Source organism: Hordeum vulgare, chromosome 1H, assembly GCF_904849725.1.
Source record: "Hordeum vulgare subsp. vulgare chromosome 1H, MorexV3_pseudomolecules_assembly, whole genome shotgun sequence".
NCBI lineage: Eukaryota > Viridiplantae > Streptophyta > Magnoliopsida > Poales > Poaceae > Hordeum > Hordeum vulgare.
The window spans coordinates 501,569,590-501,641,678 of NC_058518.1; the positions used below are offsets into that span (position 1 = coordinate 501,569,590).

The following is a 72,089-nucleotide window of genomic DNA, read 5'->3' on the forward strand; positions in this document are numbered from 1 at the left end:
AAGTCTATCATTGGAATATACAAGTCAAGTTATATAATGAAAATTTCCCACTAGCTATATGGTGGTGACAAAACGAGAGACTCTCAATCATGAAGATCATGGTGCTTAATATGCACAAGTGTGGAAAAGTGGTAGCATTGTCCCTTCTCTCTTTTTCTCTCATTTTTTTTTATTTGGTGGGCTCTTTGGCCTCCCTTTTTTTCTTTTTTTTTGGTGGGCTTCTTTGGCCTCTTTTATTTCCTCACATGGGACAATGCTCCATTAATGATGATCATCACACTTTTAACTCAAAACTTAGAGTAACAAAGACTCTATATGGAATGCCTTCGGTAGTGTACCGTGGCAATGATCTAGCATGGCATAGACATCAATGGAAACATCATGCTAACTATCTTACGATCATGCAATGTCAATGTAGACGTGGTGGCACATGTCATGGTGGTAGTTGCATGGCAATATATCTCGGAATGACTTTGAAAAAGCCATAGTAGGTAGGTATGGTGGCTGTTTTGAGGGAGGCTAATGGTGGGTTTTGTGCATCGGCGAAAGTTGCACGGCACTAAGAAGATAGTGATGGTGGAAGGTGAAAGTGCATCTAAACCATGGACTCAACATTAGTCATGAAGAACTCATATACTTGTTGTAAAAGTTTTATTAGTAATCGAAACAAAGCATTCAACGCATACTCCTAGGAGAAGGGTTGGTAGGTATAAACCATCGCGCGATCCCGACCGCCACGCAAAAGATGACAATCAATATACTAATTATGCTCAGATTTCATCACATAGAGGTTCACCATACGTGCATGCTACGGGAATCACCAACTTCAACACAAGTATTTCTAGATCCACAACACCTTACTAGCATGACTTCAATATTACCATAACCACAACTCAAAACTAATTGAGATGAATCAAACTTCTCTAACTATTCAATGCACATGAAGGTGGAAGTTTTCGTATCCCTTTGGATAACTACCCCTTTTGAGACTACTTTCAAAGCATAGATCAACTACCAAGCCACGCACCGCTGCGTTCTAAAAGATATAAGTGAAGCAAATAGAGCAAAAGTATCTAGCTCAAAAGATATAAGTGAAGCACATGTGAGCTGAATTGTCTACCAGAAGATATAAGTGAAGCTCGACAAAATCACGGTGAGTGCATGTCTCTCTCTCTAGGTGTGCAGCAAGGATGATTGTGACACAACAACAAAAAAAGACTCCTACGATACAAGACGCTCCAAGCAAAAACACATAACATGTGGTGAATAAAAATATAGCCCCAAGTAACGTTACCGATGGATTGAAGACGAGAGAGGGGATGCCTTCACGGGGCATCCCCAAGCTTAGGCTTTCACGGCATCCTTGAATCTCTTGGGGTGCCTTGGGAATCCCCAATCTTGAGCTCTTGCCACTCTTTTATCTCTTTGTCCATAAGAACCTCACCCAAAACTTGAAAACTTCACAACACGAAACTTAAACAGAAACTCGTGATAACATTAGTACAAGAAAGCAAACCACCACTTACTTAGGTACTGTAGCAAACTTAAATTCTACTTGTTCTGATGTTGGGTTACTATACTTTCAATCTTCCATGGCTAATACCCTCCGATACTATCCATAGTTTCATCAAAATAAGCAACCAACACAACAAAAACAGAATCTGTTAACAACAGACCAGTCTGTAGCAATATGTATGTTTCGTATACCTGTGATACTTCAAAAATTCTGAAGAATTACGACAGTCTGAAGAATTTGCGTAGCAATCAGCAGCAAAAAGAATCAACTCAAAAGCTCTTATAAAAAATGAAAATTCTTTTCGTGAGCAGAAAGTTTCTGTCTTTTCCAGCATGACCAAACGATCATCCCCAAGACTAATCATAACAGTTTTGCTTGGCACAAACGCAAAAAGAAACACAAAAAACACAATCATAACAGAATTATGAAAGTGTGGAAAACACAGAACATAAAGAAAAAGGATAGATTCGTTGGGTTGCCTCCCAACAAGCGCTTTTGTTTAACGCCCTTAGCTAGGCGAAAGTGATGGAATCACGTATAGTCATCTTTGGTGCTCAAACCATAGGTAGCCCTCATCATAGATTCATAAGGCAATCTTATTTTCTTTCTAGGAAAGTGCTCCATGCCCTTCTTTAAAGGAAATTGAAATCTAATATTCCCTTCCTTCATATCGATGATAGCACCAATAGTCCTTAGGAAAGGTCTACCAAGAATAATGGGACATGAAGGATTGCAATCTATGTCAAGTACAATGAAATCCACGGGTTCATAGTTCTTATTTGCAACAATAAGAACACCATCGATCCTTCACATGGGTTTCTTGACAGTAGAATCTGCAAGATGCAAATTAAGAGAACACTCTTCAATCTCATGAAAACCAAGAATATCACATAAAGACTTTGGAATCGCGGAAACACTAGCACCCAAATCACACAAAGCATTGCACTCATAGTTTTTTATCTTGATTTTGATAGTAGGTTCCCACTCATCATGAAGTTTTCTAGGTATAGAGACTTCTAGTTCGAGCTTCTCCTCAAGAGATTTCATCATAGCATCTACGATATGCGCGGTAAAGGCTTTGCTTTGGCTATAAGCATGTGAAGAGTTTGCAATGGATTGCATCAAAGAAATGCATTCAAACAAGGAGAAATTATCATAATTGAATTCCTTGAAATCCAAAGTGGGAGTTTCATTACTACCCAAAATTTTGACTTCTTCAACTCCACTCTCCACACCTTTATCATCAAGATAGGTGGACTCCGAATCATTGGGGCATTTTTCAACCAAAGTGGATTCATATCCAGCCCCTCCATAAATAGGTTTGACACGCGAAAACAAAGATTCAAGAGGAGACACACCAAGCACTTTAAGATCTTCGTGATTTGCATCACTAGAACGCACCCTTTTAAACCATTCATGTCTAGCGCGAATTTGGGCGGTTCTTTCTTTGCTCTCATTCATGGAGATACGCATAGCTTCCAAAGTTTCATCCAAGTTGATATTGGGAGGAACGCATCTAACTTTCAAAGCATCGATATCACAAGACATCCTATCGACGCTCTTAGCCAAATCGTCTATTTTGAGTAGTTTTTCCTCTATGGACGCATTGAAAATCTTTTGAGAGTTGATGAACTCTTTGATATTACTCTCTAGATAAGAGGGTAATTTGTTGTGATTTCCATAAGTGTTGCCGTAGGAATTGCCATAATTGTTAGAGGAGTTACTAGGAAAAGGCCTACGAACATAGTTTCCTCTAAAAGCATTGGTGTTGCCAAAATTGTTCCTACCAACAAAATTCACGTCCAAACTAGCGTTGCTACTCTCAATCAAAGAAGATAGTGGCATGTCATTAGGATCTACGGTAGTGTTTCTACTAGCAACCAAATTCATCAACTCGTCCATCTTAGCACTAAGCGAGTTAATCTCTTCTATAGCGTGCACCGTTTTGCAAGCACACGACCTTTCAGTGTGCCACTGAAAGTAGTTGGTCATGATATTGTTGTTGGGGAACGTCGCATGGGAAACAAAAAAATTCCAACGCGCACGAAGACCTATCATGGTGATGTCCATCTACGAGAGGGGATTTCCGATCTACGTACCCTTGTAGATCGCATAGCAGAAGCGTTAGTGAACGTGGTTGATGTAGTGGAACGTCCTCACGTCCCTCGATCCGCCCCGCGAACCGTCCCACGAACCGTCCCGCGATCCGTCCCACGATCTGCTCCGATCTAGTGCCGAACGGACGGCACCTCCGCGTTCAGCACACGTACAGCTCGACGATGATCTCGGCCTTCTTGATCCAGCAAGAGAGACGGAGAGGTAGATGAGTTCTCCGGCAGCGTGACGGCGCTCCGTAGGTTGTTGGTGATCTAATCTCAGCGGGGCTCCGCCCGAGCTCCGCAGAAACGCGATCTAGAGGTAAAACCGTGGAGGTATGTGGTCGGGCTGCCATGGCAAAAGTTGTCTCAAATCAGCCCTAATAGCTCCATATATATAGGAGGAGGGGAGGGGAGGCTTGCCTTGAGGCTCAAGGAGCCCCAAGGGCTGCGCCACAAAGGGGAGGAGGAGTCCTCCTCCAATCCTAGTCCAACTAGGATTGGAAGGTGGAGTCCTTCTCTTCTTTCCCACCTTTCCTTTTTTTTTCTCTTCTTTTGGTTTTTCTTTCTTCTCTTGCGCAAGACAGCCTTGAGCTGACCCCACCTACTTGGTGCGCCACCCCCAAGGTCCTTGGGCCCTCCCGGGTGGGTGGTCCCCCCTCCCAGTGAAGATCCGGAACCCATTCGTCATTCCCGGTACATACCGGTAATGCCCGAAAACCTTCCGGTAACCAAATGAAGTCATCCTATATATCAATCTTCGTTTCCGGACCATTCCGGAAACCCTCGTGACGTCCGTGATCTCATCCGGGACTCTGAACAACATTCGGTAACCAACCATATAACTCAAATACGCATAAAACAATGTCGAACCTTAAGTGTGCAGACCCTGCGGGTTCGAGAACTATGTAGACATGACCCGAGTGACTCCTCGGTCAATATCCAATAGCGGAACCTGGATGCCCATATTGGATCCCACATATTCTACGAAGATCTTATCGTTTGAACCTCAGTACCAAGGATTCATATAATCCCGTATGTCATTCCCTTTGTCCTTCGGTATGTTACTTGCCCGAGATTCGATCGTCAGTATCCGCATACCTATTTCAATCTCGTTTACCGGCAAGTCTCTTTACTCGTTCCGTAATACAAGATCCCGCAACTTACACTAAGTCACATTGCTTGCAAGGCTTGTGTGTGATGTTGTATTACCGAGTGGGCCCCGAGATACCTCTCCGTCACACGGAGTGACAAATCCCAGTCTCGATCCATACTAACTCAACGAACACCTTCGGAGATACCTGTAGAGAATCTTTATAGTCACCCAGTTACGTTGCGACGTTTGATACACATAAAGCATTCCTTCGGTGTCAGTGAGTTATATGATCTCATGGTCATAGGAACAAACACTTGACACGCAGAAAACAGTAGCAACAAAATGACACGATCAACATGCTACGTCTATTAGTTTGGGTCTAGTCCATCACGTGATTCTTCTAATGACGTGATCCAGTTATCAAGCAACAACACCTTGTATATAATCAGAAGACCCTGACTATCTTTGATCAACTGGCTAGCCAACTAGAGGCTTGCTAGGGACAGTGTTTTGTCTATGTATCCACACATGTATATAAGTCTTCATTCAATACAATTATAGCATGGATAATAATAGATTATCATGAACAAAGAAATATAATAATAACTAATTTATTATTGCCTCTAGGGCATATTTCCAGCAATTGTCTAGGAGTTGTGTAGCATCTCCTAACGTGATTTCCATGAACGTTCCACCTGAGGTGGAGTCCAAGATATTGCGAGAAGCGAAATTCAAGCCAGCGTAAAAGATTTGTATAATCATCCACAAACTCAAGCCATGAGCGGGACAATTTCTAATCATAAGCTTCATCCTCTCCCAAGATTGTGCAACGTGTTCATGATCAAGTTGCTTGAAATTCATGATATCGTTACGTAAGGAGATGATCTTAGCCGGCGAAAAATACTTGGATATGTAAGCATCTTTGCACCTATCCCAAGAATCGATACTATTTTTAGGCAAAGAAGAAAACCAAGTTTTTGCGCGATCTCGCAACGAGAAAGGAAAAAGTTTCAACTTAATCACGTCATTATCCACATCTCTTTTCTTTTGCATATCGCAAAGCTCAATGAAGGTATTGAGATGGGATGCGGCATCTTCACTAGGAAGGCCAGAGAATTGCTCTTTCATAACAAGATTCAGCAAAGCTGCGTTGATTTCATACGATTCCGCACTAGTGGCGGGAGCAATCGGAGTACTAATAAAATCATTATTATTAGTGCTCGAGAAGTCGCAAAGTTTGGTGTTTTCAGACATGATGTCTTCAACAAACAACCAAGCACACAAGCACGCAAGAAACCGGCAAAGTAAAACAACAAGGACAAGAGAAAACGGCGAAGGAGAAAGGCGAATGAAAACGGCAAATGTGAAGTGGGGGAGAGGAAAATGAGAGACAACTGGCAACAAAATTAAATGCAATAGAAGAGTTTGTGAGACCTACTTGGATAGATCTTGATTTCTCCTCCCCGGCAACGGCGCCAGAAATACTTCTGATGTTTGCTGTGTATCCCTTGCAACGGTGCGAGGAAATAGTTGTGTCGACGGCACCAGGAATCCTTCAGCTACGGCTACGCCTTAAGGGACTTCCTAGGCAAGAATGCAAAGGATTTCCCCCGTGGCCTTGGAGCCTTGCGTTGGTGTTCCCTCGAAGCGGAAAGGGTGATGTAGCACAGCGACGGTAAGTATTTCCCTCAGTTTGAGAACCAAGGTATCAATCTGGCGGAAGAGTATCTCAAGATTCTGCACAAACACAAAAGCTTGCACCCAACGCTATGAAGGGGTTGTCAATCCCTTATAGATTGTTTGCCAAGTGATAACTGAAAGCAACAAAGTTACAAAGCAAAGTAAAAGCGGAGGTGTAAACGATGGATGTGAATAGACCCGGGGGCCGTAGTATTTACTAGTGGCTTCTCTCATAAAAGCAAGTAGACGGTGGGTGAACAAATTACTATCGAGCAATTGATAGAACCGCACAAAGTCGTGACGATATCTATGCAATGATTATTTCTATAGGCATCACATTTGAAACAAGTAGACTGATACTTTCTGCATCTACTACTATTACTCCACACATCGACCGCTATCCATCATGCATCTAGTGTATTAAGTCCATAAGAACAGAGTAACGCCTTAAGCAAGATGACATGATGTAGAGGGATAATCTCAAACCAATGATAAAAACCCCATCTTTTTACCCTTGATGGCAACTACTTGATGTGTGCCTTGCTGCCCTACTGTCACTGGGAAAGGTCACGACATGGTAGAACCCAAAACCAAGCACTTCTCCCATTGCAAGAATCATAGATCTAGTTGGCCAAACAAAACCCAAGACTCGGAGAGACTTACAAGGATATCAAATCATGCATATTATAAATTAGCAAAGACTCAAATATATATCATAGATAATATGATCACAAATCCATAATTCATCGGATCTCGACAAACACACCGCCAAAGAAAATTACATCGGATAGATCTCCATGAAGATCATGGAGAACTTTGTATTGAAGATCCAAGAGAGAGAAGAGAAGCCATCTAGCTACTAACTACGGACCCGTAGGTCTGAAGTGAACTACTCACGAGTCATTGGAGGGGCGATGATGATGAAGAAGAAGCCCTTCAGCTCCAAAGTCCCCTCCGGCAGGGCGCCGGGAAGGGTCTCCAGATGAGATCTCGCGGAAACGGAAGCTTGCGGCGGCGGAAAAGTATTTTCGAGGCTCCCCTGATTTTTTGCGGAATATTTGAGAATTTATAGGCCAAAGATCTAGGTCAGTGGGCGGCCAGGGAGGCCACAAGCCTGCCCACCGCCGCCTCCCCCCTGGTGGCGGAGTGGGGGCTTGTGGGCTCCCTGGAGCCCACCTGGCTTGGCCCAAAAGCCTCCTGGTCTTCTTTCGTTCGGGAAAAAATCATTTCGGGTTTTTTCTTCCATTTGGACTCCGTTCCAAAATCATATCTGAAAAGAGTCAAAAACACGGAAAGAACAGGAAGTGGCACTTGGCACTGAATTAATAAGTTAGTCCCAAAAAGATATAAAAAGATACATAAAACAACCAAAGAAGACAAGATAACAGCGTGAAACCATCAAAAATTATAGATACGTTTGAGACGTATCATGGGGCGATTCCGTTCCTGCTCTCTCAGCCCCGGCCCCTACATCGACCCCGCCCCTCCGCCAGCAACTCCCTACAACGCCGCCGCTAGAGGGCCGGTCATGGGTTCGTGCCGGGCGCGAGGATGACTGTGGTGGAGAGGATCCTCGCGCTGGAGTCCCTCCTTTGCCATGGCCCCAGATCGGATCTGGTGCGCCGCGGCCATTCCCCCATCACACATATGCTATCGTGCAAGGCGGCCCTCATCTTCGGTGGTGCCCATCTCCCTCGATCTGTGGTGGTGGCTTCGACGTGGGGGTCGTCCAGGCAATGGTGGTCTTGACACAACTCCGGTAATGTTGTCTGGACTGTTAGGGTTGCAGCGATGATCTCGATGGTGGAAGCGATTTAGATCCGATTGGCCGGATGATGGCGTTTATAGATTGTTGTGCAGCGTCTGCCTACGGATCCACGACGGTGTGGGTAATGAAAATACTTTAGGAGGCTCTATATCTTGATCCGGTGGATGACTTTAGTTGTGAGTTACAAATTATGGACGATGACCTGACGCTGAGGGATGTTTGTGGAGTAGCGGTGGTCCAATTGTAGCTGCTGGGATAGCGGAAAAGCAATGGAAACAACACATGTGAAATTTGGATGGTGGTGCTGCATGCATCGAGTCTCGAGCTTTGGGGCGAAAGCCTAGGACAGACCCAACTGGTTATTCCTGGCAATGGATATGTTTTTTACGTTGTTACCTTGTTGGAGGCATTGCTCGAATATGTTCGGATTAATTCCTCAGGGTGAAAACTTTGATTTCTGGCCTTTATGGTTGGATCCGGTGATGGCGTTATTTGAGTGTCGCTTCCTTTCTGAGGGTGTTGTTGTTGAAGATCCTCGTCATTCATGTGGTGTCAATGGTTGTTGCGGATATGGTCTCGGTTGTAGTTTGTCGATCGTTCATGTGATCGCTTTGGGGCTTATTTCTTGTTTCTTTTTCTTTTTTTCCGCACTTGGATATAGGTTTTAGTCTTATCACTTTTCTAGTTGCCAGTGTGTACTGTGTGCATTTTAGTTATGCAGAGATCGAGTGTGCGTTAACTGTGATGTATCCATTTGAGCCAATAAAATCTATCATTTGTTGATTTTTTTTATGAAATCTTTAAAAAGATTTATATTCAGAAACGGAGTGAGTGTTTTTTAACGCGAGAGAGCAGGCAATGCGTTTCTTTTTCTATGCAATCTGGTGGGCCTGGATGACGCAGCACTGATGATGATGATGCCCACGTTTTATTGGCTAAACACCTCGATAAAATATCTGATCAACTTGCCCAGCTGGTTTATTTCTCCTTCTCTCAAGTGATAATTGATTGATAGAGACCAGGCTTCAATTCCATGCTAAAGTATTGTGATTGGTTTTTTTCGCAGGAAACAAGTCCTCTTTGTTGATAGAGATTAGGGATAACTCTAACCAAGTAAGATAGTACATTGGACAACAAAGAGTTCCTTACTAAATCAAGAGAAGACATCCAATCCAATGCAAATCACTAGCACAATGTCTGGCATGAGCCTCGGAGCTGGCAGCCCAAAATCTTTTAGAACTATTGTCAAATGTGTTGTTGCATCTTTCAAGAAGCAAGATCAAATTGCTACAAAGATTAATACTATCTTGTTACGAAATCAATTAAGCTAGAAATGAATAACCCCTAGATTATGTACGTTGAAGAACAATGAAGGCAACACCCCAAATCTGTAACAAAAATCTCTTGCAAGAACGCAAGTATGATCTCGCAGCGAGTAGATCAGTTACCATCCTCACCCGGTGGCGTCCGGCTGCGCCCGGTGCGATGACCGCGGGAACGGCCGCCGGAGTTGGGGCGACGGCGAGAACTCCACGGGCGCCGGCGGCAGCTCCATCTCGCCGGCGAGGATCTTGACAATGTCCGTGCTGTCCGGGCGGTGCTCCGGCTGCCGCTGCAGGCACATGAGCGCGAGCTGCACGCAGAGCGTGGCCTGGTCCTTGTCGTAGGCGCCCTCCAGCCGCTCGTCGATGAGGTCGAGCACGTTGCCGGCGCGCGCGAGCTGCCGGCACCAGCTCACCAGGTTGGCCTTCTCCAGCTTCATCGGCGACGAGAGGATGTGGAGCGGCCGCCGGCCGGAGAGGATGACGAGCACCAGCACGCCGAAGCTGTACACGTCGGCTTTCTCGAGCAGGTCGCCGCCGCCGCCCTCCGGCGCCACGTAGCACACCGTGCCGCGCATGCTCGTCGTCGTGCTCAGGTCCCGGCTGAACAGGTCGCCGCTGTGGTGCATGTCGCCGCTGCCCGCGGACTGGCCCCGCCGCCGGCTCCTCTTCCGGCTCCTACGGAAGCTCATGTCGTCCAGAGCGTTCCGTTCGGCCTTGCCGTCCCCGTTGACATTGCTGGTGTTCACGCTGCTCGACCGCAGCCACGGCTTGCGAACCCTGCCCCGGCGCTGCTTGTCGACGGTGCCGCCGCCGGCTTTCTTGCTCATCTCCTCGAAGAATTCTTCCTTCCACCACTCGCGCATCTGGGTCGCCTCCTTCTTGTCGCCGGCGGCTCCTTTGCTGGCGCTGCTGTCGGCATTACCCGCGTTCTTATTGTCGTCGTCGGCGACGGAGGGTGAGTTCTTGTGGTCGCTGTCGTCGGCCCAATCCGGATTCCTCTCCGGGCAGATTTGGCTGCCGATCCACTCGGCCACGTAGTCCCGTGGGTCGAGCTCGCCGCTGTCGTCCTGCTTCACCTTCATCCACCACTCATTTCCCGACGCTCTAGCCGGAGCGGGCACCGGGTCGTCTTTGGCGGAGGCGGTGGTGGAGAGGTCGAGGTCGCATGCCTCGCCGAGTTCTTGGCTCATGAAGTCGTCCCCGCCGGCGACGGGTCCAGTGTCGACGACGGCATCGGGGGTCTTGAAGCGCGCGAGGCCGAAGTCGGCGACCTTGGCACGGAAGTCGGCATCGAGGAGCACATTGCTGGGCTTGAGATCCCCGTGCACGACCGGCGGCTGGCACTCGGCGTGGAGGAACGCGAGCGCGCGCGCCACGTCGCGGACGACGCCTCGCCGCTGCGCCCAGTCGAGGCATCGCCCGTCCCCGAAGAGCGCGGCCTGGAGGGACCCCTGCGGCAGGTACTCGAAGACGAGGAGCAGGGACTCCCCGTCGGCGCCGGAGCCGGCGTAGCCGAGGAGGGAGACGAGGCGGTCGGAGGCGGGCGGGAGCGAGGCGAGCACGTGGAGCTCGTGCGGCGAGGAGCAGGTCTTGACGGCGGCGAGGGAGGCGTCGGGGAAGGTGGCGAGGTAGACGGGCGAGGCGGCGCCGCGGCCGAGGAGGCGGGAGGGGTGGAACCCTCCCGTGGCGCGGCGCAGCGCGCGGCGGGAGTAGCGGCGCAGCGGGCGCGCGGGCGGGGAGAAGGGTAGCGTGGGGCGCCGGCGCTGGCGGCGGAGGTGGAGCGCGAGGAGGAGGGCGAGTAGGAGGAGGAGCAGCAGCACTGCCGTGGCGGCGGCGGCGGTGGCCGCGAGGAGGAGGTGGCGGTGGCTGCTGGCGGCGTGGAGGGGTGGGGGAGGGGGAGGGGTGGTGGATGGTGGCTGGACCTGGAGGTGGCGGGAGGGCATGGCTGCGCTGCGCTGTGCCGGCGCGAGCGACGACTTGTGTCGGGGCGGGGCGGGGCGGGGAGGGTGTTGCCGTCCGTCGTGCTCGTGGTCTAGTTAGTAGGCAGACAGCCAGGCAGCGAGGGCCCGTGGTTGCTGGCCTGATTTGTCCGCCATTTTTCTATTTGCTCTGCTCCTTCCTCTCTCCTTCTTCATCCTCTTCTTGGATGGAGGGAGAACTTTCCACCATGCGCGGTGGGCGGGGCGCCGGCCAGGCCACCAGGCAGAAGCACACAATCCAACATTCCCCATTGCTTTTGCTTTTGCTTTTGCTCTGCTTTTGAGACCGGTGCTGTATTCCAGTCAACCCAGTTTTGATACGTTCCATCGTACCTGCGATGTAGGGAGTATTTTGCCGATGCTGGTGCACGCTCTCCTCCTATCGAAGGTGCTCAATGCATCATCAGCATTACAATTGTACCAAGGACACGTTAGTTTTGGCATTTTACTCGACTTGGGGCTGACTAAGCATATGCAGCAAAAAATAATAATATCTGCATATTGATAGGTTGCATGCATCCCCTCTCGCTTGCATGCGTCAAAGCACAAGGCATGTTGATTGGTTGTGGCCTGGTTTGAGATCAAACACATGTCCGATTATTTGGTTACATCCAGGACAACAGTGTGATAACCTCCTCCTGAATGTGATGAGGTTACTGAAAGCACAAAAAATAACGCAAGCAAAACAAACTTAAGCAAATATCAAAGTTTAATCACACAAAAAAGTTTAACATAGTACGATAAATTTTGAACGATACCACAGCGCATAGTCTTAAACGAACAACCAACACGGAACTAGGAACGAGAGATCATTTACGCGGTCACGGCGAAGGCCTCGCCATGCTTCTTGCACTTGGTGACCACCTCCACACCGTCGTCCTTGAAGATGATCACCTTCATGGTGTACGGGGGTGAGCAATTTGAAAGTCAGCATGTACCTGATCCTGACGTGGTGAATGACGGCGAAGGTGGCCCAACCTTGATCAAGGGTGACCCTGCCGTCGACCACCATCATCGTGACCCTCCATGAGCGGCACGTGTCTTCAGACTAAACTCTATAGACACATCGGGGAAGTGTTTTGTGAAGTCCAGAGGCAAAGGCACAGCCTCCAGCTTCAAAGCAAAGATCACCTTTGTAAAGGTGGGTTGGTCCTGCCTCCTCATGGTAGTGCTCGTAGTTCCTTCACCTGGCATTAGGGTGATCCTGCATCAACATGTCCATCAATGGTGGTCCGACCTCCTTACCCTTCTTCAATGGTGCACCAACTCCTTTCCCCTTGTCCATCTGCATTATCAACAACAAGCAGTTCAAAAGGTCAACATTCATTTCTACCAGCCTAACGCTCCTACATTTAACCACACTTCTTACCCAGCACCGCACTCGAACCCTCTCTCAATTTCACCCCCTCTCTCATTTTCACCCCCTCTCATCTTCAACCTCTTTGTTTCACCACCTCTCCCTCACCATGAACTCCAACTCCAACTCTTTCCCCTAGGACATGGGATGGTGGGCATTCTTCCTCGAGTGCTCGTTTGATGACCACGCGAATTTCGAGGACACAATGGAAGTGTGCTCGAACTTCACGAGCATGGCTGAAGTGCACAAGGAGGACGGCGTTGTGGTGAAGAAGGCGACGATGAAGGAGTTGAAGACGCTAATTCCTCACCCATCGAAGGGCGCTATCTCAGTCGACATCCTTCGCTGGGCCGTGAAACAGGCCAACTCCGACGACGCTCTACAGAGGGCCAAGTGGGCCAAGCATAGGGAGTACAAGCGTCCGAATGACCACCATGTCGCAATATACTAGACGACAAAGACTGTGGTGGATCCGGCGGAGGAAGACGACAAGGTGCAGATGGTGACCAGGGCACCGGTGAAGGGAGACGACGGGGTGCAGATGGTGGCCAGGGCGCCGATGGCACGCGATCATGCAAGACCCATCGTTCTTCACTATGACGATGAGGAATAAGGCAACGACGAGGAAGAAAAGAAGAAGCCTACGCCCCACCGTCGCTCGATGGGACTCCATGGTCGTCGCGGCTAGACAAGTAGGTAGTATCCAATCCCCACCCCGATGTAATCGACAAATTAGCCAAGAACTGAAGATGAGGACGGTGTTGAATCTAATCCCCCATTCTCGATGTGTTCAACCCCCTCCCTAACTCTCCAATCCCATGCTCCAAAAGAATCTAGCCCGAGTCATGACCGATGTGGAGAGTGAAAAGGACGTACCACCATGGACGATGCGCTGCCGTCGTAGGTCTTGTTGTTGTCCCTCCGGTGATCGTCGCCGCCAATGTGAGCGGGGAAGAGGGAAGAGAACGATGAGGAAGAAAGATAAGGATAATTTATGACGTTGCTTTGGCAAACAACGCCACGCCTTAAGACTGCATCATGCGTGCAGCCGCCTATGCCCGCGTGCCTAGGATTGCACCGCGCAAACCTGGCTTCATAAAAACAGCCGGTTTGAACGTGCGTGTAAATGCAAATCCGAAGATGCTTTAATGTTCGTGTTATGCACGTGAACCAATCAATGCTGATTATTTCCAGACCTGACTAGAGTAACCAAACGCGTCCCAAATTTCCCAATAGCAGCATACATACATTGAGTCTCGTCTGCACTTCCAAATCCTCGAGTGGTCACTGCCATAGCATATCTCGAGTGGTCTGGTTCCGTCTTGTAGTAGGTCCCATCTGCAAAAGCTGGGAGCCTGCCTGTCTCGATGCATATTCTCATGGCCCCCAGCTCGGCTCTGCGAGATCCACATCCTGCATGCAAAATTGGGCACCGAAAGCACCCAAATAGTCAGTACTCCCAGCTTTACAGGCCACTACACGTTAAGCTTCTGCTTACCACGCCACCTGCCTTTCACATGGATCTAGAGTGGTAAACCACTAAATCTGCTAAGCGCGTCTTCTCAACGTGGATCATTAGGAGTAACTCTAAGGGGTGGACGACACTGTTGTATGTTTTTTTGTTTGTTTGGGTCTTTCGTCCATCCCCGCGTCCAATGCGTTGATACATTTTTAATTCGCTTGATCAGTCAACATTAATTTTGAATCGGATTTAAAAATTATTTTTATATCAAATACATCATACATTTTTATCAACTCTTCGCTACAAATATAATATCAAAAAAATAAGAGCCTCAATTAGACATTTTAAAATATGTCTAAATTTCTTAACTGCTTCTATTAGTTAGACTAAGACTGAGATCTTCTCTATGTCTTTATTATTGATCTGTGGATTCTTGAGCACAATATCGTTCTTCTTTGATGCTAAAGAATTAGACGTTGCTTACCCTTGGTCTCTTTTTTAGTCTCATCTATACCTTCAATTCTAGATAAAAATACACGGACATCTAGCAAATTTCGTAAGATCAATGGATCGATGTATTCTTTTTCTCAATAACAAAAATTGCATCCGCCCTACACACAATATTGAGCAAATATAAGCTACCGAAATTGCATCAAGCAAACAACAAATGGCTAAACGGAAATCGTATCCTTTGTTTTTGCACTTCACAAACACCCAACCGGGATACTTCGGCGTTCAAGAAACGCGTCGGACAAACTGCAACGAGCAGTCGTCACACTGTATGAATGATAAAGATGAGCCGACAAGCTTTTGGCCCAACGATGAGCCAGGGCTACGGTCGGCCTCGCCTTGGCGGCAAACCTGCGACGGGTCAGATCCGAGCGGGTAGTGGTGGACTGAGCGCCTGCATGTGGCACCGAAGGATTCCCCGGACCTGATGGACCGACACCCGGCCAGTCCATGGCAAGCGCAGTCCGCCAGCGGCCTTATTCGGCAAATCCCGTCGGCACGATCTGCAAAAATTTGCCAAACCCCACCGCCGTCGCGGATCCACCAATACGCCTCCCGCAACGGGACAAAGAAAGCACCCCTGCCGATGCATTTGTTGCTGGAGAGCTAGGGTGGTCGAGGAAAATGGGGTGGCCGACCTAGGGTTTGTGTGCTTGCGGGCGACGGGTGGGAGGAAGGAGGGGATAAGAAGGAGATACTGTGACATAGACTAGCAGGCCAGGGCAGGAGAATGCGGACGAGGTGCGTGTACGCTCCGTGTCCACGACGACGCAAATGACGTCCAAATTTGCGTCGACAATGGTTCACGAACGGAGGAAAAACGGACACGCGATTCGTTTGGGTCGACGCGTTAGACTGGATTTTCTGTCCGCAACGATTTAAACGGACGCGCTCGAACGAAATGGATCGACCATTGAAATTAGTCTAAAACACCAGTAAATGTTCATTGAACCGTCCGAACAATATTAGCCACCGAATGTCAATCATCGAATCAGGTTAAATCGGTCTCAACGTTTGGAATCCCACGGACCGATTCCCACTCAATGGAACTCCGCCATTGCCGGACTGTGACACTCTAGACCCATCCCCGAAACCCTCTTAAGCCGATTCTCTTTCTTTTTGAAAAACTTTCAATCTGTTCATCTTCAATCATGGTAGTATAGCGAAAACTTAAAATAAAAACTACATCCAGATTCGAAAACCACCTAGCGACGACTACAAGCATTGAAGCGAGTCGAAGGCGCGCCGCTGTCACCGCCCTTCCCTCGTTGGAGCCAGACAAACGTTGTTGTAGTAGACAGTCGGGAAGTCGTCGTGCTAAGACCCTATAGACCTAGTTTAAAAAACCGGACCGCACCGACGACCGGACCGGAAAAAACGGGAACCGGCAGCCTCATCGGGGTTTTAAACTAATAAGACGGTTCTACAATCGGGTCGGAGAAAATCGGTCGAACCAGCCGGTTTTCTGGAAAACCGGTGAAAAATCGGGTGATTAAACCCGGAAAAAAACAGGAAAATATTGTAATAAAAATTAGGAGAAGTGGAATTCGACCCTTTTCATCTGAGCAATACGTGAGACCTGCCTACGACCCTATAACTATCTTGACTATGCTACTTTGTTGCCCATGGCATGTATATAATGTTATTTGATCATTGTTTCACACTATACTAACACTTATATTACTCAACATTTATTTTTTTTCTTAAAAACCGACAACCGAACCGGTAAACCGACGGCCCGATCGGTAAAAGCTGAACCGACAATCTTTTCGGTTCGGTTTCCTGGAGGGGGGGAATGGATGAGCTGAAGTTGATCGTGGTGACAGAATTAATTCAGGTGCTTTCGCAGAACGGCATCCTTCGGGCTGATTCCGTTGAACGGCAGCTAAAATACCACCATTAACCGGCTTGGGCCAGCTAGCTCCACTTGGCAGCTCGTGATTGACTCAGGACCAAATATGCACATCTCTTGTAAGTTGTAGGATCGAATAGTTGCCTTTTGCAAGTTTTAGGATTAATTCATCATATCCTGAACAAGTTGTAGGACCTACAGTATTATTACCTCTAGTTTGATGTTCTGCATTGGATGGCGCCTGCCCGGCCGGATGTCCACGAATATGTTCCGGCGTGTCCACAGGCATTTGATGTGGTTAGTCTGATGATTCGCGTTGGAGATACCTGAAAAACAAACATTCATACGGGTAGTTTAGCGCATACTTTTCGTCAATCCAAATACTCCCTTCGTCTTAAAATAAATGTCTCAAATTTAATATAATTTTATATTATAGCTAGTATAGAATTAAGACATTTATTTTAAGACGAAAGGAGTAATAAGTATCACTTTAGCTATATGCAAGTCGTCTGGAAACAAATTTTAGGTTAGTAAATTTTTGAGCCGCTGATTTCAGCTTTAAGAGACGTGTATCCTTTTTTCCTTCTCGATTTGTCTGTCTGTTCCAGTCAATTCTTTAACGATCCGGAGCCCTTCCCAGTGGGACATATCCATCTTCTTTCTTCTTTTTCTGTTTTCTATTTCTATGTGTTTTCCTTCCCTTTAATAGTTATTTTTGTGTGTTTTTGTGGGTATTTTTGGGATGTTGGGTGAGTGTAATTGTATACAAACAAATAATATATAATATGTGCAAAAATTTTGTGATTATATGATTATTATTTTCATACTACCATAAATTGCAATTTTGATGCAAAGTTGTGTGCAAGATTTTAGGAAATTCCAACGCCACTAATTATCCTCTTTTAGAAAATATCAATAATTTGATATTTATTTCATTTTCATTCTACTTTGAGTGTAATACCAATGCCACTAATTCATTCACTCTCAGATTATTTTTTGCGGAATTTTACTTACACATACTCCCTCCGTCTCAAAATTCTTGTTTTAGGTATGTCTAAAAATGGATGTATCTAAATACTAAAACGTGACTAGCTACATTCATATCTAGACAACTCTAAGACAAGAATTTTGGGACGGATGAAGTATTTATTGTTGCATATTTTTAAAAAGCACAATTTTTATGTTTATTTTGTGCAAATTTTGTCACTGTTTATTTCAGTTTTTTTATTTTATTTCTCCTTAAATTATAATACCAATGCTACTAATTCATTCATCCTTAAAAAAATGAAGTATTTGATTTTTTTTCTTAAAGGGTACTACCAATGTTAGTATGTTACAAATTCATTACTTCTTAGTAAACAACTTTTCTGTGAAATTCCACTATTATATGCTTATTGTTGGATATTATAAAAAATATAACTTGTGTGAAACTTGTGTGAGAATTTTATCATTTTTTTTAACGTTCTTTCCTCTTAAAGAGTAATGAGGTAATATCAGTGGTGGTCTTTAAACTTGTCATCAATGTTTAAAATACGCCAAACTAGTTTATAATGGAAAACGTTTGTTTTCAACCGGCTGAAAACAATGCATCTTAAGCCTCGTGCGTTGCTCGACACGTGGCCCTCTGAAACCGTCCACCGCTTGTTCTCTCCGTCTTATCCCTTTGCACGGCCATCTCTCCTCCACATGACCCCTCTTTTTTGTTTTCCACTTCCCCCATCTCTGGAATGCTAGACGTACGGGGCTCTCTACGAAAGATTTACAGGCTCGTTAGTTGTGATTGATTAGAACTTGATTAAGAAGGGCGGTCCCACCAGTGAAAATCATGGAGGGACAATTAGATTAGGCCGCGTTAGCATCCCGTAAAAGTCTGTTAGAACTTGTCCGTATCTTTAGCATTTTTGCTCTCATTCCCATGGCGATTGTCGATTGTCGAGCAACCATCCACCCAACTACGACCCAGTAAAGAGCGACGGCGCCACTACTGTTGCATCCCGCCGTGCCCAAACCTACCGTCATTCTGAAGTGGGAGAACAACGGTGCGCATGTCTGTTGTATCTCCGCCGCACACCGCTGCTCTATAACATGCAGGCCAAAAGCAGAGTTTCTCGCGCACTGCCGCGATGCAGTTGCCGGGAGGGGGCTGCCTGCTTCACCGTCGGTGCTACAACGTAGCGGGAAGAGGAAGGTCCTAGGCAGGCGCAACCCCCGCGCGGTGCTGCAACGCGGCCTGTCAGTGCTGCCACGACGACGTCGTCGTCGGAGAGCGGTCGTCGGCGCTATGATGGGAGCTGCGCGGGGCGCCGGCGTTGCGATGCTAGCTATGCGGGCGCGTCGACGCTGCGGCAGTGACGTCGTCGCTACAACGAAGCAGGGTCGCGTATGGATGCAAGCGCTGCGATGGCAGCAACAATGACGATGTTGGCGCTACAATGAAGCACCGTCGTATCAGGACGCCAGCGTTGGGACGGAAGCATCAGAGTGATGCGATGGAGCTTATCGGGGTGCTACCGGTGCTGCGATGAAGCTCCGTCGAGGTCTTTCAGTGCTGCAATGGATCTTCGTCGGAGGGACCGGTTGGCTTCGTCGAGGGCGATTGGGTTGCAATGAAGCTTTCTTCGAGCGGCCGGTGGTTCAATGGAGCATCCCCGGCTGCGTCGATCCTGCAATGGAGCACCGCCGTGCCGCTGTTCATTGCTGCAGTGAAGCGTCGCCGGCGGCTTCGGGTGTTGCGAGATAGAAGAAGAGAAAGGCGATGTTGCGCGATGCGAGGAAGAGATCATGTATGTGTTGGCCGTTCAACGTAGCTAACGGAAACAATCTGACGATGTGGTTCGGGATGATCAAACCGCGTGTGAGACGGCTTAAAAATCTCTCACATCAGCCGATTAAGGCCCTGTTTGGTAACAAAGTAGTAAAAAAACTAAAGTATTGAAAACTACAGTAATTTTAATTTTACCCGTAGGCAGAAAATACCATGGTTTTAATATAACAACATTTTTTACAGTATTCACAATACAGAGAACCTGTTTGCTTACGTCACATATTGTTATAAAATTTACCAACTAGCCTTTGATGGTGCATGCATTTGTAGCTAGCTAGCTAGCCGTTGCTAATGGGTCAATGCGTATATCGAGCTACGTAGCTGGCTAGATCTTGCCCGTAGCATGCATAGAACAGAACCATCCACAAGCAGACTCCACTTTGCATGTTAAGTAGAAGGGCACCCACAACATGGCGTCGGCGAGCTAGCATAGACGGAGTGATTTCGCCTTCTTCCGCATCACCGTCGGGACACCTCGAAGCTGCACGTGGAGGTGCCGAAATACCTCTCTGTCATCGAGCGAGTAGACATGAAGAAGACAACGACGTCCCACCCCTTCTATTCGCCTTCTCTGTTTTTTAAAAAGAGGTACGGGTTTTTTTATGCAGAGAAAAAACCACAGTTTTTTCAATACTGCAGTTTTAAAATCACAATTCTTATAGGCAACCAAACACATCATTGTAAATAAAACTATGATAATCTCAAAAACTGCAGTATTCTAAAAATACTTCAAAAATTCTTTGTTATCAAACAGGGCCTAATTTGTAACACGGGCCGTTTATAATGCGTCAATGTTTGTTAGATATGTGTCTATAACTAGTGGGCCTCGCATGTCACGAAAATAACCGTAAAAAATTGCAAGCGCCACTCCGCTATACAATTTTTCATGTTCAATTACACAAATAGGTTTCGAGTTTTTATGTGTTATAAATATTATACGTCCAAATAAAATAACTTGCTTAAAAAAGTTCATGTAGTTTTTTTGAACAATCACTTATTTACATGCAGATTATATTCAAAACATTTAATAAATAAAAATACTATATTAATTATCGAACAAATGTACAAAAATTATACCTCGTGAGTTATATTTAAATTGTACAGTATAAAATTATGGATACCAACTTCAACTTGTTTATTGATATACCTCGCGGATAAGGGGCAAGAGAGCAGCGTGCTCAGAAGCGCTGAGGCCCGAGGGTGTTGAGCTGGGGGACGAGGATCCTATCGATGCTCATGCCACCACCCCGCACCTCCCACACCGTGGCCTCCCCTCCACGTCGGTTGCATTGCATGTGTGAGAAGCGCGAGGAATGCCGTGGCGATGGCGCCACACGGGAGCGAGCTGTCGAACCAAAAGGAAGTCCGCCACCCATGCCGCACCTCCACCCTGGTCCTGGTGAGCCCACGATAGAGGGGGAGGGGAGCAGCTCGCGCATCGCCCCCCCTGTGCTCCCCATAGACTGTCGAATGGAGGAGCGATCGGCCGTCAAGCTCCGCCCACACCCAAGTAGCTGGCCCGTCGGGAGGACGTGTGCAGCCGATGGAGCATCTTCAGAATTAAGCACCTGTTGTGCGTCGAGAGGTCACGGTCCCCCAAACCCCCTCCTCCTTGGACCGACAGACTCGCAACAAGGCACTGGGCGCCGATGGGTGCGCTCGGCCGCGTTCCAGATGAAGGCCCTCGTCTTGCCATATCATCTAGGGGGGGAAGGCGTGCACCTCCAGGCTCCAGCACTCTCTGTGTAGCCCCGCCCAGTCCACCGAGTCGAAAGCTTTGACAAAGTCGAGCTTATAGACCAGGGTGGGGGGCTTTGCGCTTGTGACATCACTGTATCATCTCTTGAGAGATGAAAGTCTCATAGTCCTATTGACAAATGTGCAACCCAAGAAGGAACTTGACTTCATCTTGTGACATCACTGTATCATCTCTTGAGAGATGAAAGTCTCATAGTCCTATTGACAAATGTGCAACCCAAGAAAGAACTTGACTTCATCCATCGTAGACATCTTATATTCATCAGTACATAATCGTTACTCACTCCTGCGAAAATTAAAAACATTTGGTTATTGGGCCTACCATATGGAAGATGATAGCTCAGGATAGCTCGAAATATCTACAACCTGTTGTGCATCTTTTTTTGTTTTTAGATTACATTGCAGTTTTTATGGACCGCATGCATCTTTTTGATGCAGAGACCGGAGGCATTCCTCCCTTTCTAAAAAAATCATCTGAATTTCACACTGTTGGTGCAACCAAAAAGAATATCGTCCAATACGAAAAAATTACCATTATAAAAGCATGTGAATATAATGGAATCAATGGAACCAGGCTTGAAGCTCTTATCAAGCAGGAACTTCTTAAGCCATTCCTCTCCCACTCCCTGTTTCTCGCTCGGTCTCTTTCCAGAGACCCCCAGAAATTGCTAATGGAGCTCGGAATCCATTAAGCCTAAAATTTAAAAAGAATGTATAAGTTTCAACTACTTGTTTGTAAAGTTTCGTGTTAAAATACATTTTTATGCGAGCTACACAAAAATAACAAAACCATGTATTTCTAACACATGTATTACTCACTATAAAAGTACATGATTTTTTTCCCTGTACAGCTCACATCAAAGTGCATTTCATAATGAAATTGTACACACATCAAGTATACCTCTATAAGTACTGGAGTTTATTTTTACATTTTCCTTTTGAAACTTAAGAAGTCAAAAAAAAATTGAAGAATTCGGGTTCGATGGAGCCCGGGAATCAAAAAGCCTCACTCGCCCAATCCTTTTTATTTACACCTTTCTGAAATAAAATGATTGAAATCTTTAGGAGCAAACTTCAATCTCTGTAACTGTGACGAGACCCCTGATATCAATTTGCCTTTCTGAAATGTGAAAAAATGATAGACATTAAGCAAATGCCTCTGGCCAGAATGAGTTGCAGTAATAAACTGAGTCTTGACACTTTAACCTTGAGCATGCTTTGGGAAGAGAGAAGGAGAAACTAGGCTTGAGCACTGTTCTGTCCTGGGAAGGTCTACCAGAAAATTACTCTCATCTACTTTGTACAACGAGGGTGGGGTTCTGAAACCGAAAGCACAAGGTTGATGCAGGACGAGCACACACGATTGGCATGACGGGTTGGCTGGCCCAACAGAAAGCCAGGACTCCATTTACCAGTTGAGCAGCTATAAAATCCTGACCCGAACCAAATCAATAGTTGAGCAGCTATGCTAGTATTGTTTTCAGGTGTTGTTGTCCAGGGCACTGAAAGTGAGTGTTGGAGAAATGCAAACTGGAAATCCGTCTCAAAGTGTTGACGTTTTCAGCTTGTTTTTCTCCAATATCTCACTTTCGGTCGATTTGCCTGATGATATGGGGGCACCTATATGATAGATGTGTTGTACATGTTCCACTTGAAGTGAGAGTTAGATGGAACTGAACCACCTCCGGTCAACCGCCTGTTGATTTGGGTGTTGTTCAGTTTCCTCTAATATCTCACTTTGATAGGTCCATCTGCCAAATGGTTGCAAGGATTGGTTGGAGGGAGCCAGGATCAACTACCAGGTTGAGTTACTTGATGCCTGCTGCCGATTACACAGCTTATGCCTCAGCACAATTCAGAATTCCAGGCCTCCTGTCCTGTATGAGGTAGGTAACTGATCCCTATATTTTTACTGTGTTCAGGACTCAGGAGGATATTGATACGCGAAAGAATCATCTCATGGGTGTGGTTGTCGCAAGTCTCCAAAACGTTTTGCACCACACAGTTTGCAAACCGGTCACTGCCTGCAAAGCAGAAGCTACATGTCAGAAGAATGAAATGCCCAGATTCAAGCTTCATAGCAACATAGACATAGTATCCACACTTTGCACCTTGAAGCAACTTACGAGGAAATGAAGAACATTTCCACACATATAGTATGCTAAAACAGCTTCAGTTCATCATCAGGACAAACAAAACAAGAAATAGATTGTGCAAATAATGATTCCAAAATTCAGTAGCCATAACACGCACGAGTTAATTACATAGCTCATGTAGTCAATAAGTATCTACTCCCTCCGTAAAGCAATCTAAACGCTCTTATATTGCTTTACGGAGGGAGTAGTATTTTATTTCTACATACACAGAGGATGTTCTGCAACAAAGAACCAGTACACTTTAGACAGCTGGTTAGAAATACACCTGTAATGGCCCATTCTCATCAGCGGTACCAGACATATCAAAGAATCTGGCACTCCTCAGGAGAATCAAAAGACAGGCAGTTCTCAAATACATTGAAAGTGAACTTCTGGTGGCTCATCTTCACAATCCGTCCCACAAGTTGCTTAATTATAGAAGTACGTCTTTCTGGTTTCCTGAGTTGCAAGACATGCTACAAAATAAGAAACAGAAAACCATTTGCATAAGTGGGTACAATCCACTTTGAACTAGGTAATGGCTAGTCTGTACAGCAATATGAGAAAATGGTAAACAGAAATAGAAGTTGTCCATAACTAGTATACATCTATGGGCATGATAGATTCCCAACAAATCAAAACACTTGGTAAGTACTGGGCGGAAAGTATGAACAAAACAGTAAAAGCACATGCAATAATTAGCAACTACTTCCAATCCAACAAAATATAAAAACAAGGGAGAAAGTTTACATGATATGTACTCCCTCTGTACCTAAATAATTCTAGTTGGGGAGAACTAGTCTAGACTAGTTCTCCCCAACAACAATTATTTAGGTACAGAGGGAGTAACTGCCAATTTGGTAGAAAATAAATCCAACATAACCCATCCGTCCCATCAATTTAATAGGCCTAAGCGAAATTTTTAAACCGCAAATATTTAATAATCAGCTGCCTGGATAACATAATCGCCATATTGGTTTTGGGTGACTAAGGCTTGGCATGTAGATTCAAGTGATGGCAATGCCAATGAATGGTAGTACAAACAGTGGCAGTCTGAAAAAAAATCACAAGTTGGCCCAATACTTGGAGCAGATGATGCCATGGTGGAGGGCAGGCTTCATCATAAGTTCATAACCTGGATCGATGATATCTTCACGATATCCGCCACACAGATGCCTTGTGCATGACTGACTGACGCTGCCGGCCATATTGGTTTTGGGTGACTAAGGCTTGGCATGTAGATTCTGTTAGAGTTATAATATAAGTCATGTACCCTTTTGTATTTATCCCAATATATAAGGGTTTCCTGCATATAGTCCACCACCTATACATGTATATATACTGGCCTATGGCCTCATGGGAATACAAGTTGCTTATTCCTAACATGGTATTAGAGCTTAGGTTATTTTTTCGGGCGCCGCAACTCGCCCTCCCGATCCAATCTCCCACGCCGCCGCTCTGATCGAGTTCATCTCTCCCGAAGCCAGCCACGAGCCGGCCGTGTTCGCAGCAGGAAGCCCCCGCTCGAAGCTGCCTCAGCCTCCAGCCGACTCGTTTTGCGCTGCTCTCGATCTGCCAGGCGATCTTCCGCGGTGGCCCTACTCAGCTGCCCGATTCCGCCGCCAGCAGGTCTCCTGTGGACGCCCCTGCTCTGCTCCCGTGCCTGCTCCCCGCGGCGGCCCCTGCTCTGCTCGATCCGCCGGCTGGTCCCGTGCCGGCTCCAACAGCCACCTCGATCTCCTGCAGTTGCTGCTGTTTCCACTTGGGGCGGGTATCCAGCTGATTCCCAATCCTCCGTTGCTGGTGGCTGCCTCCCCTGCAGCCGATTCCCAATCCTCCGTTGCTGGTGGCTGCCTCCCCTGCAGCCGATTCCCAATCCTCCGTTGCTGGTGGCTGCCTCCCCTGCAGCCCACGCGGATTGCTGGTGGCCGCCTACTATCTGCCGCCAGATCGGGATAAGCTGTGGACGCGGTTTCAGATCACGGCTGACTCGGCTTTCCTTCGTTGACTTCTTCAAAAAAAAAAATCAAAAAAAAAAGTCTGCTTCATCCGGCTACGTTGCTGTTCCTCGTTGTCCGGTGATCTTTGATGGCACTAATTACACCGAGTTCATTGGCTTCATGCGCATTCACATGCGTGGCATCCGCCTATGGGGTTTCCTTTCTGGTGAGGTCTGTTGTCCGCCATGTCCGGTTCCTCCCGTGGCTCCCACTCCGCCGACCCCACCGGCTTTTCCTGCGGATGCTACTCAAGCTGCCAAGGATGCGGCTAAGCTTGCTGATGAGGACGCTATCCGTGCTTATGATGAGAAGGCCTTGGCTTATGAGGAGGCTCTTCAGACATATCATGGTGCTCTGTCTGCTTACACCCAGTGGCTTGATGATAATGCTCGTGCTGCAGCTGTTCTCACTGCTAGCGTTCTGCCCCAGTTTGCCTCTGAGTTTCTGGGCCTTCCTACTGTGTTTGAGATGTGGACTCGCCTTCGTCAGCGCTATGAGCCCTCGGGTGATGCCTTATACCTCTCTGTGGTCCGTCAGGGGCATGCTCTTTAGCAGGGTGACTCTACTGTTGATGACTTCTATGCACAGAGTTCTGCTATCTGGCGCCAGCTTGATTCTCTCCGCAGTGCTGGTTGTCGTACTTGCTCCTGTTGCCAGGCTGTCCAGGCCGACTTGGAGTTTCATCGCGTCTACGAGTTCCTGTCTCGGCTCCGTAAGGAGTTTGAGCCCCGGCGTGCTCAGTTGTTTGCTCGTGGCCGTATTTCTCTCATGGAGGCGCTTTCTGAGATTCGTGCTGAGGAGACTCGCTTACGTGGTGCTGGTTTGCTGGAGGTTCCCTCGGTGCTCGCTGCTCGGACTTTTTCTACGCCACCTGCTGCACCGACCCCTTCTCGCTCGAGTGCTCCGCCGCTCTTGTCCACTCCTTCTGGCGGCTCAGGTCACCTCGTCCACATTGTAACTACTGCAACAATGATGGTCATATTGAGTCCCACTGCTACACGAAGAAGAAACACTTGCGCAAGGCGCGGTCATCATCTACAGCGACTTTGTCATCTACCTCGACAGCTTCAGCCATCGCTTTGACTGAGCAGGATATTCTGAGACTTAAGCGTCTGCTCGCTGCTTCAGGTTCTTCCTCAACGGGTACTGCTGGTTCTGTGACTGAGGCTTCCCGCACTGAGCAACCACCTTCTACACAGTCAGGTACATCCCCATGGGTTCTGGACTCTGGAGCTTCCTTTCATATGACTTCTAATTCTTCCACTCTGTCCTCTCTTCGATCGCTTGATTCTCCTGTTCATGTCCTCACTGCTGATGGTACTCCCCTTCCTGTCGTTAGTAGAGGCACTCTTACCACTCTTTATTCTGTTCCTGATGTTGCTCATGTTCCTCGACTTACCATGAATTTGTTTTTCGCCGGTCAACTTGCTGATTCTGGTTGTCGTGTCATCCTTGACCTTGACTCTTGTTCTGTCCAGGACCGTCGCACGCACACTCTGGTTGGGGCTGGTCCTCGCCGCCGTGATTCTGAGGGTCTTTGGGAGTTGGACTGGCTTCATGTTCCTTCCGCTGCCCACTCTATCGCCAGTTCTTCCGCTTTGGTCGCCTCGGCTACTGGTTCTTTCCAGCAGTGGCATCATCGACTTGGTCATCTGTGTGGTTCTCGTTTGTCGTCGTTAGTTCGTCGAGGTCTTCTGGGGTCTGTCTCAGGAGATGCCTCCTTAGAGTGTCAGGGTTGTCGTCTTGGCAAGTAGATTCAGTTACCATATCCACATAGTGAGTCAGTGTCTAAGCGTCCTTTTGATTTAGTCCATTCCGATGTATGGGGTCCGGCTCCCTTCGCTTCGAAAGGGGGTCATAAATACTATATTATTTTCATAGATGACTTCTCTCGTTACACATGGTTTTATTTCATGACTTCTCGTAGTGAGGTGTTGTCCATTTATAAGCGTTTTGCTGCCATGGTTCATACTCAGTTCTCTTCTCCCATTCGTGTGTTTCGTGCTGACTCCGCTGGCGAGTATATCTCTAAGATGTTGCGTGGTGTTCTTGCTGAGCAAGGGACTCTCTCTCAATTCTCTTGTCCTGGTGCTCATGCTCAGAATGGCGTGGCTGAGCGCAAGCATCGTCATCTTCTTGAGACGGCTCGTGCATTGATGACTGTTGCCTCTCTCCCGCCTCATTTTTGGGCTGAGGCCGTCTCCACCTCCACCTATCTCATCAATTTCCAGCCTTCCGCTGCTCTACAGGGTGGTGTTCCTTTCGAGCGTCTTTTTTATCGTTCTCCTGATTATTCGATGCTTCGCTTGTTTGGTTGTGTTTGCTATGTTCTTCTTGCCCCCCGCGAACGCACCAAACTGACCGCTCAGTCTGTTGAGTGTGTCTTCTTAGGCTATAGTGATGAGCATAAGGGCTATTGTTGTTGGGATCCTATCGGTCGTCGGATGCGTATCTCTCGGGATGTGACTTCCGATGAGTCTCGTCCCTTCTACCCACGCCCATCTTCCTCGACCTTTTCAGTGGAGGATGTCTCTTTTCTCACTTTTCCTGACACACCTATCACACCTGTCGAGCCTTTGCCTATTCGTTCCGCTCCCTCTGCTTCTCCACCTCCAGTTGATTTGTCGCCACCATCTTCCACGGTCTCCTCGTGTAGCATGTCACCGAAGTCTACACCTTCCTCTCCGGTGACTTCTTCGTCGTCACTCCCCGATTCTACCTTGGCGATTCCTCCTTCCATTGTTCCATCTTTTCCTCAGTGTTACACTCGTCGTTCACGTTCTGTGGATGCCTCTGTGGATGTGTCGTCATCCTCATCTCAGCCTACTTATGGTTTGCGTTCTCGTCCTCGCCCGCCTGTTGATCGCTTTGGATTTTCCACCGCTGGTGCTGCTGTTCTTGAGCCGATTACTTATCATCAGGCTGTTGTTCATCCTGAATGGCAGTTTGCGATGGCAGAGGAGATTGTTGCTCTTGAACGCACTGGTACGTGGGATCTTGTTTCCCTTCCTCCCGGAGTTCGTCCCATCACTTGTAAGTGGGTCTACAAGGTTAAGACTCGCTCTGATGGTTCTCTTGAGCGTCACAAAGCTCGTCTTGTGGCTCGTGGTTTTCAGCAGGAGCATGGTCGTGATTATGACGAGACTTTTGCTCCTGTGGCTCATATGACCACTATTCGTACACTTCTTGCCGTGGCCTCTACACGCCACTGGTCTATCTCTCAGCTTGATGTTAAGAATGCTTTTCTTAATGGTGAGCTGCGTGAGGAGGTGTACATGCAGCCACCACCTGGGTATTCTGTTCCTGATGGCATGGTATGTCGTCTTCGTCGCTCTCTCTATGGCCTTAAGCAAGCCCCCCGTGCCTGGTTTGAGCGTTTTGCCTCTGTGGTGACTGCCGCTGGTTTTTCACCCAGTGTTCATGATCCAGCATTATTTATTCACCTTTCTCCTCGTGGTTGGACTCTTCTTCTTCTCTATGTTGATGATATGGTCATCACTGGGGATGACCCCGAGTATATTGCCTTTGTCAAGGCCCGTCTTAGTGAGCAGTTCCTTATGTCTGATCTTGGACCTCTTCGCTACTTTCTTGGGATTGAAGTTTCTTCTACCTCTGATGGCTTCTTTATATCCCAAGAAAAGTATATCCAGGATCTTCTTGCTCGTGTTGCTCTTACTGATGAGCGCATTGTTGAGACTCCTATGGAGCTCAATGTTCACCTATGCGCTACTGATGGTGATCCCCTGCCTGACCCGACGCGTTATCGTCATCTTGTTGGCAGTCTTGTTTACCTGGCTGTCACTCGTCCGGATATCTCTTATCCGGTTCATATTCTGAGTCAGTTCGTCTCTGCTCCCACATCGGTTCACTATAGTCATCTCCTTCGTGTTCTCCGATATCTTCGGGGCACGATCTCTCACCGTCTATTCTTTCCTCGCTCCAGTTCTTTACAGCTTCAGGCCTATTCGGATGCTACGTGGCTAGTGATCCTTCAGGTCGCCGTTCACTTTCTGCTTACTGTGTTTTTCTTGGTGGTTCTCTCATTGCCTGGAAGACGAAGAAACAGATTGCAGTTTCCCGTTCGAGTGCAGAGGTTGAGTTGCGAGCGATGGCTCTTTTGACGGCAGAGGTGACTTGGTTACGGTGGTTACTTCAGGACTTTGGTGTTTCTGTCACTACACCGACTCTACTCTTATCTGACAGTACAGGTGCTATTAGCATTGCGCGCGCCCCTGTGAAGCATGAGTTCACCAAGCATATTGGCGTTGATGCTTTCTATGTGCGCGCTGCTGTGCAGGATCAGGTTATTGCTCTTCAGTATGTGCCTTCCGAGTTACAGTTGGCGGATTTCCTGACGAAGGCCCAAACTAGAGCACAACATGGCTTTTATCTCTCCAAACTCAGTGTTCATCCACCATGAGTTTGAGGGGGGGTGTTAGAGTTATAATATAAGTCATGTACCCTTTTGTATTTATCCCAATATATAAGGGGTTTCCTGCATATAGTCCACCACCTGTACATGTACTGGCCTATGGCCTCATGGGAATACAAGTTGCTTATTCCTAAAAGATTCAAGTGATGGCAATGCCAATGAATGGTAGTACAAACAGTGGCAGTCTGAAAAAAAATCACAAGTTGGCCCAATACTTGGAGCACATGATGCCATGGTGCAGGGCAGGCTTCATCATAAGTTCATAACCTGGATCGATGATATCTTCACGATATCCGCCACACAGATGCCTTGTGCATGACTGACTGATGCTGCCGCCCCCGACCGACCCATGGTAAGAGAAGGAAAGCTGTCAAGCAGATACCATTGCCACGGTGCATTCTTCACTGTGGTACACAGTCTCTGGTCCGGTGGTCCTACCAATTAGGAGGAGTCTGCGTCGGTTGCTGTTGGCCCACCCATATGACAGCTTCCCTTGTTAATATGCAACATTATCCAGGTGGCCTGAACCAGAGTCCAGAAAAGCTACTTCCTAGTTCTAAAGAAAAAACTACTTCCTCGAAGGGGATAGTTGGGGTTTACCTGCAAGTAAGGCGCATACACTGTGTGACTGGTATCTACACTTTGCACCTTGAAGCAGCAGATGAGGAAAAGAAGAACAGTTTCACACATATAGCATGCTAAACAACTTATGTCCCTCAAAACAAGAAACAGCTTGTGCCAATAATGATTCCAAGTTTCAGCAGCCATATTCTGGACTATATGGAGATGTAGGAACGATATTGTGCTTCAGAGGAAACAGATAAATGGTCCTATCATCCTCATTAAAATTGCAGATAAATGTGGAAAGTTGAAGGGTGCTGATGCTCGGGGCAAGACTCAAAGAAAACTTTTCAAGGCAGCCAGCACATGTTGGGAGTGATATGTATGGTCTCATTTTTTGGATGACATGGAACACTTTGGGGTGACCCTGAGCACTGCTTGAGAAGAGAAAAATAAGAAAAAGAGAAACTAGGCTTGGGCACTATTCTTATGTCCTGGGGTGCTTAATCTGAGGTTTACAAGAAAAATACATACTCTGTCTACTTGTACCACCGAGGTTCTCAAACTAAAAGCACAAGGTGAGCGTGTTCATGCCTGCAGGACAAGCACACACGATAGGCATGTAGGATGGCTCAACAGAAAGCTAGGACTCTCCTTTCCAAGTTGCCACAGGGCTATAAAATCCTGAACCGAACCAGACAGCAGTTTCATTCACAGCTTACTCCTGCCTTCAGAATCGTAACCAAAAGCATCACTTCCCTGGTGTGCCAGTATGATTTCCAAGTGTCGTCGTTCTGGCACCGAAAGTGAGTATTGGAGGAAAGCAAACTGGAAATCTGTGTCAAAGCGTTGATGTTTTCAGTTTGTTTTTCTCCAATATCTCACTTTGGGTTGATTTGCTTGATGATCTGGGATACGAATGACAGATGCATCGTACATACATGTGCCACTTAAAGTGAGAGTTAGATGAAACTGAACCAACCTCCAGTCGACCGCCTGTTGATTGATTCAGGGTTCAGTTTCCTCTAATATCTCACCTTGAATGGTCCATCTGGCAAAATGGCTAAAAGGATTGGTTGGAGGGAGCCAGGCTCAACTACTTTGGTTGAATCGCTTGATGCTTGCTGCCGATATACAGCTTATGCCTCCTCACACTCGAGAAATTCCAGGTATCTTGTCATGTGTGAAGTAGGTAACAAATCCCTATCTTTTCACTGTGTTCAGGACTCAGGAGGACCTTGATACGCGAAAGAATCAGCTCACAGGTGTGGTTGTCGGAAGTCTCCAAAACCTTCTGCACCACACATTTTGCAAACCGGTCTTTCATCATTGCCTACAAAGCAGAAGCTACATGTCAGAAGACTGAAATGCGCAAATTCAAGCTTTATAGCAACAGACATATTATCCACACTTTGCACCTTGATGCAGCTTACGAGGAGATGAAGAACAGTTTCACACATATAGCATGCTAAACAACTTCAGTTCCTCCAGATAAACAAAACAAGAAATAGCTTGTGCAAATAATGATTCCAAAATTCAGCAGCCATAACACATATGAGTTAAATACATAATTTGTGTAGTCAATAAATATCGATTTTATTTCTACCAAGAGCATGTTCTGCAACAAAGAACCAGTATGGTGACAGCTGGTTAGAAACACACCTGTAATGGCTCATTACCATCAGCAGTACCAAGCATTTCATTATAATTATAATCTGGTGAAGGGCAGATGATGCCGTGGTGGAGGGCGGGTTCCACCATAACCTATATCTGTCTCTTCATGATATCCGCCACACAGATGCCATACGCGTGACTGACAGACGCTGTCGCCCCTGACCAACTCATGGGAAGAGGAGAAGAAAAGCTGTAAAGCAGATACCACTGCCACAGTGCATTGTTCACCATGGCACACATTCTCCGCCTCTCCGTTGGTGCTTCCAATTAGGAGTCCGCACCGGTTGTTGTGCCCATATAAGCCTAGCGTCAGTGCAGCTGCTTCCTCTCTCTCAACTTTCTATTATGATCAGGCAAATGTCCGTCTTGTGATCAAACTGAGTATAAAATTGCATCAGAAAAATGAACTCCAATGAAGATTGTATTGCGTCGCTATGAAAGAAAGAAAACTAAATTAGCACCAAGACAGACAAGAGACATTCATTTGATTTTTTTTCAAAACATCAGCAAGGTAGAAACCTTTTCAGAGAGATGGTGGATGATGAAACCCAAGACAAAAGGACCTACACTTAACATCGTCATCTAACCCGAAATATTTCAGCTAATTTTATTTCCATGCTTTGCCTTTCCTGCTCGAAGAGCGAAAAACGGTACAGATATACAACTTCTCTCCTTTAGAACAAGCAAAATCTCCTCCCTTTTTTTAAAACAATAATTGAAGTGACCAGAAATAATACAAAAGGAAGTAAGTATGACTAGGGGGGTAGAATCTGAACCTCCTGCGGCATTAAGCTTCTCCACCCAGGCAACTTGATATTTTCCCAAGGTGTACAAATACATTGTGTCTGAACAATAAATAGAATAGGATTGAAGAAAATGGAGCGTGTATTCATAACTTCTCGAGGCAGCCCGCACGTGTTAGGAGTGATATGTATGGTACCATATTTTGGATGACACGAAACATTATCCTTGCTAGGATAAGACGTCCAAATAAGCATGGAGTAAAGGTTGAACTGAGTCTGACACTCTGAGAAGAGTAACCTTGAGAACTCCTTGAGAAGACAAGAAAAAGAGAAACTAGGCTTGACCACTGTTCTGTCCTGTCCTGGGGTGCTTAAGCTAAGGTCACAAGGTTCATGCCTGCAGGACGAGAGCACACTATGGGCATGAAGGGGCTGGCGCAACAGAAAGCCAGGACTCCTTTCCCAGTTACATGGCTATAAAATCCTGAACCAAACCAGGCATTAGTCCCACAGCCTACTCCTTGCTTCTGAATCATAACCAAAAGCATCATTTGCCCTATGCTTCCCTGCTATGCTAGTATTGTTTTTTAAGTGTTGTGCAGGCACTGAAAGTGAGTGTTGGAGGAAAGCAAACTGGAAAACCATTTCAAAGTGCTGATGTTTCCAGTTTGTTTTTCTCCAATATCTCACTTTCGGTCGATTTTCCTGATGATTTGGGGGTACATAGGATAGATGTGTCATACATGTGCCACTTGAAGTGAGAGTTAGATGGAACCGAACCATCTCCAATCGACCACCTGTTGATTTGGGCATTGTTCAGTTTCCTCTAATATCTCACTTCGGATGGTCCATCTGCCAAAATGGCTGCAAGAATTGGTTGGAGGTAGCCAGCTCAACTACCTTGGTTGAATTGCTTGATGCTTGCTGCTTATATACACAGCTTATGCATCCTCACACTTCTGAAATTCTAGATGTGTGAGGCAACTAATCCCTATGTTTTTACTGCATTCAGGAGGACCTTTGATATGTGAAAGAATCAGTTTACGGTTGTGGTCGCCACAGGTCCCAAAACCTTTTGCGCCACATATTTTGCAAACTGGTCTTTCGTTATTCATTGCCTGCAAAGCAGAGGTCACAAAACTGAAATTGCTTAACATACAAGCTTTGTAAAAACGAGGACATGGTATCCACACTTTGCACACTGAAGCAGCTCATGAGGAAAAGAAGAACAGTTTCACACATATACCATGTTAACCAACTTCAGTTCGTAACGAGAAACAAAATAAGAAATAGTTTGTGCCAATAATGATTCCCCAATTCAGTAGCCATAACATATACGATCTAAATACAGAACTCATGTAGTCAATGCATATCTTCTTTTTTTCTACACAGAGCATGTTCTGCAACAAAGAACAAGTACACTTAGACAGCTGGTTAGAAACACACCTGTTGGCTCATTCTCATCAGTAGTACCAAGCAATTCATTAATTAAAATCTGGAGCTCCTCAGGAGAACCATAAGACAGGCACTTTTCAACAACATTGGAAGTGAGTTTCTGTTGGCTCGTCTTCAAGATCTGTCCCGCAAGTTCCTTAACTCGAGGTATGTTTCTTCTGGTTTCCCATGTTACAAGACATGCTACAGAATAAGAAACAGAAAAACATCTGCATAAGTGGGATACAAGCCACTTTCAAGTAGGCAATGACTAGTATATAAGCAATACTAACAAAAGCGTAAAGGGAAGAAAGGAGAGTTGTCCATATCTAAAATCATCTATGGGCACGATAGATTCCCAACAAATCAAAACACTTGGTAAGTACTGGATGGGAAGTATAAACAAAATAGCAAAAGCACATGCGATAATTAGCAACTACTTCAAATCCAACAAGATATATAAACAAGGGAAAACAATTACATGATATGTAACTGCAACTTAGTGGAAGACAAATCCAACATAAACCATCCCTCTCATTATAATTTATAATAGGCCTAAGTGAAATTATTGAACTGCAAATATTTAATAAGCAGCTACCTGGATAACATAATCGTCATACTGATCTTGTGCCAAAGGAACCACAGACTGCATGATCTTTTCCATCATGGCGTTTTGCGTGCTTTAATCATCACAGTGCTCCCAGACTCTGGTGGTAGCCAATACAGGTAGGTTAATTCAGTAAACTAGAGATAATACCCTGCACGTTGCTTCGGGAATTGGTTGTAATTATTTTAGCGAGATTTTTGTTGTATGAAACATTGGTATTTAACTAACAATAGGTGAATTGAAAATAAAATACAGATAATTTATTGAATAAAAAGCAGAAATGATAAACTGTATCATTTCTTGAGGGATGCATTATATGCACTTTTGGATTACATGGTTGCCATTCTGATCACAACACATTTCATGATAATTATGTTTCCATCAAGCTCTAAAGCCATTTGTGTTTGTTGCTCCATGCCAAACACTTCTAAATCCTACAGTAAAATAGAATGTCCCTAAGACTGCAAACAGCTGGTCTATAACTGATTTGGAGGGGAAACGTTTAGTTTGTAGCAATACATACCTTCTGAACCACCAGGCAACCATACATTTGAAGACTCAACGTTCACACATGATCCTTGAGTGATAGATAAATCAAGCTGAGAGGTCTTAGATAATAAGATAACTTCACAAACCGTTAATAAATAAGTCAAATTTCCTTGATACTGATGCATAAGATAGTTGCCCACATTCTGTATAACATGGTTCCCAACAACGTCAGTCATCAATGTTCATGCTTGAGGAAGTATTTCTGGAAAAATCATGTTCTTCTCTTCAGTAGAAGATGTTCCAAATTTCTGCTGTACAAAACGACTCCTGAATTGATCCGAGCTGCAGAGAGAGAATCATATTAGTATCCCACATAAACACATTAATTATACGCTAAATTCAGGAAGTAATACCTGAACTCAACCACATGACATCCAGCAGCTCAAAAGATCAGGTCTTATTGGTCTTGAATTTCTCCAGCAGAGAACACCCATAGCCATTATCTATTAGACCATTCCCAGGTCACATGATCCCATATCCAGTGGTACTCGTCGCCATGGATTGAATACATGATAGCCTATCTCCTTGCCTGGCATGGTCCTGGGTAGATGAAATAAAAGGGCTAGATGGTAGACCTTATAAATATGCCATTTCCATGCCATATGCTGGTTCACTGCATAAAGAGTTGAGCTAAGACCACAAGACTTGCCCAAGTATGGCATTCCACACTATAGCTTCTGCTGAGCAAGTGAAGATGCAAGCTAAGCCTTTTGTTATGCAGCACTATCCAGGTGGCCGGAGACGACTCATGCTTCCAGCTGCACCAGGAGAGTTGGGGTTTACCTGCAAGTAAGGTGCATACATTGTGTGGGATCCACACTTTGCACCTTGAAGCAGCAGATGGGAAGAAAAACAGTTCCACACATATACCATGTGAAACAACTTAAGTTCCTCAAAACATAGGCACAACAAGAAACAGCTTGAGCCAATAATGATTAAACAATCCAGCGGCCATAACACACAAGAGCTAAATTCATGTAGTCAATACATATTGATATTTTTCTCTACACAAGCATGTTCTGCAATAAAGAACCGGTACTCTTACACAGCTGATTGAAAATGCCATATTGCATTTCATTTATTAGAATCTGGCGCTATTAGCTCAAACATATAATGGTAACTATTTAGTAAGTTAACATGAGAAAATGCAATATGGAGGTAATACCACCCAAGATGCCTTAGTACAATAGTTTTTGCACGAAATCACACAGAAGAAACAATACCATATTACCAGTATCTTGTAACATAGGGAAGGCAAAAAGTAACTCATCCTGTCCATATAGATATCACGCACACAAAAAACAATATGAACATCCTGTAGACCAAAGCAAACAAAATCTGCTCGTAATACATGGGATTTCGGGAGAAGGAACCAGCTCATTCTACGAAGAAAGCACTGTGCAGCTCAATATGAACAGCATTACTCTTCGACTTCCTTCTTTATTTCTGCCATTAGTTCGTCCTTGTAATCCTCAAATGAGCCATCATATTTACTCACTGTGCCATCCTCCACAACCCATATCTGGCTCTTCTGCTCATCAGCACAAACTCGAGATATCAACCGCGAGTCATGGCTAACCAAGACCACACCTCCAGTGAACTCATCCAGAGCATCTGCCAAAGCATCAATACTTTGCATGTCCAAGTGATTTGTAGGCTCGTCCAGTAGGAGAATGTGAGGATGCGACATTGATATCGAAGTGAACACAACACGGGCCTTCTGACCACCAGATAACTTAACAATGGGAGTAAGATGGTTGTGACCTGGCAAACCAAATTTTCCAAGCTTGGCACGGACAGCCTCCGCTTTGCTCATTCCCTCCTGGTCTGGGTGGAGCCTGAGCAGATACTGAACCGCATTTTCCTCCATTGTCAACAAGTCAACAAAATGCTGTGAGTAACGTCCAATCCTGAGCTTCTGGCTCCTTCTTGCCTCTCCTTCAGCTGGGGTAAGATCACCAGCAAGTAAATTTAGAAGAGTGGACTTTCCTGCCCCATTGGGGCCAACAATGGCAACACGTGTTCCCATGTCAATGCCAACATCAACGTCCGATAACTTGAAGTCCGGCCGGTTGGGGTAGCTGAAACCCACTTCAATGAGCTGAAGGAGTGGTGGTGTGAGCAAAGTAGGCTCTGGAAAGTGGAACTCGACTTTGTAGTCAAGCCACTTCTGTGGCAGATCCGCTGGCTTCACATTATCATCATCCGTCGCCACATTCTTTCCCTTGCCCTTCCCCTTGGCAACTTCTTTATGGGCCTTTGACATCGCCTGGCCTTTAACCTTATCTTGTGCAGCCTTGCTCCCAGTCTTCCTTGCTGCTTTCATCTGCTTTTCATACAGCTCATACTTCTTGTTCATCTCCTTCCTCTTCTGCTCATACCCACTCTCAAAGTCATCAAAATTGCCACGGTAAACATGCAGACTCTTATCATGCAGATGTATGATATCATTGCACACTGTGTTCAAGAAGTCCCGGTCATGGGAAACTACAATAAGGGTCTTCTTCCACTGCGAGCACAGGTATTGCTCCAACCAAAGCACAGCTCGGAGGTCAAGATGGTTAGTAGGCTCATCAAGGAGCAGCAACGTTGGCTGCATGAAGAGCGCACGGGCAAGCGAGATGCGCATCCTCCAGCCACCGCTGAATGACTTTGTTGACCTTGCTTGCATCGCCTGATCAAACCCCAGCCCGGCGAGGATTTTGGAGGCACGCGCACGGGCGGCATCCGAGTCACATAGATTGAGCTTCTCGTACACCTCTGCGAGCTTCTCGCTGTCGTCGGGGTCGTTGGAGGCCTCAAGCTTAGCCTGCTCGGCCCGGAGCGCCGTGAGCTCTTCGTTCGCCGCCACCACGGCATCGGTTGCCGAACGGTCGTCACCAACAATCTCCTGCTCCACAAGCAGCACATCAATGTTCTTGGGGACGGGCACCTGCCGCCAGGAGAGCAGCTTCAGGAGGGTAGATTTGCCCATGCCGTTGGGCCCCACGAGACCGTAGCGGCGGCCGTGCGAGATCCGGAGCGAGGCGCCCTTGAGCAGCTCCTTCCCGCGCGCGGAGACGGAGAAGTTGTCGAGCACGATGTCCTTGATGTTCCCGTCGACGGCGGCGTCGCCGTCGGCGGCGGATCCGGGGACGCGGGCGCCGATGACGACGGAGAAGGCGTCGCGGTCATCGCGGAGCGCCTCCCGCTTGGCGGCCTCGGCGGCCACTGCGGCCATCATCTCGCGCTTGTCCTTCTTCTTCGCGTCCTTGTCGGAGGGCGCGAGGGCGTTGAGGTCGACGGTGGCGCGGGCCGGCTTGGCCTTGGCCTTGGCCTTGGCGGTGACGGCGGCGATGTCGGCCTCGTCCTCCTCCTCGTCGGACGGGGGCAGGTCGATGTCGCCCATGTAGGAGGAGGACGCGGGCGGCGCCTTGGAGGGCTTGGAGGACTTGGGTTTGGGCGCGGGCCTGGCGTTGGGCGCCGGCTTGTCCATCGAGGCGAGCATGGCGGACACGGAGGGGGGCTTCTCCTTCTTGCCGACGGCGGAGGAGGCGTTCTTGCGACTCATGGCGGCGGCGGCGGAGGAGGAGGAGGAGGAGGAGAGACGGCGATGTGGGCTGGGGAATTTGGGTTTGGTTTCTGTTAGGAGGGTTCGAGATCGAGAGAGAGAGGGGGAGATTGTATCCTACGGTCAAAGCAAGCTGATGACTCATGACCCAGCCGTTAGATCTGAAAGGAAGGGTGAGAATCTATTCCGTCTTACACTAGTCACAATAAGGAGTAACATAGAGTAGTAACATATATATTTTACTAGTCTAATATTACTATCTCCACAGTGAATAGTAACATCGAATCTTTTATTTATGAGAAAATCTAAGTTAAAGCATGCGCATAATCGCGTTTTCGTGCGGTGCGCTACAGTTCGGAGTACAACATGCTTTTGCATATTTCGCTACGGTGTCCAGTGGCAGTGATTTGCATTTTTGCGTAGAAGCTTGCCGTGTTTTTCAACTAGCACAAATCTATTATCTATAGAATAATGTTGACTGCATGTTACGTATTAAAATTTCAGATGGCTATAGATAGGCAAGCTTTATGACAATTTAACACAATTAACAAGATAGGCAAGCACAACATATTCTGGCAATTGGGTGTTAATTTTGGCAAGCTATATGAAAAAATGACATCTCGGCATAATTAAAATTAACAATAGTGTGCAACTTTTCTTTGCATGCTATATGAAATAAAACTGACAACTCACCAGAATTAAGATGAAAATTAGTGTGTATTTTTTCGACAAGCTATACGGAGTAAAAATGCCAACTCGACAGAATTAAAATGACAACTAATCTATATTTTTTTACCTGCAAAAAAATAAATAATAAGTATTGTTTGCAAGCTATATGAAACTAAAATGGCAACTCTTGACATAAATAAAAACTAACAACTAGAATGTAAAAAAGTTGGCAACTAAATTAATTTAATCAGGACATTAAGTGACTCATAATTTGACAACTAAGTGATAGTAATCTGGCAACTATTGACAAAAAAAGAGTTGTCGAAACATGTCGACATGGGATCTAGTTTTAAAGAACTCGTCGCGGGGAAGCTAACGGTGAAAGCGGATCGTCAATTGGATTTACGGTTGAGGAGATAATACTTTTTAAAAATTCAAAGTTAGAGAAATCTTTGCTGGTGTGACGCTTTTGTATTGGTTTGCATGCATGTGAGATAACCGCCGCATGGGAAGGCGCTGGTGCGGCACCGCTGTGTAGTAGCATCCTTTATTTATTAACCTATAGACTCATTTTGTCTTGGTATCCGCTATGTTACTCCTAGCATGAGTAACATGCTAAGTTACTCAATTTCTCTCTCTTCTTATTAATTAGTTGCCACATTATATTTCTTGCTTAGGTGACATCTATGTTACTTTCATTGTGGGTAGTCTTAGGGGACCACCTTTTTTACACAGTACAAACACAATCGTTTATGTGGACGCGCATACATTTATGAGATCTCTACAATTATTCCTTGAAGTCGTACGCTTCGTCGATTTTAAACCCACCAAATCCCAGAAATCGGCACCCCAACTCCCTGATCCCGGTGGTTTTTACCCTTGCGGTCGTATCCAAACACAGGAAGACGGGGATTGGTGAGTCAGCGAGGCTTTGCGGGGCCTGCTCGATCGCTGGAAGCTCATAATGGTTGAGACAAACCAGCTCGCATCGCTTCCCTCAAAAAAAGAGATCAGCTCGCATCGCTCCTCGCTTACTTTGCCCCTTCCTGTCCTCTCCCGGCGCACCAGCTTCCCCTTGCAGCGGCAATGACGACCCTGGGTGGATGATCGCAGCGAGCTTTGACGACCACGCCGACGGTAATTGAACCGGTGAGTCATCCTCTTCATCTGTGGTTGATCTGAGGTCTTTTCTTCTTCCCACCTTGTCGTGGTTTCTATCACGGCATATGTCCTCGTGCAAGGACTTAGGTGTGAGGCCATCACAACTATGTGGCGGCTTGAGAGGGGTTGGTCGGAATCGAGAGACGTGAGTTTACCCGGGTTCGGCCTCTCCCATGGAGGTAAAGCCTACGTCCTGCTTGTGTTTCATTGATGAAGATGATGATCTCGATATAAGGGTGCGGAATCGCTGCCTCTAATCTTCAGGGTGTCTAATTTGTCTATCTCCAATGACTTGAACTTGTCATGGCTCAACCTAACTTGTGATTTGTCCCTCTTGGGGCGCCTTATCCCTCCTTATATATGTGAAAGGGGTAGGTTTACATGGAGAGTCCTACTAGGAGTAGGAATATGACTAGTCTCTCTTGAATCCTAATCCGGGTTTTGTTTCCTTCTTGTGAGAGTCTTTCCTCTTCTTTGGGCCTTCTCTTTGTGAGCCGGCCCTCCTGGTCTCTCTATGAGTCACCTTATGCCAGGGTGCACGCCGGGCCTTGGGCCTTCGTCGTTTGTCTGAGTCACCTGCGGGGTCATGTATGAGCCGCCCGCCATGTCACTGATGAGTCGCGAGTGAATCTCCAAGTCCCAGTCGGGTCATACTTCAAGTCGGGTTACACCGCGGGGTATATTTCCGACATTATCCCCCAGGTTAGCTGGAATTTATTCATGGTAAGCTCCTGGAATAAAAATAATTATTATGTTAAGGGACCGACTTGCTCCTTGGCCACCTTATTTCAATGAAGTAGCTTCTCGAAAATCCTGGTTTCTTCGAGCCGTATTCACAATCATCTTGCAGGTACGTGTCCTTTGTAACAAAATACATATGCCATTGAATCGGCCTCCAATGCTTTGGCTTGATGAACATATTAGACTTAAAATACCCATCTGGTGCTGAGCCAGCTTTGAATACTTCCGGCTTGAATATGTTTAGAACTTATCAGGCTGCGATCGTCGAAGTTGTCGGGTTATGTTTGATAATGCCGGGTCAAACAACTGAACTCCAATTGACTTGATCAAATTATTGAAGATAAAGAAATTTGTGTGATGTTGAGCCGGTCTTTTAATGCTTCAACTAGATAAAAATATGCTGAGTCGGTCTCTCAATGCTTCAGCTCCATGACGAAATGAAAAGTGCTCTTCAATTTTTTGACATATCCATATTACATGTAGCCCCCAAGCTCCAAGTTTATCAGTTCGTGATGACTTGGTGGTTTCCAATGATATCTTTGACCATGTAGTCCCCAAGTGTCGGGTTGTCTTGCCTGCAGTAGCCTGGGACTTGTAATCATCTTATATTTATAAAGCTTCAGCTGGTGTAGCCCCAAGGGCCGACTCATCAGTGTGTGATGGGTCGGGTCTTCAATTTGGACCTTATGATCTGTAAAACAATTGAGTGTTGTAGCCCCCAAGTGCCGGGTTGTCTTGCCTGCAGCATCCTGGGACTTTAGAAATTTTGATCTGAGTATTGTAGCCCCCAAGTGTCGGGTCGTGTGCCTGCAGCGACTCGGGACAATTCCTTCCACTGTAGAATAAAATCATATCCACTCTGTGAAGTGATGATCCCTTCGTGATGAAAGTAATCCTTGATCGTGGCTGTAACCCGACAAATATATCCTTGAGAAATCCATATGTTTGAGAAATCCATAAGTGTTGTAATTTAATACAGAGCACAAGTTGAAGAAATCCAAGAGCCAGTCAATTAGACAATTCGGCATTATATGTAATAGGGCGGCTCTTCGCAAATAGTCAATTCTTTCGGCCTGTCTTAAAAACCCAAATTATTTAACACTCCTCATGATAAACCATGATGAAAATCCAGCCATATTGGCTATCAAAGATTAATTTGCCCATGCAGAAATTTATGCTTTGACCCGGTTTGAAGACCGGCATGGTATGTATGTATGATGCATGATGCAATGCAAGATGATGCATGTATATGAGAAGATAATATTGAATCTTACTTCAATGAAACTAGCATGATAGCCATTGGTTTATCCTTGCTCTTTGTAAGCCGGCCCTTACATGACCCAATCGATGTTTTAACCTAATAAGTTCAGACATGAATTATTGAGAGTACACGGGGTCAGAGTTGCATCATGCAGACGGGCAGGTTTAACCAAGTTTCAAAGAAGGCGGCTTAATAGCCCATGGAGTATCCTCGCTTTCTGTAAGGGGGCTCCCACATGACCCAATCGATGTTTTAACCTGGATAAGTTTAGGGTCCATGTGGATTGACTTATCGAGAGTACACGGGGTTCGGAGTAGCATCTTCCGAACAGGAAGGTTTAACCATGAATTTTTGCCAATAAGGCAGGACACTCATGTTTGAACTGCGCATCGTGGCAACTAGCCCTCTTTGGTCACCTTTAATTTTTCCCGTCAATGAAGCACGACATCCATGTTTGAACGGTCGCATCATGGCGGCCCGTCCTCTTGGGCGACTTTAAAATGCCCAACAATAAAGCAGGGCACCCATGTTTGAACTGTCGCATCATGGCGGCTCGTCCTCTTGGGCGACTTTTAAATCTTTCGCCAATGAGGCAACAGCCCCGAGACCAAGTTAACTTTACTGTAATGACCCGAGATTATTGAATAATTCAGCCTAGTTGAATTTTCTGAGCCATGATTGTGTAGCCCCCGAGTGTTAAGTCGGCTCAAGGAGGCGGCTTGAAATCTCCATACTTGACTGTGGCATAAGCCGACGGAGAAAGATACCGGTACCCGCTCCATCTCCGAGATATAAAGCCACGTTTGGTAAAGAAGAATTCTCCTGCATAAAAATATTGCAAGTCAAAGCAATTGTTCTTGGACAAATAACATGTACTAAAAAGTAGATAAAATGAATAGCACCTGATGTGTTGATGTAGATTGGACCGTGAGGACGGCGGCTTGCGCACTTGTGTTGAGCGGCTTTTATAAGTGAGCACTGCACGATATGTTGATGTCATGTGGACCGCGAGGATGGCGTCTTGCATCCATTTGTTGGACGACTTACAGACTAGCACTGCACCGACGGGTTGATGTAAACCGAACCATGGGGGCGGGTCTTGCACGCGTCTGTTGGGCGGCTCGTATAGACAATTACTGCACCGACATATTGAGTTGAATGTGAGAGTTGTCTGGCAACTTGATACGGACGCGAGAGTCGGTTGTGGTGTTGTAAACCGCCTTGGTTGCGTGGACGTGAGGGTTGACTGTTTTTTTATAAGCTGGCGCTGATGGCGAGTTGATCACCATATTGTAAGCCGGTGCGCGAGTCCTTTGAGTAATGCAACATGGATGAACACTGGTGCAAAAAAATGCTGGCACACGCTCCATCTCCAGGATATAATGCCATCTTTGGAGTCAAGAATTATCCTGCGTATTTTTTTTAAAAAAATAGAGTAATTGTTCGCTGATTAATATGTATGGAAAACAGAGAGGGCAAATAGCACCTAGTATTTTCTATCAGATGAACGTAGATGCTGATAATTTTTTCGGTAGTAGTTGATCTGGTCTTGGATTGTCCGAGTGATTTCTCCGTGTGATATTGTAGCCGGGTACTTTCCAAACAATATACCGGTATTCCCTTCATTCCTTAAAGTAGTACGTATATAGTTTCAATCTCAGATAACAAGGAGTGTGTTGGCGTTCACTTTTGGATGAGCATAGCCCTGCCTCCTTGGTTGTGACGACGGGTAGGACATGAGGCCAATAAGGCGGACTGGCAAGGTGCGCGGCTGACGACGGGTTGATGGCTATACTTTTCGCCCCTCGTTGATTATCCCAAGTGAAAGGTGGAGATTTATTCAGCAGCAGATTTCCCTTAGACGGGGATTGCAAGGTTTATCAAATCAGGAGGACTCCGATGATCAACAAGTAGGTGTCCGCTGCTGTGGCGCTAGCAAAAGACGTGGACCTGCACACACAACAAATAACTTTACTCCCAACGAGTTCAGAGAGGTTGTCAATCTCTCCGGCCTTCTAGTTTGCAAATGATCAAAACACAAGCAGGAATAGTGATAGTGACTGCAACGGAAAAGTAAATAAAAACAGTAAATGGTGAAGGTGTAAACAATGATGGAAATATGGACCAGAGTCCCATGATGTTCACTAGTGATGTCTCTCTCCCAAAAGACAATAAACAACTATGCTGGGTAAACAAATTACAGGTGGGCAATTGACAGAATTATAAACACACCGCAATGCTAATCATGCTACAAGAAAGTTAGAGGCTCAAAAGTAATGGCCAGTACGCCAACACAACTAGACCATTTATCCATCAACATATACTCTCTAATCATCCATCTTGAGATATCTATCCAGAACATCTCACTGTTATTAAGTTGCGAGCCCCAGCCAAAGTGTAAACTCAAAGCAACGAACAACTACATTAAGGAAGATTGCGTAAGGTAAACAATCCTTGTAACCGTGGTCACAAGCACGGTTGTTTTCTCCCTAGTGGCAACAACACATCCCCTAGTCTCATGTTTCTGTCACCCAAGCTAGACATCAGGGGGCATGAACCCACAATCATGCATAACGCTCCCTCTTGGAGTTACAATCTACTACTCGGTCAAAACAATAAAAAGCAACGGAGAACATGCATGAATTACTCAAGAACATAATATAAAAGGAGAACCAAATATATAACTCATCACAATCTGAACATAATCTCATAATGCATCGGATCCCAGCAAACCAAGCATAGCAACAACAGATGAATTACATAGATGCCTTGATCATGTAGGGCAGCTCACAAGGGCTAAGCATTGAAGCACAAGATTGGAGAGAAGACATCACATAGCTACTGGTCATGAACTCATGGTCCAAGGAGGACTACTCACGGCACGTCCAGGAAGCGTCCATGGTGGTGGAGAAGCTCCCGGAGGTCAATCCTCCCTTCGGCAGGGTGCCGGAAAGAGGTCTTCTAACGCTCCCGATCTCGGGAGCGCTGCAGCGGCGGAACGATGGAGAAATTCGCGATTCTGGATCTGTTAATAGGGTTTTCTCTCGGAGAGGTAAATATAGGACGAAGGAGGGCACCGGCAGAGGTGGGCCCCACCCAGGCGACCTGGTGGCGCGACCAGGAGGTGGGCCGCGTAGGGAGGCCGCCTGGGCGAGCCCTGGCTCCCCTCTGGCCCACCTTTGGTGCTCGTGAATCTTCTGTCACGCTGGTTTTGACATATTTTTCTCGGGATTTTTGGGGCTCTATAAATTGAGGTAAAAGTCCGTGCAAAAAAGACATCAACAGATAGAAGGTGGCACTGGGTGCACTGAGTTAGTAGGTTAGTCCAAATATGTGTAAAAAGGTATAAAAGTGTAGCAAAACATATAACAATGTCACCCAAAAGATCATGGAACAAACATAAATTATAGATACTTTTGGGACGTATCAACACCCCCAAGCTTAATTCCTGCTCGTCCTCGAGTAGGTAAATAATAACACAAATAATTTATGTGGTGACATGCTAAGACACATATAAGAACTTCAAAGTAAAGCAAGTAATATATGCAATTCAAGTCAAGATAATAACAAGCAAGAGTCTATATTTAGTATTGAAATTAACAAAGTAACAACATAAAGGTGCAAGAGCTCTCGCTGTTCGTGACTCAAATGTATCCAAATGGTGTTTGCGTGCAAGAAGTGGGAGATGGGTTTAGAGCATAAAAATATTTTAATTGAGAACTCGATCTACTAAAACTTCACACTTGGTCTCCTTCGGAATTCTATTTTGACTCATCCCCAGACCACTAGTGAGACACAAGTCAAAATGATCCTCTCCCTTTCGACTTTGAGCACTCATGCAATGGATGAGCGCAAACAAGATATGTTGGCACTTAGGATGGCAAAGAGAATAATGATGGGGAAGGAAGACAAAAAAGGTGTGAGAGGCTCGCATCAATGAGGACAACCATAGGCTAGAGAAAGCCAAATAATATATATGATGTGAGGAGTAGGGATTGCCATGCAAGAATGCACATATGAGCTAAGGTAAGCTCTTCAATGGAACAAGTGTGGGTGCATCCAACTAGCTTGCTCATGAAGACCTAGAGCTCATTTGAGGAGACTCATCATTGAATATACAAGCCAAGATCTATAGTGTAAGGGTCCCCACATAGTTATGCATGAATGATAATCTCTATGGAGTAGAAATATAACAGTGGAGTACGAGTGTGGATCTTTCAAAAGGAATAGTAGTGTTGCCCCCTTCTCTCTTCTTTTTTGTGGCCTCTTTGGCTCTTTCTATTTATCTCTCATTTTTCCTCTTTGGGATCTTTTCATTTGTCCTCTTTTGGGATCTTTCAATATGTCCTCTTTGGGATCTTTTACTCAAAACTCGCCGGATGTTGGGGAACATCGCATGGGAAACAAAAAAATTCCTACGCGCACGAAGACCTATCATGGTGATGTCCATCTACGCGAGGGGATGAGTGATCTACGTACCCTTGTAGATCGTACAGCAGAAGCGTTGGTGAACGCGGTTGATGTAGTGGAACGTCCTCACGTCCCTCGATCCGCCCCGCGAACAATCCCGCGATCAGTCCCACGATCTAGTACCGAACGGACGGCACCTCCGCGTTCAGCACACGTACAGCTCGACGATGATCTCGGCCTTCTTGATCCAGCAAGAGAGACGGAGAGGTAGAAGAGTTCTCCGGCAGCGTGACGGCGCTCCGGAGGTTGGTGATGACCTTGTCTCAGCAGGGCTCCGCCTGAGCTCCACAGAAACGCGATCTAGAGGAAAAACCGTGGAGGTATGTGGTCGGGCTGCCGTGGAAAAGTCGTCCCAAATCAGCCCTAAAACCTCCGTATATATAGGTGGGAGGGAGGGGACCTTGCCTTGGGGCTCAAGGAGCCCCAAGGGGGTCGGCCGAGCCAAGGGGGGAAGGCTCCCCCCCCAAACCGAGTTGGACTTGGTTTGGTGGGTGGGAGTCCTTCCTTCCCTTCCCACCTCCTCTTTTTTTTCTTTTCTCTTTGATTTTCTTTCCTAGGCGCATAGGGCCCTTTTGGGCTGTCCCACCAGCCCACTAAGAGCTGGTGCGCCACCCTCAAGGCCTATGGGCTTCCCCGGGGTGGGTTGCCCCCCCCGGTGAACTCCCGGAACCCATTCGTCATTCCTCGTACATTCCCGGTAACTCCGAAAACCTTCCGGTAATCAAATGAGGTCATCCTATATATCAATCTTCGTTTCCGGACCATTCCGGAAACCCTCGTGACGTCTGTGATCTCATCCGGGACTCGGAACAACATTCGGTAACCAACCATATAACTCAAATACGCATAAAACAATGTCGAACCTTAAGTGTGCAGACCCTGCGGGTTCGAGAACTATGCAGACATGACCCGAGAGACTCCTCGGTCAATATCCAATAGCGGAACCTGGATGCCCATATTGGATCCTACATATTCTACGAAGATCTTATCATTTGAACCTCAGTGCCAAGGATTCATATAATCCCGTATGTCATTCCCTTTGTCCTTCGGTATGTTACTTGCCCGAGATTCGATCGTCAGTATCCGTATACCTATTTCAATCTCGTTTACCGGCAAGTCTGTTTACTCGTTCCGTAATACAAGATTCCGCAACTTACACTAAGTCACATTGCTTGCAAGGCTTGTGTGTGATGTTGTATTACCGAGTGGGCCCCGAGATACCTCTCCGTCACACGGAGTGACAAATCCCAGTCTCGATCCATACTAACTTAACGAACACCTTCGGAGATACTTGTAGAGAATCTTTATAGTCACCCAGTTACGTTGCGACGTTTGATACACACAACGTATTCCTCCGGTGTTAGTAAGTTATATGATCTCATGGTCATAGGAATAAATACTTGACACGCAGAAAACGGTAGCAACAAAATGACACGATCAACATGCTACGTCTATTAGTTTGGGTCTAGTCCATCACGTGATTCTCCTAATGACGTGATCCAGTTATCAAGCAACAACACCTTGTTCATAATCAGAAGACACTGACTATCGTTGATCAACTGGCTAGCCAACTAGAGGCTTGCTAGGGACAGTGTTTTGTCTATGTGTATCCACACATGTAAATGAGTCTTCATTCAATACAATTATAGCATGGATAATAAACGATTATCTTGATACAGGAATTATAATAATAACTATATTTATTATTGCCTCTAGGGCATAATTCCAACAAGGTCTCCATATGAAAATCATCATCTGAAGAATTTGCTGGAGACCTGAGGAAATGCTTGATAGGACGCAAGCTAATGATTGATGAAATAGAAATATTTCACACGTCCTTACATTTCTGTTATGATGAAATTACTGGTCTGATGAAATTAGTATCATATTCTTCAAATCTGAAGCATATGAGATGGTAAGCTGTACTAATTCATCTGCAGGATGACAAACCCAAGAATACCGAGTGGGTTCTTGATAGTGGCTGCACACATCACATGACTGGTGATAAAAGCTTACTGATGAATATGCCACTAACTCCGTCACCTCTGAAGCAAATCACATATGCTGACAAAGGTAAAAGCAAGGTATTGAGACTTGACAAAGTGGCTATTTCCAAGGATAGACATATGGACAAAGTGATGCTTGTTGAATCCCTTGGTTTTAACCTTATGTCAGTCTCGATGCTTTGTGATCTTGATATGATTGTTATCTTTGGTAGATATAGATGTGTAGTCATCATGGAATCTGACAGATCCAAAGTCTTCGAAGGTGTAAGAAGAGGGGATTTGTACATTGTTGATTTCTCTACAGGTCCTCAACCAGCCACTTGCTTACTAGCAAAAACCTCAGAAGGATGGCTGTGGCACCGAAGACTAGGTCATGCAGGCATGAGGAATTTGCACACGCTCGCGAAGAAGAAGCATGTCATCGGCATCGAATCAGTCAAATTCCTCAAGGATCATCTCTACAGTGCTTGTGAATCTGGGAAAATGACCAGATCCAAGCATCCCTCTAAAACCATCATGACCACTACACGTCCATTCGAATTGCTTCATATGGATTTATTTGGACCTACTCACTATGCCACACTAACCAATGCAGCATCTTTATATGGCTTCGTCATAGTTGATGATTATTCCAGATATACTTGGGTGCATATCATAGTGTATAAAACTGAAGTGCAGGAAATCTTCAAACGATTTTCTTCAAGGGCCTCGACGAACTTTGGCATCAAGATCAAACATATCAGGAGTGATAATGGAACCGAGTTCAAAAACACTGGTCTTGATGATTATCTTGATGAACTTGGTATTACTCACGAGTTATCTGCTCCTTATACTCCTCAGCAGAATGGTGTCGTCGAAAGGAAGAACATGACTCTGGTTGAAATGGCGAGAACTATGCTTGAAGAATATCAGACTCCTCGTCGCTTTTGGCCTGAAGCAATCAACACTGCTTGCCATATCATCAACAGGGTATATCTTCACAAATTCCTCAAGAAAACCTCATATGAACTCCTCACTGACAAGAAACCCAATGTAAGTTATTTCAAAGTCTTCGGTGCAAAATGCTGGATTAGATATCCTCACCATAGCTCAAAATTTGCACCTAAGGCACATGAGGGTTTTATGCTCGGTTGTGGAAAGGACTCGCACACTTACAGAGTCTTCCACCACTATCACAACAAAGTTGTTGAGACTGTAGATGTGCGGTTTGATGAAACTAATGGCTCGCAAAGAGAGCAATTGCCTTCTGATCCAGATAAGCTGTCTCCTGAGGAAGCAATAAAGCTCAAGCCTACTGAAGACATTGTCCCCATTGAGGAAATTGGTGAAGAAACGATTCCCATCGCTGATAAAAACCAAGAAGATGCTCCTGAGGAAATTGCACCAGCCCCAATTCCTCAGCCCAGATAAAATCCTCAACCAGCTCATCCGAGGATTGCGAACGAAGTAGAACTTGACAAAATCCTAAACGACATCAACGCGCCAGGTCCTCTCACTCGCTCAAAAGCTTCACACTTAGTTAACTTTTGTGGGCACTTTTCCTTTGTATCCATCACAGAACCCTCAAAAGTTTCTGAGGCTTTTTTGGAACCGGAGTGGATCCAAGCTATGCAAGACGAACTTCTTCAATTCAAGCTGAATGACGTATGGGAGCTCGTCAAACGACCAGATCCTCGCAAGCACAACATCATCGGCACCAAGTGGATTTTCTGAAACAAGCAAGATGAGGGCGGTCAAGTGGTGAGGAACAAGGCACGACTTGTAGCCCAAGGCTACACCCAGGTTGAAGGAATAGATTTGGATGAAACTTTTGCACCTGTTGCTAGACTTGAAGCTATTCGAATATTACTTGCTTATGCTAATCATCATAACATCACGTTATATCAAATGGATGTGAAAAGTGCATTCCTCAATGGTAAGCTTGAGGAAGAAGTATATGTTGCTCAGCCTCCAGGTTTTGAGGATCCAAAGAATCCAGACAAAGTCTTCAGACTCAAAAAGGCTCTGTATGGCCTCAAGCAAGCCCCTCGGGCATGGTATGATACATTGAAGGAATTCCTCATGAAGAAAGGCTTCAAACCTGGTTCACTCGATCCAACTCTTTTCACAGAATCCTATGATAATGAGCTGTTTGTATGTCAAATATATGTCGATGATATCATATTTGGCTGTACTGACAAAAGATACAGTGATGAATTTGCCTACATGATGAGTGAAGAATATCAGATGTCCATGATGGGGGAGCTGAAATTCTTCTTAGGTCTTCAAATTCGTCAACAAAGCAATGGAATCTTCATATCACAGGAGAAATACCTCAAGGATGTTCTGAGGAAATTCGACATGCACGAATGCAAAGGTGCCAAGACTCCGATGCCTACCAACGGCCACCTCGGCACTGATGAAAATGGTAAAGATTTCGATCAACAGGTATACCGTTCTATGATTGGCTCCTTATTGTATCTATGTGCATCTAGGCGAGATATAATGCTTAGTGTTTGCATGTGTGCACCTTTTCAAGCAAAACCGAAGGAATCACACCATAAGGCTGTGAAACATATTCTTCGATACTTAGCTCACACACCAACACTAGGATTATGGTATCCCAAGGGCTCCAATCTTCATCTGGTAGGGTATTCTGATTCAGACTATGCTGGTGACCGTGTGGATCGCAAGTCAACATCTGGCACATGCCATTTCCTCGGAAGATCACTAGTTTGCTGGTCCTCAAAGAAGCAGAACTGCGTATCACTCTCCACTGCCGAAGCTGAGTACATTGCTGTGCTCAATTGCTATGGATGAAGCAAACCCTCAAGGACTGCGGCATCAACATGGAGAATGTGCCTCTCTACTGTGACAATGAGAGTGCTATCAAGATTGCATACAACCCAGTACAACACTCGAAGACCAAGCACATCCAGATTCGTCATCATTTTCTTCGGGACCATGTCCTCAAGGGCAATATCCTCATCGACCATGTGAAGACTGATGATCAACTGGCAGATATCTTCACTAAGCCCTTGGATGAGAAAAGGTTTTGGAAGTTGCGGTGTGAGCTAAATATCTTAGAGTCCTCAAATGTTTTGTAAAAACATGCACACGTCCTAACACTTATGCAAAGTTGATGACTTAGATGTGCAACACATGATGAATCGATTTTCTTCAACTGATGAAGAATGTCACTCTGAATGTGAAGAAATTAACAAAGAAATTGATTCTCAGGGCCCTACGACAATTGTACGCGGCGTCTGTAATCAACATTCTTATATGGTGGGTAACGCCACCGTCCAATGTGAAATTCCTCAAGTTGATTTTCTTCAAATGATCAATTTCCTCACAATGCGTTTTTCTTCAAAACAGCTGTTCTTCATTGTGATGATTTATTACAAAATCTTCAAAAACACTTGATGACTTTCATGTGACTAGATAGACTGTGATTTCTAGTCCTCAACAGCATTCACTTATTGCTATTTCTTCAAGTTGATGTTTCTGCTAAGTGAATGTGATCGGACCCTACTTTCCCTCTATGCTATACTTATCCAGTCTATTCAATTCTTCATATGCGTTCTACTTGAAACTTTGTTCAAAATCCTCACTGCATCCTTGTCAGCTGATGATTTTGTAATGAAAATACTCAAATCTTCAAAAATTGTTTCTTTAAAGACACAGTAACTGAACCCCCACTTCCCACGATCGGATAACCACGATCTCCACTATCTCCACCGCATCGTATGGGAGCTACACGTGTCCTGCGGAGACGTAGAGGCAGGGGCTATTTGGTCCGACATTCTCGCGCCAAGAGTAACTTTTGGCTAAAAATATGTCCCTATCGCCCTCGGCATCCTCTTCTTCGCCTCATCGCTCTCCTGCCACAGCACACTCCACCGAACCCTAGCGCCACCGCTGGTTGTCTCGTCGCCGGTCAGGAAGAGCTTCACTGCCTCAACTTCTCTGTCGCCGGAACCACGCCGGAGTCGGACCATCTTCGTCCGCCGCCGCCGTAGACGTCCTCTGTAGCCGAGTTAGGGTGCATTGGACACTCGAACGAAGAGCCTCTCCAACACAACTTTCTGTGTTCTTCGTGCGCACCTTCCAAGGTAAATATATCCCATTTTTACAGCAGATTAGATCTAAAATTCTACATCTTCTATGTGAAATCTGTTTTTCCTCAAGATACGATGCGCACATGATTCCTGAAACACTACCTATCACCACAATCATTGATGAACTATGCTAAGTATCTAAGACTTTCACGAGATTCCTCAATTGTGCGAATTTTCGGATCTGTACAACTCTGGAACCCAAGAACAATATGCTTAGGCAAATTCCTCAACCACTGGTTATATTCCTCAAACTGTCAAACTTTTCCATTTTTCTTCAAATCCGAGAACGCATATGACCTCTCCAAATTCCTCGCAACCATACTCTGTTCACAGGTACACACATGTCAGTTGATGAATCTCTCGGTTCTCATCACATTAACTCATTTGTAGCGTTTCTGGAAGAAACTCTTCAAGGCTCATCAGAATCCTCAAGAGTTCAAAATCATCAGCAAAATCCTCAACTGAAGAAAATGGAGGAAGAAAGAAAACAGAAGGGAGGAAAGAAACTTGAGCAAAACACAGCTGCTGATATCCCTGAGGACATTTACTTGGACTATTGCACACCTGATGAAAATGAGACAATGGCCAAGAGAAAGATACGGCTACAGAAGATTGAACGCTGATGGGAGAAGGAATGGAAGGAGTACAGGTTTGTGACTCCCAAATACGTGAAGAAATTCGCTCTGAAGCCTCCTGGTAGAAGGGCACCACTTGAGGATCATCAAGTAGCACATCCCTCAAGTCTCATGACCATTGATGACTATCCAGATGAGAAAGAAAAGCATCTGGCCAAGCTCAAGAAGCAGGCAGAAGCTGCAGTGAGGAAATTTAATGAATCCTCAGCTGTTGCCTCAGGTGCTGCTAATTCCTCAGCTGCAGAAACCTCAGGCTCAGAAATTCCTCAAATGCAGTCTGTGCCATCAAAGCCAAGGGCTCCAAAGCCTCAAGAGAAGTCTGCTCAGGCTTCTGTCACAAAACCCTCAACACCAAAACCCTCATTGCCAAAACCTTCAACACCAAACCATCAGCGCCAAAACCATCAGTACCAATCTCCTCAGCACCAAAATCCTCATCTCCAACTCCAAAGCCTCAAGAGAGACAAGTACAGAAGCAAGTCATAAAGCCTACGACCGCGAGCTCCAGCTCCTCACTCCCAGCTGCAACCAGCTCAGAGACAAAGTCTTCAACACCTCCTGCGAAGACTTTGGTAACTGCTGAACGTGCACCTCTGCCCAGCCCCAGCAAAATCATCACAGTCCCGTCTGCATCAAAGGGAAGTGATGAATATGATGATGAAACTCTGCAAGCCATCATCAGAAACAAGCAAGAAAGAGTAGCTCAAGCATCAGGCAGTGCTATTCCTCTGGCCATGGACCCCAAAGTCCTCCTTGACTACATCAATATCTGGTATGAGGACCCAAACACTCCTATTGATGATCTAAAGCTTCCGCCTGGCATCAGTCACATGGTGACCACTTTCATCAATGAAGCCAAGTGGAAAGAACAGCAGGCCAGACATGCCAAAGTTGCAAAGATCAAAAAGGAGAAATTCCTCAGGCAAAATCTCCTCAAACTGACTCCTGATGCACTGGTGACAACACAGGCAGAGCTGCAAAAATTGACTGACAAGTACGCCAAGCTGTCAGATCGCAAAAACCTCAAGAGCAATTTCATCAAGCTGGCCACTAGTGCTGGTGATGACTACAACAAGAGAACCGCACCCCCAGCACCAACTCCTCAGCCCTTGGTTGAGGAGCCAGCAGATGAATCTCCTCAGGAGGAGGAAACTCCTCAAGCTGAGGAAGTACACCAAGAGCGCCGTGTTGATGAATCGGCCATTGAAGAAATCATCATGGAAACTCCAACTGATGAACTTGTTGCCACTGATGAGACTGCTCCTGTTCCAGCTGCTTCATCAAAGCAGGCCGATGACTCTGTTCTAGCTGGTACCTCAATACCAGCTGAAGAAACTGTAGAAAGAACACCTTCACCAAAAGCTTCAAAGGTGAAGAAGATAATCCCGTCTGCATCAGACGTGAAGAAAACAAGGGCTGCTGAAAAGGAAGCCAAGAAGAGAAAAGCCTCCTGAGCAGTAGAAGAAACAGAGGCAAAGCGCCTCAAAGAAATTGAAGAAACTGCTCCTCTGGACCCGGTGCCTCTCAATGTCGCCCCTTCCTATGAGATGGTCGTCATTGATGACCCAGCTATGAAGGCTGATGAGGAAATGAAGGATGTCGCCCCTGAGGAACACACTGACAAGGAAATTCAGATAGACGACAGTCCTCAACCTCTCATTCCTCAGACAGAAAATGTTCAAGCATCAGCTGCACCTGCTGATGAAACCGCCTCTGCCACAAAGCCAGTTGAAGAAAAACAAGCTGAAAATCCTCAAGCTGACGAAATTCAACACTATGTGCAGACTCCTCAAGATGAAGAACACGCCGATCCAACTCCTTCAACTGAGAAAGAAGCAGAAATTCTCAGCCTGAAGCTCAGCCAGAGCAAGCACCATCCCCTCTGCCTGAAGTACGAGCTGCTGAAATTCCTCACCCTGAGGAAAATGCTGAAGAAAATGCACCCGCCCAAGACAATGCATTCATTGTGCTTAACCCAGAGAATGCTATGGTTGTCTCCCCCCGTATTCCTCAGCAAAATCTTCAGCCAGTTCAGCGTCAGCCATTCTCCAAGCGTCCAAAGTTTCAGAAAGAAAATTTCTTTGAAGAACGCATGTACTTCATCGGAGAGAACCCTTATGACAAGCCTCAAATGAGGCATCTGAAGTTTTGGACAAGGACTCAGATGAACTACTATGCCTCTGTGCTCTGTGGACGAAACAAGATATTCCAGCACAGGCATATTCCTCATGTTGAGCTTTAAGCGATACCTTGCCTGGAGCCAGTCCTCAGTGTACTCCACGATGCAGGTTTGCTTCCAATGTGCTCAGACATATCAGACTGGAACATCGAGCTTATTCTTCAGTTCTATGCCACTCTTCACATATCTGGCAACCCTGAAGACATCAACACTTGGGTGTTTGACTGGATGTCACAAAACACTCACTACAAGGCTCCTCCTTCTGAACTCCTCAGAGAACTACCCGTATCAATTCCCTCAGATGGGCTGTAAAGCTTTATGGTGAGCGTGAGCTGCCAAATGGAATGATGGAAGTCCTCATGAAGCCTTTGGCTGAAGGCAAATCTTTAAGAACAACCTTCCTTATCCACGAGCTCAAGTACACACCCCAGTCTGTCTACAGAATCCTCTGCAGTGTGCTCGCACCGATCAAAGGCCATGACGATGAAGAAGATGTTGTAGACTTGAAGCAATACTGAGACTCGTCCAGCAAGCCCCGTTCCTCCTCGCGTGCTGAATACCAGAGAGCTCCTCCTCAGTCTTCACCAGAAGGTGGATCGCAACCACAAATGGGTCAAACGCCAGTTTGGTGCCATTGTGACCCTCACTGAAACACAGAACTCTGTGAAGATTAACCATCACTATCTGCATGAGGTTTTCGATCGCACCTGGGCTACATTTGCACATCTGAAGACTCGGACTGAGCTTGAAGAAATGAACTTTGAGCGAGACTTTGACTGGTCGTGGCCTCCCAAGAAGAAGTTCAGGCCCATTCCAGTGCCAGACCTTGAAGACAGTTCCATTTCTTCATTCCGCACTACTGAATCTGATGAAGAACAGCTCGACACTGCAACCGGCCCAAGGAAGAAGACTACTCCCAAGAAGCATCACGGCTCTTCCTCAACCGCCCAGAAATGAAGTCTTCATGGGCGTTAGTCCTCAGTTTGTCCCTTTTTGTCACTTGATGACAAAGGGGGAGAAACTCGAGAGTTAGTCTTCAAGCGGGATATTTTTGGGGCTTATAAACTATATTTAAGTTACAAACTCTTGGCTCTTCTGAAGTTTTTATGTAATGAGTTGTAACTTAAGCCCAATGGTACTTTGACGCTTTTGAACATTTTTCTTCGCATGCTTATTCCTCAAGTTTTAATGCACGCATGCTGGAATTCATCAGATACCATTTGCCATCATGCATCTTCATTTTCTTCATATGGTATGTTATATGTATGCATGATTTACAAGACTCAGGGGGAGATCTCCATGATATAAATCATCAATGTGCATTTGCTGTGAAAAGCAAAATCCTCAAGATATGCACATCTTCAGGGGGAGTCTCTCTGAATCTTGTTTTCAAATTCCTCAAATGAGTATTTACACTTCACATTTTTAATCCCTGTTGAAGACTTAACCTAATTGTCATCAACCACCAAAAAGGGGGAGATTGTAAGTACATCTAGTGCCCCTTAGTGATTTTGGTGGTTTGAAGACTTATAGGTTAAGTATCTAATGTGTTTGTGAGTGTACACATGATCTATAAGTCATTGAGGAGTTTGAGATATTTGAAGAATATCGACCCCTAAATTATATGTCTTTAGTTGAAGAAATTGGTGTGAAGCTGAAGAAATGAATCGCGAAGAATATGCGATGAAATTAATATTCCTCATGAAGATACAGATATTGAGAAGTCCGGTGGTTCCTGAAGAAAATCATTCTGAAGAATTTGAAGCATGAAGATTTACACTTTCTGTTTTACTTTCTTTGCATTTGAGTAATAGGAACACCGTACTGTTAAAGGGGGTCGAAGTTACACTATGGAATGAATTTCCTCATGATGCTCAACCCAAGCCTAATCCTATCAAAAGCCTCAAGTGAGGAATATGAGTGACATGAGGACTCTCACAGTTGAGGGTTCTGACCGTTTCGATAACCGCGCCAAGTCACTGGCCTTATCCACTCCAACAGTCATATTATTTAAGGGCATTAGTGTCAAATCATGTCGGGATGCTCCCAGGCTATAAATAGCCACCCCCACAACCACTAGCTGGTTGGCTGCTCCGTTAGAAACTGACACTTGTCATAAGAGCAACCCAAATTCCTCAGAGCCTTCGAGAGTAATTCATGAGTGAGGAAATACACCACCCACCGAAACCACAAACCAAACCTAGTAATTGAGCATCACTGAAGAAGTTGTTCCTGTGTGGGACTGAAGCCTTTTACTTTTGAGGACTGTGCATCCTCCAGACGGTTAGGCGTCATGGTCTAGAGCTTTCGAGCAGTTAATTGTGGATCGCCGGGTGACCAAGTTTGTGAGGGTTTGGAAGTCTGCCTTGAAGACTTATCACGAGTGTTGGGCGAGGACTGTGTGTCCTTAGCTCAAAGAGAATACGGTAGGGACTGTGTGTCCCGGGACTGAGTGTCTTTTGGTTTCAATACCAAGCTGCTCCAAACCAGATGTACGACTGTCACAACAGTTGGAACTGGGTCATCAACGACTGTCTTCACTAAGAAACGGGTTCTAATTCCTCAACTATTTATTTTCCCGTATTATGTGTTGATGACTTTCGCTGTGACTGTTTGAAGAATTTGCTGAAGACTTTCTCCAAATTTCCTCAACCCCAAATTCTTCACGTTAGTTGTTCCTCATCTGTTTTCTGCGTGCCTGCTCACTGTGCAATCTGTTTTCACATTCTTCACTCTGAAAAACTGCTGTTGTGAAACTTTGCACTTCTGATCCTTTATTGTTTCCGCTGTAAGTTAGTCATCAGTGAGGAATTTCCTCAAAAGGAATTTCCTCAGTGATGAAATTCTAAAAATCTCCTATTCACCCCCCTCTAGTCGATATAACGCACTTTCAGATACGCCGAGTCAATGTGACCATGTCCTCCTTTTTGTCTCACAACCACGACCACACTCTATTCCACCTATAGTGCTATATCCATGGCTCGGGCTCATGTATTGCGTGATAGTGGAAAAAGGTTTAAGAAAGTAAGAGTGCAAAAACAATTACTTGGCCAATACGAGGGTTGTGCATGATTTACATTAGTTGTGTTGAGGATGATGGAGCATAGCGAGACTATATGATTTTGTAGGGATAACTTTCTTTGGCCTTGTTATTTCGAAAGTTCATGATTACCTTGCTAGTTTGCTTGAAGTATTATTGTTTTCATGTCAATAGAAAACTATTGTTTTGAATCTTACGGATCTGAACATTCATGTCACATGAAATAAGTTACAAAGGACAACTATGCTAGGTAGCATTCCACATCAAAAATTCACTCTTTATCACTTCCCTACTCGAGGACGAGCAGGAGTTAAGCTTGGGGATGCTTGATACATCTCCAACGTATCTATAATTTTTGATGGTTCCATGCTATTATCTTGTCAAACTTTGGATGTTTTGTATGCCTTTTATATATTTTTTGGGACCAACTTATTAACTCAGTGCCAAGTGCCAGTTCCTGTTTTTCCGTGTTTTTGACCCTTTTCAGAGGAGGATTTTAAACGGTGTCCAAACAGAATAAAACTTCCAAAAAGATTTTTTCCGGAACAGAAGATACGCGCCAGACTTGAGAACCAAGGCAGGGGCCAGTAGGGGACCCCACAAGCCCCCTAGGAGCGGCCAGGGGGCCCGCGGCTAGCAGGCTTGTGGGCCCCCTGTGGCACGTCTGCCCTACCTCTTCCACCTATAAATCCAGAAAAATTCCAAAACTGCCAAGGAGATCAACGAAAATACTTTTCCGCCGCTGCAAGCTTCTGTCTCCGCAAGATCCCATCTGGGGCACGTTCTGGTGCCCTGCCGGAGGGGGACTCAGATACGGAGGGCTTCTTCATCAACACCATGACCTCTCCGATGATGCGTGAGTAGTTCACCATAGACCTTCGGGTCCATAGCTAATAGCTAGATGGCTTCTTCTCTCTCTTGGATATTCAATACAAAGTTCTCCATGATCTTCCTGGAGATCTATCCGATGTAATCTTCTTTTGCGGTGTGTTTGTCGAGATCCGATGCATTGTGGATTTAAGATTAGATTATCTATGAATCTTATTTGAGTTTCTTCTGATCTCTCTTATGCATGATTTCATATCCTTGTAATTCTCTTCGAGTTGTGGGTTTGTTTGACCAACTTGATCTATGATTCTTGCAATGGGAGAAGTGCTTGGTTTTGGGTTCATACCGTGCGGTGACCTCACCCAGTGACAGAAGGGGTAGCGAGGCACGCATCGTGTTGTTGCCATCAAGGGTAAAAAGATGGGGTTTTCATCATTGGTTTGAGTTTATCCCTCTACATCATGTCATCTTGCTTAAAGCGTTATTCTGTTCGTCATGACCTCAATACACTAGATGCATGCTGGATAGCGGTCGATGTGTGGAGTAATAGTAGTAGATGGAGAAAGTATCGGTCTACTTGTCTCGGACGTGATGTCTATATGTATGATCATTGCCTTAGAGATCGTCATGACTTTGCGCGGTTCTGTCAATTGCTCGACAGTAATTTGTTCACCCACCGTATTATTTGCTACTTTGAGAGAAGCCTTTAGTGAACACTATGGCCCCCGAGTCTACTTCACATCATATTTTCAGCCTTACAATTTTACTTCGTTGCCGTTTCCGCCTTCAGATCTCACTTTGCAATCAATCTTGAAGGGATTGACAACCCCTTTATAGCGTTGGGTGCAAGCGCTTTTGTGTTTGCGCAGGTACTCTGCACTTGACGCGATTCTCCTATTGGATTGATACCTTGGTTTTCAAACTGAGGGAAATACTTAGTGCTCTTGTGTTGCATCGCCCTTTCTTCTTAAAGGGAAAAACAAACGCAATCTCAAGAGACGACAGAAAGATTTATGTCGCCGTAGCAAGCGGGACCCGAAATCAGTGAGTAATAACATACAGAACTCGCCAAAACATGCCAAAACTGCGAGTTTTGACAAGTTCCCCGCAACTAGACCTCGGGGTTCTCGAAATGTTCGGATCGCTGCGGGATCCAAAATCAGTGACTAATAGCATACAAAACTGACCGAAATAAGCAAAATTGCGAGTTTTTAAGAGTTCCCCGTAACACGACCCAAGGGTTCCCGAAAAGTTCGGATCACAACGGGACCCAAAATCAGTGACTAATAGCATACAAAACCGGTCGGAATAGGCCAAAACTGCGAGTTTTGACGAGTTCCCCGTAACTGGACCCCGAGATTCCGGAAACGTTTGGATCACAGCGGGACCCAAAATCAGGGACTAATAGCATACAAACTAGCCGGAATAGGCCAAAACTGCGAGTTTTGACGAGTTCCACGTAACCGGACCCCGGGGTTCCCGAAACGCTCGGATCCCAGTGGGACCCAAAATCAGTGAGTAATATCATACAAAACTGGCCACAATAGACCAAAAATGCGATTTTTGACGAGTTCCCCGTAACCGGACCATGGGATTCTCGAAATGTTCGGATCGCAACGGGACCCAAAATCAGTGACTAATATCAGAAAAAACTGGTCGGAACAGGCCAAAACTGCAAGGTTTTACGTGTTCCCCGAAATAAGACCGAAGGATTCCCGGAACATTCGGATCATCTCAGCACCCAAAATCAGTGACTAATAGCATACAAATCTGGCCGGAATAGGCCAAAACTGCGAATTTTTACGAGTTCCCCGTAACCGGACCCCGTGATTCCCGAAACGTTCGGATCACAACGGGACCCAAAATCACTGAGTAATAGCATATAAAACTGGCCAGAATAAGCCAATACTGCGAGTTTTGACGAGTTCCCCGTAACCGGACCACGGGGTTCTCGAAACGTTCGGATCGCAGCGTGACCCAAAATCACTAACTAATACCAGAAAAAACTGGCCGGAATAGGCCAAAACAGCAAGTTTTGATGAGTTCCCCGTAGTCGGACCGAGGGGTTCCCGAAACGTTCGGATCGCAGCGGGACCCAAAATCTGTGAGTAATAGCATTCAAAACTGGCCAGAATAGACCAAAACTACTAGTTTTGACAAGTTCCCCGTAACCGGACCCCGGGGTTCCCGAAACGTTTGAATTGCAGCGGGATCCAAAATCAGTGAGTAATAACATACAAAACTCGCCAGAACAGGCCAAAACTGCGAGTTTTGACGAGTTCCTTGCAACTAGACCTTGGGGTTCCCGAAACGTTCGGATCACAACGGGACGCAAAACTACGTGTTTTGACGAGTTCCCCATAATCGAGCCCCAAGGTTCCCGAAATGTTCTGATCACAGCGGGACCCAAAATCAGTGACTAATAGCATATAAAACTGGCCGGAATAGGCAAAACTCCGAGTTTTTACGAGTTCCCCGTAACAGGACCGAAGGGTTCCCGAAACATTCGGATCACCTCGGGACCAAAATCAGTGACTAATAGCATACAAATCCGGCCGGAATAGGCCACAACTCTAAATTGTGACGAGTTCCCCATAACCGGACCCCGTGATTCCTGAAACGTTCAGATCACAACGGGACCCAAAATCGATGACTAATAGCATAGAAAACTGGTCCGAATTGGCCCAAACTGCGAGTTTTGACGAGTTCCACGTAACCGGACCCCGGGGATCCCGAAACATTCTTATCGCAGCGGGACCCAAAATCAGTGAGTAATAGCATACAAAACTAGCCATAATAGGCCAAAACTGCGATTTTTGACGAGTTCCCCTTAACCGGACCACGGGGTTCCCCAAACGTTCGGATCACAACAAGACCCAAAATCAATGACTAATAGCACAGAAAACCGCCCGGAATAGGCCAAAACTGCGAGTTTTGACAAGTTCCACATAACCAGACCCCGGATTTCCCGAAACGTTCGGATTGGAGTGGGACCCGAAATCAATGAGTAATAGCATACAAAACTGGCGAGAATAAACCAAAACTGCGAGTTTTGACGAGTTCCCCATAACTGGACCACGGGGTTCTCGAAACGTTCAGATCGCACCAGGACCCAAAATCAGTGACTAATAGCATACAAAATTGACTAGAATAGGCCAAAACTGTGAGTTTTGATGAGTTCCCCGTAACCGAACCCCGGGGTTCCCAAAACGTTCGGATCGCAGCGGGACCCAAAATTAGTGACTAATAGCATACTAAACTAGTCGGAATAGGCCAATACTGCGAGTTTTGACGAGTTCCCCGCAATTAGACCTCGGGGTTCTGGAAAAGTTCGAATCCGAGCGGGATCCAAAATCAGTGACTAATAGCATACAAAACAGGCCAGAGTAGGCAAAACTGCGAGTCTTTACGAGTTCCCCATAAGAGGACCCAAGGATTCCAGAAACGTTCGGATCATAGCGGGACCCAAAATCAGTGACTAATAGCATACAAAACTTGCCGGAATAGACAAAATTGTGAGTTTTTACGAGTTCCCCGTAAGTGGACCAAGGGTTCCCGAAACATTCGAATCACATCGGCTTCCAAAATCAGTGACTAATAGCATACAAAACCGGCCGGAATAGGCCAAAACTGCGAATTTTGACGAGTTCCCGGTAACCGGACCCCGGGATTCCCGAAACGTTCGGATCACAATGGGACCCAAAATCGGTGACTAATAGCATATAAAACTGGCCGGAATTGGCCCAAACAGCGAGTTTTGACGAGTTCCACGTAACCGGACCCCGAGGTTCCCTAAACGTTCGGATCACAGCGGAACCCAAAATCAGTGAGTAATAGCATACAAAACTACGATTTTTGATGAGTTCCCCGTAACCGGACCACGGGGTTCCTGAAACATTCGGATCACAATGGGACCCAAAATCAATGACTAATAGCATACAAAACCGCCCGGAATAGGCCAAAACTATGAGTTTTGATGATTTGCACGTAACCGGACCCCGGGGTTCCCAAAACATTCGGATCGGAGCGGGACCCAAAATCAGTGACTAATAGCATACAAAACTGGCCGGAACGGCCCAAAACTGCGAGTTTTCACGAGTTCCCCGCAACTAGACCTCGGGGTTCCCGAAAGGTTTGGATCGTAGCGGGATCCAAAATCAGTGACTAATAACATACAAAACTGACAGGAATAGGCAAAACTGCGAGTTTTGACGGGTTCCGAGTAACTGGACCACGGGTTCTCGAAACGTTTGGATCGCAGTGGGACCCAAAATTAGTGACTAATAGCATAAAAAGCAGGTCGGAATAGGCCAAAACTGCGAGTTTTGACGAGTTCCACGCAACCGGACCGCGGGGTTCCCGAAACGTTCGGATCGGAGCGAGACCCAAAATCTGTGAGTAATACCATACAAAACTGGCTAGAATAGACCAAAAGTGCGAGTTTTGACAATTCTCCGTAACCGGACCCCGGGGTTCCCGAAACGTTCGGATTGCAGCGAGACCCAAAATCAGTGAGTAATAACATACAAAACTCGCCAGAACAGGCCAAAACTGCGAGTTTTGACGAGTTCCCCGTAACCGGACCCCGAGATTCCGGAAACGTTCGGATCAAAGCGGGACCCAAAATCAGTGACTAATAGCATACCAAACTAGCCGGAATAGCCCAAAACTACAAGTTTTAACGAATTCCCCGTAACCGGACCAATGGTTCCCGAAACATTCGGATCACATCGGGACCCAAAATCAGTGACGCATACAAAACTAACCGAAATAGGCCAAAACTGTGAGTTTTGACGAGTTCCCCGTAACCGACCCCAAGGTTCCCGAAATGTTCAGATCACAGCGGGGCCCAAAATCAGTGACTAATAGCATATATAATTAGCCGGAATAGGCAAAACTGCGAGTTTTTACGAGTTCCCCGTAATAGGACCGAAGGGTTCCCGAAACATTCGGATCACCTCGGGACCCAAAATCAGTGACTTATAGCATACAAATCCGGTCGGAATTGGCCAAAACTGTGAATTTTGACGAGTTCCCCGTAACCGGACCTTGTGATTCCTGCCAAGAATAGACCAAAACTGCGATTTTTGACGAGTTCCCCTAACCGTACCACGGGGTTCTTGAAACGTTCGGATATCAGCGGGACCCAAAATCAATGACTAATAGCATACTAAGCTGGCCGGAACAGGCCAAAACTGCGAGTTTTCATGAGTTCCCCGTAGTCGGACCGCGGGGTTCCCGAAATGTTTGGATCGCAGCGGGACCCAAAATCTGTGAGTAATAGCATTCAAAAGTGGCTAGAATAGACCAAAACTGCGAGTTTTGACAAGTTCCCCGTAACTGGACCCCGGGGTTCCCAAAATGTTCGGATTGCAGCGGGACCCAAAATCAGTGAGTAGTAACATACAAAACTCGCCAAAAGAGGCCAAAACTGCGAGTTTTGACGAGCTCCCCGCAACTAGACCTCGGGGTTCCCGAAACGTTCGGATCACAGCGGGATCCAAAATCAGTGACTATAGCATACAAAACTGATCGGAATAGGTAAATTTGCGAGTTTTTACAAGTTCCCCGTAACAGGACCCAAGAGTTCCCGAAACGTTCGAATCACAATGGGACCCAAAATCAGTGACTAATAGCATAGAAAACCGGTCGGAATAGGCCAAAACTGCGAGTTTGACGAGTTCCCCGTAACCGGACCCCGAGATTCCGAAAACGTTTGGATCACAGCGGGACCCAAAATCAGTGACTAATAGCATACAAAACTAGCCAGAATAGGCCAAAACTGCGAGTTTTAACGAATTCCCCGTAACCGGACCAATGGTTCGCGGAACATTCGGATCACATCGGGACCCAAAATCAGTGACGCATACAAAACTGGCCGAAATAGGCCAAAACTGCGAGTTTTGACGAGTTCCCTATAACCGGATCCCAAGGTTCCGAAATGTTCGGATCACAGTGGGACCCAAAATCAGTGACTAATAGCATATAAAACTACCCGGAATAGGCAAAACTGCGAGTTTTTACGAGTTCCCCGAAATAGGACCGAAGGGTTCCCGAAACACTCAGATCACCTCGGGACCCAAAATCAGTGACTAATAGCATACAAATCTGGGAGGAATCGACCAAAACTGCGAATTTTGACGAGTTCCCCATAACCGGACCCCGTGATTCCCGAAACCTTCGGATAACAATGGGACCCAAAATTGGTGAGTAATAGCATAGTAAACTGGTCAGGAATTGACCCAAACTGCGAGCTTTGACGACTTCGATGTAACCGGACCCCGGGTCCCCGAAACGTTCGGATCGTAGCGGGACCCAAAATCGGTGAGTAATAGCATACAAAACTAGCCATAATAGGCCAAAACTGCGATTTTTGAGGAGTTCCCCGTAACCGGACCATGGGGTTCCCCAAACGTTCGGATCACAACAGGACCCAAAATCAATGACTAATAGCACACAAAACCGCCCGGAATAGGCCAAAACTGCGAGTTTTGACAAGTTCCACATAATCACACCCCGGGGTTCCCGAAACGTTCGGATCGGAGCGGGACCCAAAATCAATGAGTAATAGCATACAAAACTGGCCACAATAGACCAAAACTGCGATTTTTGTCGAGTTCCCCGTAATCGGACCACGGGGTTCTCGAAACGTTCAGGTCGCAGCGGGACCCAAAATCAGTGGGTAATAGCATACAAAATTGGCCAGAGTAGGCCAAAACTGCGAGTTTTGACGAGGTCCCCGCAACTAGACCTCGGGGTTTTGGAAAAGTTCGAATCGCAGCGGGATCCAAAATCAGTGACTAATAGCATATAAAACTGATCGGAGTAGGCAATACTGCGAGTTTTTACGAGTTCCCCATAAGAGGACCCCGGGATTCCCGAAATGTTCGTATTGCAGCGAGACCCAAAATCAGTGAGTAATAACATACAAAACTAGCCGGAACAAGCCAAAACTGCGAGTTTTGACGAGTTCCCCGTAACCGGACCCCGAGATTCTGGAAACGTTCGGATCACAGCGGGGCCCAAAATCAGTGACTAATAGCATACAAAACTAGCGAGAATAGGCTAAAACTGCTAACTTTAAAGAATTCCCCGTAACCGGACCAATGGTTCCCGAAACGTTCGGATCACATCGGGACCCAAAATCTGTGAGCATACAAAACTAACCGAAATAGGCCAAAACTGTGAGTTTTGACGAGTTCCCCGTAATCGGACCCCATGGTTCCCGAAATGTTCGGTTCACAGTGGGGCCCAAAATCAGTGACTAATAGCATATAGAACTAGCCGGAATAGGCAAAACTGCGAGTTTTTACGAGTTCCCCATAATAGGACCGAAGGGTCCCGAAACATTCGGATCACCTCGGGACCCAATATCAGTGACTAACAACATACAAATCCGGCCGGAATAGGTCAAAACTGCGAATTTTGACGAGTTCCCCGTAACCCGACCCTGTGATTCCTGCCAAGAATAGACCAAAATTGCGATTTTTGCCGAGTTCCCCTAACCGGACCTAGGGGTTCTCGAAACGTTCGGATATCAGCGAGACCCAAAATCAGTGACTAATAGCATACTAAGCTGGCCGGAACAGGCCAAAATTGCGAGTTTTCATGAGTTCCCCGTAGTCGGACCGCGGGGTTCCCGAAACGTTCGGATCGCAGCGGGACCCAAAATCTATGAGTAATAGCATTCAAAAGTGGCTAAAATAGACCAAAACTGCGAGTTTTGACAAGTTCCCCATAACTGGACCCCGGGGTTCCCGAAACATTCGGATTGCAGCGGGGACCCAAAATCAGTGAGTAATAACATACAGAACTCGCCAGAAGAGGCCAAAACTGCGAGTTTTGACGAGCTCCCCGCAACTAGACCTCGGGGTTCCCGAAACGTTCAAATCACAGCGGGATCCAAAATCAGTGATTATAGCATACAAAATTGACCGGAATAGGCAAAACTGCGAGTTTTTACAAGTTCCCCGTAACAGGACACAAGAGTTCCCGAAACGTTCGGATCACAATGGGACCCAAAATCAGTGACTAATAGCATAGAAAACCGGCCGGAATAGGCCAAAACTGCGAGTTTTGATGAGTTCCCCGTAACCGGACCCCAAGATTCCAAAAACGTTTGGATCACAGCTGGACCCAAAATCAGTGACTAATAGCATATAAAACTAGCTAGAATAGGCCAAAACTGCAAATTTTAACGAATTCCCCGTAACCGGACCAATGGTTCCCGAAACATTCGGATCACATGAGGACCCAAAATCAGTGACGCATACAAAACTGACCGAAATAGGCCAAAACCGCGAGTTTTGACGAGTTCCCCGTAATCGGACCATGGGGTTCCCCAAACGTTCGGATCACAACATGACCCAAAATTAATGACTAATAGCACACAAAACCGGCCGGAATAGGTCAAAACTGCGAGTTTTGACGAGTTCCCCCTAACCGGACCCCGGAGTTTTCGAAACGTTCAGATCGCAGCGGGACCCAAAATCAGTGACTAATAGTATACAAAATTGGCCAGAATAGGCCAAAACTGCGAGTTTTGACGAGTTCCCCGTAACCGAACCCCGGGGTTCCCGAAACGTTCAGATCGCAGCGGGACCCAAAATTAGTGACTAATAGCATACTAAACTAGCCGGAATAGGCCAATATTGCGAGTTTTAACGAGTTCCCCGCAACGAGACCTCGGGGTTCTGGAAGAGTTCGAATCGCAGCGGGATCCAAAATCAGTGACTAATAGCATACAAAACTGGCCGGAGTAGGCAAAACTGTGAGTTTTTATGAGTTCCCCATAAGAGGACCCAAGGGTTCCCGAAACGTTCGGATCATAGCGGGACCCAAAATCAGTGACTAATAGCATACAAAACTAGCCGGAATAGGCCAAAACTGCTAGTTTTTACAAGTTCCCCGTAACCGGACGAAGAGTTCCCGAAACATTCAGATCACATCAGGACCCAAAATGAGTGACGCATACAAAACTGACCGAAATAGGCCAAAACTCAGAGTTTTGACGAGTTCCCCGTAACCGGACCCCAAGTTTCCCAAAATGTTCGGATCACAGCGGGACCCAAAATCGGTCACTAATAACATATAAAACTGGCTGGAATAGGCAAAACTACGAGTTTTTACGAGTTCCATGTAACAAGATCGAAGGGTTCCCAAAACATTCGGATCACCTCGGGATCCAAAATTATAGACTAATAGCATAAAAATCCGCCCGGAATAGGCCAAAATTATGAATTTTGACGAGTTCTCCATAACTGGACCCCGTGATTCCTGAAACGTTTGGATCAGAACGGGACCTGTCGGGGATATACCCCGCAGTGTAACCCGGTTTGGAGGATGACCCGCCAAAGGACTTGGCGACTCACCGACGACTCAGCAGTGACCTGGTGGGCAACTCATACCTGTCCCCACAAGCGACTTATATAAATGACAAAGGCCCAAGGCCCAGCGTGCACCCTGGCATAAGGCGACTCATAGAGAGGCTAGGAGGGCCGACTCACAAGAGAAGGCCCAAGAAGAAAGACTCCCGCAAGAAGGAAACAAGACCCGGATTAGGATTCAAGAGAGACTAGTCCTATTCCTACTCCTAGTATGACTCTACATGTAAACCTACCCCTTCCACCTATATAAGGAGGGGTAAGGCGCCCCAAGAGGGACGAGATACACAACTGAGGTCTAAACAAGACAGATCATGAGATACACAACTTAGGTCTAAACAAGACAGATCATGAGATAGACAGATTAGACATCCACGAGATTAGAGGTGGCGAGTCTGCACCCTTGTAATCAAGATCATCATCTCCATCAATGGAACACAAGCAGGACGTAGGCTTTTACCTCCATCGGAGGGGCCGAATCTGGGTAAACTCGCGTCTCTCGATTCCGACCAACCCCTTCAAGCCGCCACATGGTTGCGATGGCCTCACACCTAAGTTCTCTCACGAGGACATCTGCCGTGACAAAAACCACGACAGTTGGGGCCCACCGTGGGGCCAGCACACGGTGGAATTGTGTTCTTGAAGGGATCTCATCTAGGGATTGAAAAGCTTCTGACCCGTCGTATCCGCAAGAAGCCGGCAAGGAAGAATCTCCATCGGTTTCAAATTCATTGGTCAAGTTTGGAAAAATTTCAACATCGGCTTAAATAGTATCAGACAAAAAAAAAGAGAATTAGGGTTGCACGCCTGTGCGGCACCACAAGTCGCCGAGTCAAGACGGTCCAGAATTTCCGCCGCGAAGTTCGATTTATGCGGCGACCGAGCCCGACTTTGCTAGCATCAAGTCCGCATACATGCGAGGAAAAGAAAACAACAGACTTTGTCCAAGCCAGAGACCAGATCTGAGGAAAAGAAGAGCCGAGGCTCAAAAACCGAGCCATGCGCAGTATTTGTGCTTGCATGCACGCAACGAGGTGATTAAATAGAAAATAAATGGACTTGTGATAGGCTGGCCACGACCCGGAGGAGAAAAAAGGTTTGACCTCGATGCACCGGCCCTGACCCGGAAACCTCAACAACCTCCGTGTACGCTGCAGACCGAAACCGCCGTTTGCAGTTTCGGCAGGTTGCAGTCCGTCTCCGCCTCGCTCGTCCATCGCTCCAAATCTGTTGGGGAACGTCGCATGGGAAACAAAAATTTTCCTACGCGCACGAAGACCTATCATGGTGATGTCCATCTACGAGAGGGGATGAGTGATCTACGTACCCGTGTAGATCGTACAGCAGAAGCGTTAGTGAACGCGGTTGATGTAGTGGAACGTCCTCATGTCCCTCGATCCGCCCCGCGAACAATCCCGCGATCAGTCCCACGATCTAGTACCGAACGGACGGCACCTCCGCGTTCAGCACACGTACAGCTCGACGATGATCTCGGCCTTCTTGATCCAGCAAGAGAGACGGAGAGGTAGAAGAGTTCTCCGGCAGCGTGACGGCGCTCTAGAGGTTGGTGATGACCTTGTCTCAGCAGGGCTCCGCCCGAGCTCCGCAGAAACGCGATCTAGAGGAAAAACCGTGGAGGTATGTGGTCGGGCTGCCGTGGAAAAGTCGTCTCAAATCAGCCCTAAAACCCCACTATATATAGGAGGGAGGGAGGGGAGGAGGCAGCCTCAAACGCTCAAGGTTTGGCCGAAATTTGAGGTGGAGGAGTCCTACTCCAATCCTACTTGGAGTAGGATTCCACCTTCCCACTTGAAAACTCTTTCCACCTTGTGTTTTTCCCTTCTCAAACCTTATGGGCCTTAGTGGGAACTTATTCCAGCCCACTAGGGCTGTTTTATCTCTTCCCATAGCCCATGAGACCCCTTGGGGCGTGACACTCCTCTCGATGGTCCCCGTCACCCCTCCCGGCACTGCCGGTACACTACCGATAAGCCCGAAACTTTTCCGGTAATGCCCGAAAACTTTCCGGTAACCAAATGAGGTCATCCTATATATCAATCTTCGTCTCCGGACCATTCCGGAAACCCTCGTGACGTCCGTGATCCCATCCGGGACTCCGAACAACATTCGGTAACCAACCATATAACTCAAATACGCATAAAACAACGTCGAACCTTAAGTGTGCAGACCCTGCGGGTTCGAGAACTATGTAGACATGACCCGAGAGACTCCTCGGTCAATATCCAATAGCGGGACCTGGATGCCCATATTGGATCCTACATATTCTACGAAGATCTTATCGTTTGAACCTCAGTACCAAGGATTCATATAATCCCGTATGTCATTCCCTTTGTCCTTCGGTATGTTACTTGCCCGAGATTCGATCGTTAGTATCCGCATACCTATTTCAATCTCGTTTACCGGCAAGTCTCTTTACTCGTTCCGTAATACAAGATCCCGCAACTTACACTAAGTTACATTGCTTGCAAGGCTTGTGTGTGATGTTGTATTACCGAGTGGGCCCCGAGATACCTCTCCGTCACACGGAGTGACAAATCCCAGTCTTGATCCATACTAACTCAACTAACACCTTCGGAGATACCTGTAGACCATCTTTATAGTCACCCAGTTACGTTGCGACGTTTGATACACACAAAGCATTCCTCCGGTGTCAGTGAGTTATATGATCTCATGGTCATAGGAATAAA

General features: G+C 46.2%; 2 protein-coding genes and 1 long non-coding RNA gene across 3 annotated transcripts; all 3 read right to left on the reverse strand.

Annotated features, from left to right (window-relative positions):
• Positions 1–9,342: 9,342 nt before the first annotated feature.
• Positions 9,343–11,896, reverse strand: LOC123450506 (putative receptor-like protein kinase At1g80870). The gene has a single exon (XM_045127718.1). The coding sequence runs from the start codon at positions 11,422–11,424 to the stop codon at positions 9,610–9,612; it is 1,815 nt and encodes a 604-aa protein (XP_044983653.1). The 5' UTR covers positions 11,425–11,896; the 3' UTR covers positions 9,343–9,609.
• A 10,108-nt stretch (positions 11,897–22,004) lies between these two features.
• On the reverse strand, positions 22,005–34,743 carry LOC123450526. Its single transcript, XR_006632074.1, has 5 exons — positions 34,215–34,743; positions 32,014–32,457; positions 31,334–31,684; positions 23,645–23,834; positions 22,005–23,247 (listed from the first exon to the last, which is right to left on the reverse strand). It is a non-coding gene; the product is annotated as an uncharacterized LOC123450526 (long non-coding RNA).
• Positions 34,744–36,615: 1,872 nt separating this feature from the next.
• Positions 36,616–39,003, reverse strand: LOC123450515 (ABC transporter F family member 4-like). The gene has a single exon (XM_045127721.1). It carries the CDS (start codon positions 38,906–38,908, stop codon positions 36,779–36,781), a length of 2,130 nt encoding a protein of 709 aa, XP_044983656.1. The 5' UTR covers positions 38,909–39,003; the 3' UTR covers positions 36,616–36,778.
• Positions 39,004–72,089: the final 33,086 nt, after the last annotated feature.

Bases quoted from the DNA above. Each gene is read 5' to 3' on its own strand.
- LOC123450506 (XM_045127718.1), bottom strand. From the start codon at position 11,424: ATGCCCTCCCGCCACCTCCAGGTCCAGCCACCATCCACCACCCCTCCC.
- LOC123450515 (XM_045127721.1), bottom strand. From the start codon at position 38,908: ATGAGTCGCAAGAACGCCTCCTCCGCCGTCGGCAAGAAGGAGAAGCCC.